Genomic DNA, 63,030 nt, shown 5'->3' with positions numbered 1-63,030 from the left:
AGTCAGATGTGAGTAGGAATGTAATCGTGGTTTTGGGTCTGATACCCTTGTGTTTTTAGACACTGTTTTGGCAAAATAAACCTCAGTATGAATTTTAGATGTAATGTTAATTTCTGAAGCCTATCAGTTAGTGGTGATATACCTAAGAGCTTATCATCTTATTCCTAATATGTGGTTAGTGTAAAGTACGGATGCGTAAAAATGTCCAGTTTTTTTTCAATTTGAGAGCAGGGTTTACCAGTCTTTTGTTGTCCTGACCTTAAAATGGTGTACACCAGCTGTTTCAGCATGCTTACTTACCCTACAGACCAAGTTCCACCTCAGTCAATGAAATACAAATGGCCGTATCCATGGAGAACCTAACGTAAACAACCTATTTCTGTGCGTCGCGTCTTTATTCGCATGTCCTTCGTTTCAGATTTTGAGAATTCTGGCTGACGTGCCTTCCAAAAATTTGCAATATCTCATGAAATACTTAAGCTAACTCAAAATGCTTTAAATTCTCCGCAAAATTCCGCATCTGGCTGTGTTACTAACTCAAATCTGAAAATCCCTCATTTTGGTTGATTTTCACATGAGATACACACACACACACACACGCACGCACGCGCACACACACACACAAACGCACACACACACACACACACACAAACACACACACATATATATATAACATTTTCAATTCTAACTTTCAAACTACATATCATGAGAGAAGTGTGTCGTGTAGTTGAAATAAATTAAGAGAAAAATAAAAACAACTGTAAAGGTTTTAAAACTGTGTCAAACAACTGTACCTTTCAAGCTAGTAGCCTGGCATATTGCCAATAGAAAATTCCACTAAGCTAGTTAATAAGGTTAGGCTTCCAATGACGGTAAGCCATGACTTTGAGTCTGCATTGTTGTTCAGCTCAGCTGTTCTAATAATAGCTATAGCCGGAAAACCTACAAACCTACGACATACTTTGAGAAACATACATATAAATGTGTGTGCAATAGTATGAAGTGAGAAATGTAGACGTTTTATATATATATAAAATAATATACATTATATATATAATTATATATATGTATACATATCCGCATGGTAAATAATTATACATGATAAATATCCATGATAAATATACTTCAAATATATATATATAAATTATTAAATAAATTAAATGTATATATATGTAATATTATGAAGTGAGAAATGTAGACCATATTGATTTGCACAACATTTAGTAAGAAGCATACACTTTCATAAATAATGTATGTTCAATATTGAGTTAAGTAATGAGAAACATAGTATAATATAATTAATTAAGAAAAATAGACCTTCATAAGTATACGTATTTTACATAATCAAATGAATAATTTAATTACTCATGATTACATTGAGAAGTGTTGACTGAGGACCATGATTACATTGAGAAGTGTTGACTGAGGACCATGATTACATTGAGAAGTGTTGACTGAGGACCATGATTACATTGAGAAGTGTTGACTGAGGACCATGAGCTCTTGTGAGTTTATTTGTATAATGACAGTGTAGAATCTGGCACGTACACATACAAGTTTTTTTACTAATCACCTCTATAACCTCTAAATTATTGTATTAACACCTAAACAGGTGTCTGTGTGTAATCTGTGTGAACTACATGCAGGTAATTTGAACCTACAGATGGTTTTCCAATTAGCATTTATGTTAAAACTCCGTCAAATAGTTAAAATGCTTACAACTACTATTTGTGTTGAGCGTGACCTATTCCTTATAAAAAATACAATCAGTCTCTAAATGTAGAGCCTGATTGCATCTTGTATCTCTGAGATAGAGAGAGAGAGAGAGAGAGAGAGAGAGAGAGAGAGAGAGAGAGAGAAGAGAGGAGAAAAGAGAGAGAGAGAGAGAGAGAGAGAGAGAGAGAGAGAGAGAGAGAGAGAGAGAGAGAGGAGAAGAGAGAGGAGAAGAGAGAGAGAGAGAGAGGAGATAGAGAGAGGAGAAGAGAGAGAGAGAGAGAGAGAGAGAGAGAGAGGAGAGAAAGGAAAGAACAGGAGAGAAAGGAGAGGAGAAAAGAAGAAAGGAGTGAGAGGAGAGAGAGGAGAGAAGAGGAGAGAGAGAGAAGAGAGTGAGAGAAAAGAAAGTAAGAGAGAGAGGAGGGAAAAAGAAAGAGGAGAGAAAGAGGAGAGAAGAGAGAACTTCATTTTATTTTCATGCCCGAATGCAATCTCTGAACTCATTACAACATATCTTGTGCAGGTACTATTACAAGCAGCAGCAATATTAAAATTACATAGAAAATATAGTCAATGTTTTAAATTGCATCAGCTGACTAACAATGCACCGGTGCTGATCTCCATCTCTGACTGTGCATCAGTTTGCTTTTCAGCCCATTAGTATTTAGTGGTTTGCTCTGATAATCGATGGCTGCACCATCTCAAAGCATTTGGTGCCAGCATTCAGATTAACACCTTACGGTGGTTGCACCAGCAAAAGGTATCAGTTGCAACTTATTGCTACACTGATTACCAATGATTAGTTCTTCCTTTTATACATATACATGTACATACCTACTGTAAGATAAGTGACATAATGCACGTGTCTTCCATGGACCTAATAAACTTGGAGTTGTCCTGCTTCTTTTGTGAATTTTAATGAAAAGATAACTGCTAATTAAAAAAACAGATCTTTGGCCTTCGTAAATACATTTATAGTGGGAAACATGGTCCTATTTAAATAAAAGCTTGCACTGTTACATTTTTAATATCATTTAGTAAAACCATTAGCTTTGATGATTATATTTATACTGTAGTTGATTGAGAAGCACAACACCACGAGAACGTGTTAAGATGGGTTTGAGATGCGTATACGAGGAACGCCAGGAACAAGAGACTATGTGTTGAATTATGGCGAATCGTCTGTTGCTTTTACGTCCGCAATGAGCATATGAGAATGCTGTCAATGTGTTCGTGAAGTCGCTTTAATTTGCAGACTAATATTTTCTACCTAATAGGGCGTGCAGAACAAATGCATGCAAGCGATTCAACGACGAAAGTTTTTTTGCGTAATAAATAAACTATAGGCGTCAACTAATCAAAATGGCGGTTAAAAACGCATTGAGGATTTTTATCGACGTAATTATGCTCATACTAGGTAAGAACCTTGCTCTATGTACGCTGCTGGTATAGCATAGTTTGATTGCTTGTCTAATCAATTTGGATTGATTACCTGTCTGGGTATAATTTTGCGTTGCGACCCCTATGTTGGTAGCTGGAACTAGAAAACGGAAAACATGTTCACACCCAATGAAGACTTTGTTTATTGGGTGTGAACCCAATAAACAAAATTTGTGAACCCAATAAACAAAGTTTTTGCTGACTGAAAAAACCTACTGTAAGTAGGTTTTTTCCAGTCAGCGAAAGAACTTGTTTTTGTGGAAAAGTTTATGCATGCGTTTGGGGAAGGCATATTATGAAGCCACCTAAGCTTTTAGAATATAGGTACATGTATATGCCGCATATACATGTACCTATATTCTAAAAGGTTAGGTGGCTTCATTATCATGAAAACTAATGAATGCTAAAATATCTGCTCGTGCATTGACTTTAGCCTCTTGCGTATTTTAAATATTATTCTTCAGGTTGAATTCACTAACTCTATTAGTATTGCTGCGATTTGCTGTTCAATATTGTTCAACCCAGTTGAGTTTACTGACTCGGCATAAAAATAGAGCACTGTCTCCTTTTGGTTTCATGGTCTTCTTAAAACGGATATTTTATTTTCAACTAACTCATGCAGCAATACTGTTTGTTTTTTTGGATTGTGCCAAAGTTTTTGTGAATGGCTTGTGATAATTGGTACATGAACACTGATCATCTTAGGATGCCAGGCTTGTAAGTATAGTCCAAACTTAGACCTGGTCTTTTATATAAAAATCTTCTAGAACTAGCAGGTCGACTTTCCTATCATGTCCTCACTGCTTGTGTTGTATGATGAATCTAGACTGCATACCATCTATAATACAGAAAAAAGATAGTAGACCTTCTTTGCGTACCATTTCAGATTAATACTTTCTAAACAGCACAAGACCGTTTTAGGCATGATTGTGATGCGCGGGACATTTGAATGCTTCCTTACAAACTGTTAAGCACAGATGTGACAACATGGTGTCATATATACTTTTTTTGGAAATAGTTTGATACCAACTATCACTGAATAAAATTTCATCCTTGTCATACAATGAAAAATTATATATCTTTAAAGGTTGACTTGCAACAAAATTCACATTACAGTTATTTGGTATCAAAAGATTCACCATGTCTTACTCTGTTGTGTGGTAGGTGCCAAATATGTGGAAATGTGATTACAAGCTCTTTAAAGCTCAAAAACGAAAAGCCGCCGTAGATTGGAATCTCTTAATTTCTCTGATGTAGTCATGAAATTTATTTATTGTCTTGTCACGTGATGTTCTCACGTGAATTGAAAGGCCAATAAAAAGCTCAATATGAAACTTATCGTAGCAATAGTTTATAACAAACACTTTGGGTTTTACCGAAGACCCCGTATCAAATATAGATGCTCGCTACTTGACAGTTTTGTTTCGGTTTGGTCTAATCGGCAAGTCGTAATCTGATCATGTGGCCCAATACTTCGCAAATAATTTCTGCAGCACTTTTCCATTATCACAGTTGACCAACAGACCCATCATGATTATCAGACAATGATATATACTCCTTTGAGCTAAGGTTAAAAAATTGAACGGTAAAATTTAAATTTTTACGGTAAGTTATAAGATATCACTGCTAAAAGTGACAGCATTACAATGACGATAAAACAGACGCGTAAGAACAATAGACATAGTTTTATTGAATGCGTGAAGTATATTTGTGAAAATATTTCGACGAATAAGGTTGCATGAACGTGTAAACAGAAACCATCTACCACAGCTACGTCACATTCGAGCCGTTTTGAAAAAAGAATCCAAACTACGGTGGTCTCGTGTGGCTGCGATTAACTGTTCATTTTTGAGCTTTTAAGAGCTTGTTATCACATTTCCACATATTTTGCACCTACAACACAACAGAGTAAGACATGGGGAATCTTTTCATATCAAATAACTGTAATGTGAATTTTGTTGCAAGTCAAACTTTAAAGCTGGTGTGATGCTCGAGACCGCAATGTATTGGGAAAAACTTTTCTGTGATTAATTAGAAAAAAAGTGTTTTGAAGTTTTGGACTCATAACATCATTATTTGACAAGCTCAGAGCTCTACCGTCCTTCTACCATCCTTCCTACATACCATTTTGTTTTCATGCCCAAGTTTAATGATTGTGCAAAGTATGAAATGTAAGGCGTGAGACTGATACGTGAGATGAAAATAATTGTATGAGAAATCTAGCAGTCTTCTGTTTTTAGTTGTTGAACAAAAAAATTATCATGATTTGGAGTTACAACATTGAATATACATGTGCTCAACCAAGTAATAGTTCAAAATTAGTATGTATTAATGGCCTCCTGAACTTATTTTATTTAAACATGAAGCATAAAACACATATGAAACTCTCAACTGAATATCCGTGTATATTACACATTGTTTTTTAAACATGAAACAACAATACATACAACTCAAAGATTGTTAACCTTTTCCACTCCAATTATGAATGCATCAACTGTCCTGGTATGACTAATTCATATTTTATGCAATTCCGACATCAGGACAAGTGTGCATTAAATCTGTGATTGCTTGGTCCAGGATTGCCAGATTTTGTTTTAGTGATTGCATTAGAAAGCTGGCATACTTTCCTACCAGACTGTCGTGCATGCTTAGCTGTCACTTGTTCTGAACTCTGTACAGAATCACAGATATAGTTTGAGACTTCCTGCTGAGCTTCATGTATGTTAAGTTTGGCGAGAATGATATGACTAATAAAAATCTTACATCACAGTGAAATTTTGTCAGATACTGCTTGAATATGCTCTAAATAAGCTCACAAAAAATCACTGCAAAGTATTTATGATATCAAGATATACAGCAAAATTAGTACATAAACTTCAATCGGACAATTAGCAGAGTTGTCACACCTCACCAGCCATTATGTACAGTACAGTGTTAAAAGATTGAAATTAGTAATTTTTCTTATTGGCCTGTTCTCAGATTTACAATTATACGTGTAGGCAAAGACATTCATCGCAAATCATGCTCAGTATGCCTTGGTACTATGTCTGCGCTATGTCCACGCCCATGTCTTGATTGCTATCATGATCTTTTTGTTTTGTTGAGGCTCTTGGTCCATGGTCAGTTAGTTCTAAACTAGCTAAATCCTCTCCTAAATGCAATGATAGATATAAGAGATCATAATACAATATACTGTATATATACTGCTTCTCTCGTATTTAGTGTTTCCTCCATTCAACCGATTCTTGTAATACTACTACTACTCCTAGTTCCATGAGCAGGATTTTTATTCTTACCCCATAAAAATACTGGTGTAATTTGATGGCAGAATATTTATATACACAGAATAAATCATCAACCTAACTGTCACTGGCTATAAATCTTACCATCACTTTCACTCGATTGACAATTGTTGCATGCTAGGAAAATGACAACATAAAAATATTTTGGTCCGCTAAATTATTTTTATTTCTACTAGTTACTAGGACTTGTACTCACCTTGTTCTTCTAAATCAGAGGTGTCCAACTTTTTTAGAGTGTGGGCCATTATGTTAAGTCAAGCCCACGCTGAGGGCCAAGCATAGCTGCTATGTATATCGCAAATAATTGAATTACCATTATTTTATATGTTGCAAAACATGATCCCATCCATCACGTGTAATTCTCATTCTCCATAGTCAATATATTTATTTTAACTACATGTAATTACAAAAAAGCAAATACATCAATATATTGGCTTTAGCTAGATCTATGTAATTACAAAATCACAAATGCGTCAATATATTGGTTTTAAATACAGATACATGTAATTATAAAAAGCATCATATGAAATTTATGCGTAGTGTCCTTGTTGAAAAGATATTGCGGTGCTAAGTTTTCACTGGTAATGGTACTGAGCATAGTACTCTTAGTGAGTCGCTTGGTACTGCTTCTCTCGTAAAATCCTATCTAGGTCAGGTTTAATGTCTGCAAATGAAATCCTGAGCTGCTGAGCTAGATGCTCGTCGGTTAGTCCAGTGCAATATTTGCTTTTGGTATGCTTCATGCGACTGAAGAACTGCTCACACAAGTAGGTAGAGCTGAAGAGGCTGACCGTTCGAAGAGCGTGTTTATGTAGAGCTGGATATGTGCCAGCTGGAAAAAAATCATGATAAAACTCAATGAGTGCGTGGCTGAGATGTTGTTGCTTGAAATGTTTTTTAGCCTGCAAGTCAATGAGCTCCATTTGTAACTCGGCTGCTACACTGCTAGGGTTGACAGAAAATTGCTTGGCAAATATCTTTATTTTCTTTCCTGTTTCTGCAAACTGAAAAAATTTTGCAAATTCAGCTGATAAATCTGACACGATGTTGGCGTATTGCTCAGAGTTGACCACAACGCATTGGCCGTTCTGCTGACGCTCTGACAGAGTTTTGAAGTGAGCATAATTCTCCTCTCGGAGTTGCTGCTCCCACAGCTCAAGCTAAATATCCTGAATGCAGTGATGTATTTTCAGAGTTAAGATATGTCCTGTTTCTTTCCCTGTAGCTAAAGGTTCAGTACTGACATATGCTCTGTGATATCAGCTAGAAATACCAAATCAGTGATCCAGACTTGATCTTTGAACTCATCACACTTATGACCCTTGTTTCTCATGAATAAATCAATCTCTGGTAGCAGACTGTAAAACCTTTGCAGTGTTTTAGCGCTGCTGAGCCATCTGACTTTACAGTAATATGCTACATCTTTGTATTCACATTCTGTCTCCTCAAGGATATTTTTAAATTGTCCATGGTTCAATGCTCGTGATCGAATAAAGTTAACAGTGGATACAACTAGACCCATAACATGATCCATCCGCAGAGTTTGCGCTGCTAAGTTTTCATGATGTGTGGCACAATGATACACCACAAGGAGAACATCCCAGCAGTGAGAGCTGAGCAGATGACCTACTAGTCCAGTGTTTTTCTCTGCCATTGCCGGTGCTTCATCAACACAAATGCCAGACATCTTCTCCAATGGTAGGCTGTAATCAGCAAGTTTTTTTAATAGACTCTCATACACATGTTTTTTAGTTGTTGTGCCATGAAGACTACTCATTGTTAGGAAATCCTCAGTAATTTTGAGCTCATCATTAACGCCCGTATCATATTTGCAAGATGAGAAGTGTCAGATAGATCTGTGCTCTTATTTAATGCTGTGCTGAAATGAACAAACTTCTTAATCCGGGCTTTCACTGTACGCTCAATGTCCTTACTCAGATTTTCCACTCTTCTTGCAATGGTGTTTTTGACAGAGCAACATTTTCTATATTGCTTTTTTTATCAGGGCAGAATTCATCCACAAACACTGCCAGTGCCTAAAAATAATATAGCAAGGTTAAAATAGATGTAATTGATAGTTACTAAAATATAATAATAATGGCAAAGAATACAAACTTTTGATGAAATTTTTAATTTAGTTTTAGGTATATCAGGCTATGCAAGGAGTTATAACTTGCCTCTGTCTTTTAACGTCTACTACTCCACGCCTATAGTTGTTTTATGCAACTCTTATCTGACATAAATTTAAAAAAATGCTTACCTCCTTAGCAAATTCTCTATGTGGAAATGGTAGTTGTTGTTGACCAATTAGCTGAGCCATAGCGAGACTGCATTTTGTCGCTTTTTCACTAATCTCTGCATATCTTATAAAATGTTGCTGCTGTTGCTGCAGGTTGGAAGATAGCGAGTCATATTTCTCCTGTCTATCACGAGCTGAGTATTGCTCATATACGCTATGGCGAGTTGTATAATGCCGCCTTATGTTGTACTCTTTGAGTACAGCAATTACTTGATTGCAAATGACGCATATTGCTTGGCTCTCCCCATAGTATTTGATGAAGTATTGCGATTTCCAACTGCTATAAATACTTTTCCCTCGCAGTCAAGCTTCCTGCGTGTGGCCATAATTGTAACTGAGCAATAGGTATTGAGGTAGCATCCAGCAAGCTGCAGACCATTCCCCAACTCAGATTGGGGATTCCCGTTTGAGATGTTCAATCAGCTAATAGAAATAAAGGCGGTAAGGGAATTGCCAAAAAGCAGATAGGTAATTCGAAATTTTTAATAATATTAGTGGGTGCATTTTTATGCGCACTAGCCATAGCTGCGGTGTTCGCTAATAAAAACCTAAAAACAAAGATAAACTGGTAAACAAATGTTTAAATATACTCGCCTTCAGGGCCACAAAAAACCAAGCTGAGGGCCGGGTGTGGACCAGGGCCGCCAGTTGGACATGCCTGTTCTAAATGATCATCAAAAGTGTCTTGATCTTCTTATTTACCATCATCTGAATAAGCTTCATCACCAGAGTTAATAGCAATGTTAGAGGCATTTAAAAATCTACCTTTCCCTTATTACTGATAGCAAACAAAATGGCTAATAAAGCTCGAAGCGTAGTGCTTTGTGAAATGTGAATAAAAAATGTTGTAGTGCCCAACAGACACTCAGAACCTAAGGTAATATACTCCTAAGATGTCCAAACATCCAAAAACACACTTATTTTTCCTAAGTCGTTACAGGACAGTCAGTAGACCATGTCCAAACCGCACCCACTTGGAATCCCAGTTATTCCGGGATCAGGGTGAAAAGAGCATAACTGCATCCCGAAATATCCGGCATCAGATTTGAAAGGGTTAAACTTTTATGCAGTAAACCGCTGTCTTGTAATCATCATATTTTGTCATTATTATTTTGTCATTTTCTAGTACAAAGTATCTCAGTGATCTGGTAGTTGCTGCTGGTGTAAAAACTGGAGATGCTTTGAGAGAAAAATTCTTGAAGGTGGTTTTTATGTTGTCAGGGTTCGGTCACATGAACTGCTTGCGTGCCCGCTGTGTGTACTTTATAGTGTAGCTGCATTCTTTGGCATACGCTGTGAGAATTTCTCCAATGCTGACTTCAGAATCTACTGCCGCAAACATTTGTCATAAAAACTGAGTCTATCACTGGGAAATATTCCTTTTGGTTACCTCAGGGAACTGATCAGGTTTGCTACTCTGTGTCAGTGGAATTGGATGCCAACGGGAAGGACACCATTCCATCCGAACAATGTTACTATCTTCTTTAATTGCTGTGTAAGGCGCAGTGGACCAGCGTTCTTTGCAGATAATCGTGGTTTCAGTGACCAGATCTTCTGAGATGCAGAATATCTTCATTGATTTTGCTGATTTGGAAGTTAATTTTTTGGCGCTTTTGAAAACGACTTTACCAACTTTATGACATATATTCTCTGGTATGCTGCCATCAGAACCTGTTTGATTAATTTTGACAAGGTCCATATTCTTAGTTATAAAAATTTGGAAAATAATTTCAGTTTATCGTTTTTCTCAAAGAGACTGACTTTTTAGACTTGGAATGTCTAGCATTGCTTTCACATGCCAGGGTATTACAGTGAAAGTGCCAACAAAGGCAGACATTGCTGTATTATTAAAATGTCACAAATTCTTCCATGTGCTTTTATCATTCAGAATCTTGCAGTATTTTCAGCAAATTGGCGAGTTTGTCTAAGCAATGGCAGCCCATAATTGAGTTAATTATTTTGCTTCAGATAGCTTAGGAAAAACAGGCTGCAACTAAACGCGCTAAAATTTTGACCCACGTAACAAACAATTATTCGCTTCTCTAAATGGTAAGTGAAAAATTGCATTTGCTAGAAAAAAGCATTTTGGTTAAAAAATCTCGTATTAATTATAAGATGGAAGCAAAATTTCTTTCAGAATGAATAGCAATGTTTGAGAGGAGATGACCCATTGTCCCATGCGTCACACACCATATCAGAAAAATTTACTGGTGTGTCCCATATCTTCATGAGAAGATTTTATTATAGAAAACTTTGATGTTACTGTATGTCTGAATATGTTTACTCGCTAATTCACAAAAAATCATGATTTAAAAAGGTAGCCAAAAATTGCTTAGCTTACATGTGTTGACTTTGCTTGGCCTTACCCAACAATGCTGTGGAACATAGGCGATTCAAAACATGTCAAGTTTGGCATTATAGTGTGCTCATGCTAAATTTCGATGCGCACTTTGTTGAAGTAAACATGGGGCACTGTTAAAAATCATTGATGCTCTGATTTTGCAGGTTTGTAACAAGGCTATCTTTTTTGACTTCGGTTAAGTAAAGTGGCAATAGCATGGTTCCCACGTCGGCTGCTAGACTCCGGCTATAATCACGCGCAGCTAAACACTTGCAGCGTTAGGCTCGGTGACTTATGTTCACATAAAGCTGCGTTGCTGAGGATCACTTAAAAATCGCCACTCATCGTGTTTGTGCCGACCTTCACCGAAAGTGCTGACCTTCACCTGTACAGTGGATTTGGGAAGGTGTTGTCTGTGGCTCTTTGCAAAAGTTGACCAGCGCTGAACTCTTGCGTTGACTGCGGGCAACTACCAGTGGTACTCGGCGTGTAGGCTCCCATTTCACCACCGATAGTCCTGTGATCCTGCAACCATTGCTTGTGGCATATATGGGAACCAGGCTAAACAGACAAAACAGTAATCTTCATTGAGTTGCAAATAGTCATATGCTTTCGTGAAATCAACAAATAAAACATGCAGTGGCTAGTTGGTTCTATTCGCTTCTGCCTTACTTGTCTTAGGCAGAAAATCATGTTTATTGTAAACCTTTCACTCTAGACGATTCAGTAGTATCTGAGAAAAAGAAACTGCCGAGAGTAATTGAGAAAATATAACCAAGTAATTGCCACATTCTTTTTAAACACCCCTTTAAAACAATCGCAACGTTTGTGTCATTGCAGTTTTACCTATTGTCTGAAAATCGTGAACATTGTTTATCATTTCTCAAAAAAACGTATCATCTCCAAGCACTCATATTTCATATGACATACCACCGTCTCTGGTAGGGAACTTCTCATTTTGAATTGAACCAATAGCCAACTGGAGCTCATTAATATCGAGGGCATCATTTATGTATAGGTTTAGCTATTCTTTACACCATCAGATTTTGAGCCATTTTACCTATATTACATCTATTATATTTAGTAGTCGATTGAAGTGGTCAAAGAATCATTGCATGATTTTTTCATTTTCTCGTAGAACGGCAGTTCCATCATGGTCGTAAGGTTGTGCAAGTTACTTTGGTCTTGAGTCACAAGTCTCTTAGTCTTGTATAAAATATTTTTGCTGTTGCAATGTCTCCAACCATTGTGGCTGCACTTCTTTTATGTACCATTGAAGTTTCTTTCGGCATTTGAATACGGGTTCTTCTGAAAAATGTGGTTGCACATGAATGACATCAAGTGTTGCTTGACTCACTTTGTTACTTTCATAGTAAGTGCTACCAATTGATACTACTCATAGTGAAATCTGCTACATGGCCATTTTTGGCATGATTGTGGCGCGCCGGGCATTTAAATACTTCCTTGCATACTTTTTAGCCCACATGGGAAATTTTTCTGTCATTTATGCTGTTTTAAGCAGCACTTGACACAAACTATCACTCAATGACATTTCATCCTTGTCGTGCAATGTATTGAAGAATTACTAAATATTAAAGCTGGTGTGACGCGCGGGACCATAGTTTTACATGAAAAACTATTTTATGATCAATTGAAAAAAATCTTCTGAAGTTTTCGACTCATGACATTATTGTTCAACAATCTCATATCTCTGCTATCCTTCTACTAGAAATACATACTGCTTTGTTTTCAGGCCTGACTTTAATGATTCTGTGAGGTTTGAAAGAAGGCAACCATCTGTAATGCACGGGACTGTAACACGCGGGACTGTAACATGCGGGACAAAACTAACATTAAAAAAAATTCAGCACATATCTTTGTTTTGCAGTTGTTAAGCAACAAATTGTCACGATTTTGAGATGGAACATTGATATACATGTGGTAAACCAGCCAGTAATTTAAAATTAGCATGAATTATAGGCCTACTTATTTTATTTAACCATGAAACATAAGATGCATACGATTCAAAGATTGTTGAAAAAGGGTTTACTGCTAAATGCAGTAAATCATTTTTTCTTAAATCGTTATATTCTGCCATTAATATTTCCTCATTTTTTAGTAAAAAGTATCTCAGTTGCCTGATAGTTCTCGCTGGTGCAATAACTGGATATGCTTTAAAAAGACAGTTCCTGTTGGTAGTTCTTTTGTGTCATCGGGGTTTGGCCACACGAGCCTCTTCCGTGCGCGGTGCATGTACTTTATAGTGTAGATACTTTTATTGGCTTCCGTTGTGATAATTTCTCCAATGTTGACTTCATCGTCATAGCGACTAGCATGACTAACACAGCAACTATCATGACAGTTTTCGACAGAATGTTGGTCGCCAATGCAACCAACATTGTGGTGAAAACTGTGTCAGTGTTTGTGAAATATATCCTGTGGTTACCTTGATTAGATTAGTGCTCTGTGTGTGTGGAGCAGTTTCCTAAGAGACACAACACCATTCCATCAGCACAACATCACTATCTTTTTTAATAGCTATGTGTTGGCATGATCGAATGACACGAATTAGAGGCACGGTGAAGCAGCATTCTTCGCAGATCCGCGCTGTTTCAGTAATCATATCTTCTGAGATGTAGAGCATCTTTATTAGTTTTGCTGATTTGGAAGTTATTGTTTTTGCAGCTTCCGCAAATGACTTTGCCGAGTTTACAACTTTTTTGGTACGCTACCATTAGAACCTGTTGTTTGATGCTTTCCCACGATACCCTCTATTGCACCTTTGCCATGCGATGTAATTTCTGTAACCATACTTTAAAAACACACATTTGGTTCAAAGATTATGTCATGATTTGACAGCATCACGCCAGATGCGTGTATCAGTAGGTAATCTTGACAAACTTCATGTTCTGAGTTACAAAAAATTACAAATTAATTCCAATTTTCAATTTCTTTCAAAGAAACTGGCTTTTTTGACTTAGAATATTCAGCATTGTTTTCATATGCCAGAGTATCAAAGTGAAATCCCAAACAAAGGCAGACATCGTCATATTATTAAAAATGTCCCGCACATCACAAATACTTCCACTTGCCTATAAAACAGAAACATGCTGTATTTTTAGCAACTTGACGATTTTGGCTAAGGCATAGCAGCTCAAAATCGAATTATATATAACAATTTGTTACCTCAGATGGCTTAGGAAGAACAGGCTGCAATTAAATTCACTAAAATTGTGACATGCATGACAAACTATTATTTGGTCGGCTGAATGGTAAGGAAAAATTGTATTTGCTAGGAAAAAACGCCGGGGCTAAAAAATCTACTTTTGTATTGATTATAAAACAAAAGAAAAATTTATTTTTGAATGAATAGCCAAGTTTGAGAGAATATGATCGATTGTCCTGCGCGTCACATACCATACCAGAAAATTCTACTTGCATGCTCCATATTTTCATAAGAGACGATTTTATAAATTATAATAAATTATAAAAATTTTCATGTTTCTGTGTGCCTGAACATGTTTACTCGCTAATTGAAAGCAAATTATGATCGTGAAAAGTAGAAAAAAATTGCATATGTATGTAACACTATGGTTGCCCTTGCCCTACAATGTACCATTTAACATTTGGTTACATAATACTCTATTCGGATGTGGATGCAAAATGTCTGTACGTCTTTCTATTGTTTTTATAGGTCGACAATCTTCGGTGTGATCTTTAACGATTTATAATTGCGATTTTTTTGCGTATTGCGACAGGAGTTGGTTACTTCTAAATAGTTCAAGAGCTTTTAGGAATATATAATTAAGACATTTTGGTGTTACAACTATTTTAACAGGATGGAATTAATGTTCGGTCAAATCAAATGGCTACTTGTATTTTAATTTTGACCTTCAGTTAAGTTTCTTTTATATTTTTCAGTTGCTGTTCCATCAGTGGTATTTAAGTTTGCCAACATTCAGCCGACACAGAGAGGTTTCTATTGTGACGATGAGAGCATCAGATACCCTTATCACAGTTCTACTATCTCTACCACTGCACTCATTCTTGTCTCAGGGTTTATGAATATTGTCATCGTGAGTTCTTTTTTATAGATAAAACACAATTTAGCTACATGTTTGTTTATTTTAATAATGATCCATGTATAGTCTGCTTGTTTAAGTTTTGGTTACAATGCTGCTAATGATGTGCACTCCGTATGTACATCTTAACATCTTTTGAGCTTAGTTTATTCCAGGTCCAATGTCATATAAAAAACACTGAAGGCGTGCTCAAGTATTCCTCTAAAATTTAAAATGACCGTGCGCATTTCACTCTCCATCCAGAAATGCTACAAATATTTATTTATTACTATTATTTATCCATAATATTTATTTATTGGGACAGAAAGTAAACATGAAGGAGAGGCGCAAAGTGAAACTTGAGAAACAATTTAGGCTCGGCACCCCAGATATAGAAGTGTTAATGGAGAAGCGCTGGTGTAGCGTATTGTAAATTTCTTTAGATGAAGCTCATACTAATTTAGTTTATAAATACAATGTAGATGTCGCCTAAGTATGGTGAACCCATACAATAAAAAGTTTAATTTTATTATTGTAAAACTGAGGTTTATGCTTTAAAGATTGCTTCTAATAGTGCTATTTAAATATTTTAGCTCATGGACCTAGTGTACAGCCAGTGTGATTAATTTTATCCATAAATCTGAGCTCATGGACCTAGTGTACAGGAAGTGTGGTTAATTCTATCCATGAATCTGAGCTCATGGACCTAGTGTACAGCAAGTGTGGTTAGTGGTATCCATAAATCTGAGTTCATGGACCTAGTGTACAGTGAGTGTGGTTAATATTATCTGTATACCCTAGGAAACTTTTATTTCGCTAGTATTTAGTTTCATGAGTAGCACACAGACTAAAATTTCGCTGCAACTTAATTTCGCGGCTCTGATGAGTGCAAAAATATAGTGCTGTGAAAATAAGTGCAGTGGAACAAACAGATTAGATTCCTCAGGTCCAGTTTGCTAGTAAGTAAAGATTTTCAATTTGGGACTAGTTTGTATTTGTAAACCGCAGGTAGAAATGTGTGGGTGAGATCGATAATTCAATTTGATCGCTTGCTGCCGTTTGTTTCTTGGGACTACCAATGACGTCTAGGTCCCTCTATATGACAATTTTATTGTGGATATTAATGAATAAAGCTAGGTATTAAATTTCGCATTTTCCCTCATTCGTTATGATACCGTAGTTTAGTTTCGCTCATGAAATTTTCGCGAGAGGATGACTCCGCGAAAACGTGAAAGTTAGATGACGCGAATACATAAGTGTCCTAGGTCCTAGAATACTTTAGTTCCTGGACATATTGCTTAGAAGCTGGTACCAGAGATGTTTGTAGATTCAGAGAGAAATAGTCATTAGTGTCTGTAAGCCTATATATGGTTGGTATCTTTCAGATATCAATTTGTGAGATTTTTCACTACCATGGAGTAAGAAGGAAGAAGGAGGCTACCACACCAGAGCCATTGATCTGGAAAATAAGGGTAAACCGATGTTTTTACTCCATATGTGGCTACATCTGGATACTGGGCTTTGGGCTAATGGCAAATCAAGGTGAGTTTGACTAACAGTAAACCACGATGATTTAGACTTCATGGTGACCTTGAGTAAGCTGTGCACACGGTTAACAAAGAAGTGTTTTCTTTTTTGTTACTTTCTCAATAACGTATTGATGTGAGTAGCAGTGGCTAGAGGTTCTTCGTCTGTGACACTTGACACTAAAGTTTCATTCATGTTGATTGTGATAAGATCTCGAGGGTGAATAGAAATAAACTGTATCCCATGCTCCGATTATTAAACTTGCAAGCGGCTGCTCATCGCGTCTGTTCGTTGAAATTACTTCTAGGCTGTTCAAAGTAGGACGCTTTCAAATTGTTTGAGGTTTGCAATTGTCTGCTCTCTGGGAGGTATGATTGGCTATGGGTATAGTTCGCTGATTTCAATCGAATATTTTTGACAATTGAAGAGAAATTTAGTAATATTTTGCCTGCAAGGAGTAGTTTGATTGTACGCGGTAATCAATTTGAGTACACTTCTTTAATATTGGTTAAGCGCTTGCATGGTCATACATAAGCTAAACTCATGGCCTGAGATCATTATGAATATTTTTTAAATTTTTTATTTTTGGTAATCGAGTGTTCACATCATAATAAATGAATTTGGTGTCTGCTAAAATGGTTTATGTGATTCGCTCGCCGGTTTTTCATAACGTAATTATCATATTGGTGATGTATTGTTTGGAGCAGCGGTAGGGGGTAACTCCAAGTTTATGGGTGCATGTATGGCTTAACGAATGCTTATTGTGCACCCCATTCCATGATGAATTGTTTGTGACATTTGCTCCCCTGAATCCTCTTGAGTACAAGTAGGAATTCCAAAATGGGTCTTACTATGCTAGCATGCACTCATCTAAGGAACTTTTGACTTGTCCGTGATTGTGTTCAAACATGAACTGCTGTCACTCCCCCATCTCATGTGATTCACATTCTTTCATTCACAGGCCTCACTGATATCGGCAAATGGACAGTCGGCCGGCTTAGGCCACATTTTATTCAAGCCTGTGATCCTGCTAACAAAACATGGATCAACAACTGTAACGTCGGACAATATATCGAAGAAGTCATCTGCACTCAACCTGACCAGAAGATTTTTAATGACCTGAGGTTGTCTTTCCCATCTGGTCACGCCTCATTATCCGCTTATGCCATGGTCTTTCTTGCTGTAAGTTTATTCTTCTATAGTTTGAGCCACTTCCTTATTTCCTACTAGTTTAGTGGGTGTTTGCTTTAAGTACAATCAAGACAGCTTTTGTTGTTTCATGTTATTATCTCCCCATACTATATATGACAGCGACCTTTTTCTTTACTGAGCAGTGAGCATCGGAGAGTGACACTCCACTCGCCTTGTCATTCACCATGTTTTCATTTCATGATGTCTCCAGCATACATTGGAAGCAAGAAGACGGTTGAAAAAAATTAATGTACTTCAAACTGGGTCAGTCATACGTATTCTAAAACAGACCCTCTTCATGAAGGCAGTAAATGCCCTCCAATGTAAACCTCCTTTTACTTAAACTCGTCTAAACGTAAAAAATTGATGCACAGTTTTTGCTTTGTAGGCCTATTATGTAAGAAATTCCATATAAAGTAAATTGTCAAGTTGATGCAAGTTTTGAAACTCTCGATTTGAATAACGAGAGTCCCATAGCTTTAAAATATGCGTAGTTTTCTCTTTTGCCACAGTTGGGAGAGAATACTATGTATAGTGGTATCTCTATTATATACACCAGTACCCTCGCAATCTAGTGGGCTGTCAGATATCGTCAAATGTGCAGATAAAGCATTGAGATGAAATAGCTGCCAATTATTCAGAAATACTTAGAGGTGGTGGGATCGATGCAGATGTTAGACTGTTGATCCACAAAGCAAATGTCACGAGTTGGAGTCTCGTTAAAGGAAATTTTTTATCTGAACCCTGGCTTCGGATAAATAAACAGACAGACAGTCACGCTTTCAGTCTAGCAAAAATATATTTCTGTTTTGCTTCATTGTAGACATACATAATCTTTCTTCTTAGCTGCGTAAATTTTGGTCCGGAAAAAATTGATTTAAATGGACATTGAAGATGTGCGCTCTCCTTAAAGCCTGGTTTCCATATGACAGCGCAATGATCGCGCGCGGCCCAGTGATCGTACGCAATGCATTTCTTGGACCGCGATGCAGTGTCTCCATATCGCGCCTAGGTGCCATGCTTTCATTGGACAGGGTGGATAATTTCCTTACTTTTTCGTAGGAGAGACATATTTCTTCGGAAAAAACAGCCCTCCGTTGCGAAATTGCGCTGTCATATGAAAACCAGACTTACTCTTTCGTACGGGAGACCAATTTCTTCGGAGCCACAGCCCTCCGTTTGAATTGTGGGATAGGTTGAAAAGGTCTAGCGATGTGTTGTAGGATACATCATTGCGCGCACCCATCGCAAGGATCCATTCTGTTGGATCCTTGCGATCAGCGTACGCACGTCGCGCGATCGTCGTGCGCTGACGTTTCCATATCACAGCTGGCCTACACACGACGCCGTGCGCCTTGTTGCGCGCCTTGCGCTGTCATATGGAAACCAGGCTTTACTTAATGTGAAATTACCGTAATCGCGGACCTTAAACCAAGTGAAATTGATAAGAAAATGAGGAAAAGCTGTCGATACCAACTAATAGTTTCATTGTTATTGTACTGTTGCTAATCTAAAAATGAAGAGCCCGGTGCTAAAGGTTTTTAAGTCACAAAATGGCTTACTACAGAAAAGCAAAGTTAGAAACTTGTCAAATTAAAGGCCTGCATAATAAAACATTTTTCTAGCCCATTCAGATGAGTTTCTAGCCCTTTTTCAGCACTTGAAGTTAGAAGTTCAGGAATAGCAGCTTCATCTACTTGCTCAGCCATTGTTAAATGCTCTGAACAGAGCCGTGTGATCACATGACCCAATAGCCTCAATCTGATTGGCTGCTTGTGGACTTAAGTACTTTTAGTGCATCAGTATAGAAAATCTTGGTTTACCTAGACGTAATTTATACAAGACTTAATTATTTTTTCATGTTTATTTTTGGTGCTGCTGGACTCGGTGTGTATTCTTTAACATTCTACAGTGAAAACTTCAGTTGCCCAAAATTGTGATTTATGTACTTTTAGCACTAGGCTCTTCAAATACAAGTTTTTTTCCTATTTACACTGTCAAAACTGTGAGTTTGGGAAAATCCTGGAACGAATTAGGCAGCTTAAATGTGTTTCATGGTTGGTCTAACATAAAATCCCTATAACGTCAATGTTCTCAGAATGCGATGGGTATGTTGTAGGTGCGGCCATTGTAACTATGTTAATTAGGAGTTGATGATTTGCATCTTTACATAAAGGCTATTTTGCTGTAAGCATTCATTATAAATAAACATTTTTTTAAATTTGCAGGTAAAGTACCCGGCATGCTGAACGCAGATTTGTTCGATTATTCACTATTTTTATGAGTGTGGGTTTTAGCTCTAGCTAACAGCATTGTTGAACAAACGCTTGAGTACTATGGCCACTATATCTCAAACATCTATGTACAAGCGTAACATTCTGTATTTATGCAACTATCTAACTGATGCTCTGCAGTGTTTCTGAGATGTTGAAGTTGCAGTGCAAACAGTATCACTGAGCAATTTTAGCTGCATCAGCTTTTATTAGCATTTGAGCTTTTAATCAGCAGTGAACTTTCAGTCATCTTCGTGATCAACATAAGAAGTTTGATATATCAAACTTCAAACTATATGTTTTATTGATTGGGTGTAAACCATAGGTCGGCAACCTTTTTCAATCATAGAGCCATTTGGACCCGTTTTCCACAGGACAGAACGCAGCGGTAGCCACAAACTCTCTTTGATATTTTAAATTTTAAAAAATTGCTACATGTAACGTTTTTGTCTAGCTGTTAATGTTTTCATAATATGTTTACACCATAAAACGAAAAGGTGTGGCGTGTATAATGGTTTAACTGCTGAGAAAACAAAATTACACTATTAACAATAAAATAGCTAATAATAACTTGAACGTAACGTGAAAATATTACGTTGTTTAAAAGGTTACTTTGAAGAAAAATTGCAACTTCATGTTTACTTCAGTCCTTTTAACAAAACGCTGAACGTAAATTCTAACTGCAGCAAATGTGGTATGTTTCTTCTGTGCGCTGTCATTTGGCGTGTACGATGAGAGAGTACATTTCTCATTACATATTAAACAAACTGGTGAACCGGTCTCATCAGTGGTGGAAGCAAACGAATCAGCCAACGTAAGATTAAATGTTCTATTTTCATCTGTCACTTTTATTTTTCTATTTTTCGCCATAGTTTGTCTACCCGAGGTAAAAAAATCAAAAAGCCTCGTGCCTGCTAGTATAATTTTTATCGGTGCATAAATAATGAAGCATAACAAGGGACAATGTTTGATTTATTACCATAATTAAATTTTTTATATGTATCACAAAATCTAATAATAAAACTTTATATTTTTTATGAATCACTCGACATATATAGGGCCTATAATAAAAAAAGAAAAAAAATCCAAAGCCCGAGGGAGCTAGGATTCTAGATAATCAACAATGCCCGGAGATCGTGCTAACGCCTGACCAATACAAACACATGTTCGGGTTAATTAATTATGCTTCAATAAATATACTGTCGTTGATATAGGTAATGAAATCTCACCGATTAAATTGTGACCTGCAGTTGCATGGCCCTAGGACTATATGTCAATCACACTTTCGCTAGGTCAGCGGCGCAATGCTTGAAATTAATTAGTATCAGTTGTGGCCCTCAACATCACAATAAAATGAGAGAACTAGTGCATAATATCATCGGGAAAACATAGTATGGTGCTTGGAATCTGAGTTACTTATCATAGAAATAATATGGACATGAAGAACTAATGATACTGATTTCTTTGTCATCTTCATTTCTTCTCTGGAGTTGTCCTACCTTCGCCTGACATTAGCGTCATTATCGTAGCTGATAAATATAAGCTGTAAGCAATAAAATGAGCGGTAAGAGCACACAACACCGCATATGAAAAAAGTGACGCCACAGTTTTCGAGTCTATACCATTGAACATTTCTGCGGTAGAGCTCTCGGGAAATGCTATAAACACCAACCAATGTCTGTCTCACCATGTCAAACAATGGCTCATTCGAAAGCCAAGACTCTGATGTATTGAAATATATGATAAAAAAATTATGTAATTGATGTGCTTTAATTATAGAAAGTATACTATTACTATAACTAAGTATAGTTAATAGGTCTATGGTTACATACTAATTTTTAATGATCTTAAAAATTCTTCATTCAAGTTTCTGTTATTCATGTCGTGTGTAATAGATAATTAAAATCAATATGTACATGCTCTAAAACTACCCAATTTGAAAAGAGTATAAGTCGTGTGAACTGATTTTACTGAAGTTGCTAGCGATGCATTACAAATGTCCGATGTGGCCCAACCTTTATTAGTTTAAACAGACAATGGTTGACTGTACTGTGGACTGTGCCATGAAATATCTTGGAAAAAATGTGGAGCATCAATAATTAGTTGCTTATATAAGTACTGTTATGCTTGTCTATATGTTTAAGATATGTTGCCTAAACATTTGCTCCACGATGAGGCCAGCTCAACAGGCTGCAATTATACGCTCAACATGAGATACTGCTTCCTTTCATTCATTTCTATACCAAGGCTGCCACCTAATGCACACTCACATTCACACTCACCTAATGCACCTACACAGAGAGTGATACTGTTTAACCCTTTCACTGCCAACCATGTACAAAGTCGGCTATCGGCCTAGTGCCAGCCATTTTACCGAAAGTTGCCGATATTTCTTCATGATATGTATACAATATTTTTTAATTTCAAACTATTTAAAATATTTGTTTACATATATTTTATTTTGCAAACACTTTAACCAACATTGCTATGCAAAAAATTTAATGTGTCCATACTTTGGGCGATGCCTAAGCTATGTGAAGCTACGATCGCTGCGAAGCTAAAACGATCCTCCACAATGCTCCTTACCCTTACAAAACTATCACTTTCACCACTATCAGAGAGAGTGCTGCTACTTTAATTATCTGTATAATCGCGAATATCTGAATCTAAATTGGCTATATTGTCATCAACATAACTAATTACCTGTTTTCTGACTCGCGCGGTACTTTACAAAACTTACACAAAAATGTTTGTTTTTAGTTATAAAATTCTTGAACGGAAATTTAAAATTGCTTCGTTGTTTTAGGCTAATTTTATAGAGAAATCTTCGGACAACACTGTCAATTTTATAAAAGTCCTAAAGACCATGGGTTATGTTGTCAACGAATAATAAAATTAAGTTACAACGCAATTGCTAGGAAAGTCGCAAAAATGGGTTTGCGGCACTCGACCCTAAAAAACTCATAAATGCATCTTTGGCACCGAAAGGGTTAAAATGATGACTTATGACAGTTGCCGCACCAAAACTTTGGCTTTTCAAATTTTCACAAGTCCATACGATAGCGTGAACGCACATCTACTTCTGTTAAAGAATAGAGAAAGTGTGAATATTATGATGCTTTATCATGTATTTTGAGGTGTCGACTGATGTTCTAAAAAAATAATCAAGGATATTGACCCACCAGAAGCTGAGATATAGCCAGCCAAACACAGGTCTACCTAATAACGAATCAGAGGAAAAACCCTTCGAAAATCCTGAAAATTGTGACGTATCAAATCGACTTATTGAACATGTGCCGGAGTTGCGCACCCTTACCTCCATTGCGTATACTGATTATTTTAGGTTACGAGATGTGAAACACTCCTTGTGATAGTAAATAATTTACAGAGTAGCTCTGGTTTCTCAGGAAAACCAAGCAAACATTGTGTGGTAAAGGCAGTTACCCACAACCCCTTGCCATGATTTTTCAAAACAGAAGAGCAGATTTTGACTATTGTGCCTCAAATTTTAACTCTATCTCCACAGATATGCTCCGAAAATCTTCTGTTCAACGAACGGCACATGTAAAGTCTATATTATACGATATCCGTCATTTGCAGTTTGTTTAGAATAGGAAATGGGAATGTGAATTTTGTTCCTTCAGTGTCTTTCTACTTTGTACCTACTGCGGCATTCAGTTGATTTTCATGATTATCGTCACTATTAACCGACTGTAAGTTCACTACAGCCATAATTTTGAAAAGAATAACTTGTCTGTGCTGCTCTTGCTGTAAGAAAAGAAAATGATAACTTTTGATTTGATTCTTGTATTTATCTATTATCTTATCTATGATTATTTTTTACGATTAATATAATAATCATAGTGCATATTATACAAACTAATAATATAACTGTGTATAGAATAAATGATGTAAATAATATAATTTGTAGACAATTGCAAATGATAACCGAGATCCATGATTGATTTAATTGATTCCATTTAATAGCTATAGCTAAGAAAATCTGAACAGCGCTAAAGATAAGTCTGAATAGGGAAGCCAAGTGGGAGAACAACAAAACTGAGCTGAACTAGCAAGATAGCGAAATATTGCGAAATAATATATGCGTGTAATTATTTCACGCTAAAACTAATCTACACGTCAGAGGGACTGGTTCGGAATTCTCAGAGCAATGATTGTTAGGCCCGATTTGGTTGTTCTATACTTCCAGGATTAAACCAATTAAAACGCCGTGATTTTTATCGGATTATCGGATTATCGGAGCGGCGCATTACTTGGCTTAATTGATCAATGGCACACAAGTCGATTTCATACATCATATAGTGATGCTAATATGAGGATCACCAAAACCCTTATCTCTTTTGGTTGACCTGTGTTTGGCTGGCTATATCTCAGCCTCTGGTGGGTCAATCTCCTTGATTCTTTTTTTAGAACATCAGTCAACACCTCAAGATACATAATAAAGCATCATAATATCATACTTTCACTATTCTTTAAGTACCATAGACCAACATTTTGGCTGTTAGCGTTATCTCTTGGCCACTAATGTTCCTAAGTTGTAGGATGATGAGCTAACTATTGAAGTAAAATACAAAAAAGAGGTGTGAATATTTTGCCAATCAAAGCATGGTATCTTGTAAGAATACAAATGTCACCATGACACCGGTTTACTTATAGATGTTAGCTTTATTTAGCAAACTAACCACTATTACAGCCTATAAGCAGCTATAATCTTTTCATGGGTTTCTAGTTATCTTTCACATTTGTATCACTCAAAGTTTTACACCCTATATGAAGTTTTATAGTCATAGCCTCTCTGCCATCCTATCGTATTTGTTAATTTTTGCCTACTACATGGACTATTCAGAGTTGTGTTCTCAGACTACTGTGTGTATTCATACAGTACTACATTCAGAATTGTATTCTCAGACTACAGTGCGTATTCCTACAATACTGCATACATATTTCTGTTCTCAGACTGCAGTGTGTATTCCTACAGTACTACATACAGAGTTGTGTTCTCAGACCAAAATGTGTATTTCTACAGTACTACTTTCAGAGTTGTGTTCTCAGATTAAAGGGTATTCCTACAGTACTGCATACATAGTTCTGTTCTCAGACTATGTTGTGTATTCCTACCGTACTACATACAATGTTGTGTTCTCAGACTAGAGCGTGTATTCCTACAGTAATACATACGGAGTTGTGTTCTCAGACTAGAGTGTGTATTCCTACAGTACTACATACAGAGTTGTGTTCTCAGACTAGAGTGTGTATTCCTACAGTACTACATACAGAAGAGAATACCGCGGTTTGCCTACACCTACCTGTTGAAGAACGTCCTGCAATTTGTATGCATAGCCATGGCGTGGTTTTGCGCTCTCTCAAGAGTTATGGATTACAAACACCATCCTACAGATGTCCTCGGAGGTTTCATTCTTGGCACCATTGTGGCCTTGTTCACTGTAAGTCTAGCCTTGATTCTTTGGCTTCAATAACCATAAATACACACAATAGGATGTCTTTTTGAGATAAGAGCAAGAGGCTATTTATTAACCGACATACTTAACCTGCGTATATATAATGCTTGTCACAAACCTAAACAAGTTGGACAAACAATCAGCTTCGATCCCTGTTTTTCGTCACATTTTGAAACCTCTTCGACAGCTATATCAACCAAATTAAGCACAACAAATTAGAAAACATGACATTAATTCTCGTGATAATTTCATCATACACACCGTCAAAATATACTAATTTTTTGTTAAATTTTAGCTGAATGACAGCGCTATAGCAGCCGAGCATTTAATTGAGTCTAGCTTGAGATACATTACTCCAGGGTCAGGAACTAGTTCAGATGGCTCTGTCATAGCCTGAGGCCACATTTCATGTCGTCGATAGAGTTGGAGGGTTATCGTAGACATGTTACTGTCTACAGGGTTATCGTAACATGGTTGTAGCGGCTATTCAGCTGATAAACAGATGGCCACATGTCTTTTCTGCATCCTGGTACAAAGGAATGTTTTTGGCATCATTTTTTCCTCGTTTTCAAATGCTTTTTTGTATTTAAAGCAAACTTTTGAAGATTGCGCATGAGCATACTTTGTCACACATGACTGTATGTCATTAATATGGAATACAGAGACAATACTCGGTGGATGTCAATCTGTCATTTCCTAATTTTAGGCGAGATTTCTAGCTGAAGGTTTCAGAAACCCGTACACTCACGGATCGTACAAACGGTCTGGCGACATCGATCGCCGGCGAAATGTTGAGGCCGAGCCTTCCCATGTCGATACAAACAGTCTCTGACAGCAGGAGAGTCAGTGTTTGCTTCACATAAGTTGGCCAATGTATAGTGGTTAAACTACTATTCCCTTTGATAATTTCCAAACAGATAAATGTATATGGTTAACATTTTGGTTTATTTTCTTTCAGTAGGGTTAGACATTAACTTTTGTATACTAACCTTCATAGCAAGGACTATGACTATCGTTATTAGTTCTCCAGGTTTGCTCTCTTGTTGCCTTCCTACTTATTTGTACATATACTTTTATGACCTATATCAACTGCTCAATCTACTCTGTGTTTGCATTCAGTTTTATTTATATCAAAGATTCAAATGTTTTGTCATGTTGTATTTGTCATGCATTAGGCTATAGTAACTACACAAAATTCAACTCTTTTCAAGTCGATATAAACTACACAAAATTCATTCTTTTTAATTTGATATAAATAATGTATTCTCTCCAATCAAGCTTTGTGTTATAATAACTAGATTGCGTAATGCTGCTATCTCATTCTCTGTTATCTTTAGCGGTTTGTGTTCAGCGAAGCTTCAAGTTGTTGCAATAAAATGCCATAATTTTTGAATAACAATGACAACTGAGTGTTCTAAGAAATTGGAGGATGCATCACTGCTGCTGACTACAGAGTGGCTGAGACCTCCATTTCTGAGTGAATCTTTGTTCATGGTCAGAGGTTAGAGTCTGGAGCTACTCAAAATAGTGTGATAGCTTCATCTCAGCAAGCGATTCATTGCTAACCAAGAAGTTCCCAAACTATTCACTTTAAATGAACAAGACAAGCGCTTAGCTAAACATTGGCATCTCTTCTGCTCACACGTCCTGCTGTTCTGTAAGGGTCTCTGAATGACTTTGCCACATACTTGACCTGAAATCAAATGGTAAAAATGTGTCAAACATACACGTTTTGCAAAATTTCAGTTTTGTACCCAAAACCGCTGTCAGTCTGATCTCTACAAATTATGTTTGTATATATGACCCAAATCGTCAGTAAATACATCAGTATGGTGTCTAAGATCAATGGATTGAAATATATTGCAGAACTTTGGTTGTAATCGATCTTTTTAGGGCTATCTAAGCACATCTATCTTGTTCGTTTCAACCTCGGTGACAGAAGTTTCGTGTGACCTGCACACGTAACTGTTTTTGTATGTCACAATTACATGTAGCTCCCCTACCAAAACCTCACGCTCAGATTTGTCCTCTCACGCGAACATTGCTCAGCTTCTTACAGGGTAAATATGCAGTGGGCCAACAATTAGTCAGTACTATTGATATTTTCTCTAGCACACCGTCAATTGATGTATCAATCTCTATGCGACTGAGACCTCTCTGAGATCTCTCTGGATAAGCTTATTACCTAGTAATGTGTAAATGTTACAACTACTAGTAATCAATGAATAACAGTGAAGGAAACCCACAGAGACCTAGCTTATTTAATGTTTGATTATTCTTGAGGTTTCAATGCAAAAGTTTAGACCTGATTATGTAATGATACCCTGGATGAGTCTTTCAGCATTCAGTTTGTATTATTTATAATGGTTGGTATCTTTTCCAATACCGAGTGCGTACGTAAAAGTGAGAGGTTACCAGTTGAAATATCACAGATAACCCGCTTTATAACTGTCAACTTGTTCCTTATCTATGAGTTTACAACTAAGTATATATACAGTAATGGTTAATTGTTTAAAGTATAATGCACTAAAGATATATATAATAGGTATTGTCTTGCACACAAAGAAAATAGAAAAAGCGGAAACATAGGATTGCTAGAGCTGTATAAAAATTGGAGCATAGTTGAAAATATTAAATGCACTGGATTGAATTATAAATGGGAGTGAACCACCACAACATTTTGTTTTTATACATCCAACTACCCATTGAAAAGTCGTGTCAGCTATTCCTGAAGCCTTGCGTGAATCCAGCAAAGGTAAGTGAATCCAGCAAAGGTAAGTATAAAATAGATGATGAAATGATTTTAAGTCATAACTTACGGTTAACAAAGCCACGGTGGCCCCTAAAAGAAAGCCTGCAAGGACGTCACTCATGTGATGCTTGTAGTCGAGAATTCTAGACAACCCAGTAAAGTAGGCAGCCGTCATGAGCAGGAACTGGAGGAAGTGTTTATACAGATAAGACAAGTCAAACCTTGGGATCCTTGTTTGTATGTAGTACTGCAAACCAAAGAACTAGAATTATGAACATTTTTCAAACTTATATTACAGTGGGTAGAAATTAAAGCTAGGTGTGGTTAATAACACAGTTTTTTTACAAATATAAATTGCTGGGCTCTCAATTCGCAAAAAAGTTTAAAGAAAATATATTTAAATTCGTATTACATAATTTCTATGAAGTAGAACATTTGCTCATTCAGTTGACAAAACAGCAGTGAAAATTTATCCAAAATTCTTTTTTAATTGGTCACACGTAGCTTCAGTCCAAAAAAAGGATATAGTTTGTATGCCAATGTGCGCTACGGTCACAGCTGACGCAAGTGGTAGCCACAAGACTGAACTCAAACAAAACGTAAGTAGAAGGGTGAATCGAAATAAAAAATCTGTAGCATCCCATCTGTGAACTGCAAAAAAACACACATATTACTTCATCTTGTTAATTCATGAATGCTTGAGAGTTCATTATTTCACTGGCTACTATCTACTAGCCAGTACTACTTGAGAGTATATCATCTCACTGGCTACTATCTACTAGCCAGTACTACTTGAGAATATATCATCTCACTGGCTACTATCTGCTGTTTGCTCACAGAAACATATTTGAACATTTTCAAGTAACACTTAGAGAATATTTAATCCGAAAGACAACCGGCTGTCCATCTAAAAAAGGCACATCTCATTACATGTGATATTGAATACAAGCAACATCAGCGACAAAATGGCTATCCACGGCTTTTGAATTGGTTTCAAAATATCAAATTCATGATTTGCTCATTCTTGCAACTATTGCAGGTTTCAAAAATCTGCGTAAACTATGCCTAGAATATTTGTGTTCATCTTTCAAGCACAAGGCAAAAATCATTTTCTACAAGTATTATGTGACACTAACATAATACATCCAAAATTGTTTTTTTTCTTTATAATTTTTCTATTACTATCACTTTCAATTCACTCTCTCAACTCCACTGGCTAATAAGTTATCAACTTTTATAACACTTCTGTTCAACTCACTCAATAATTTCAGATGTAATGTATGTCTTCTCATTTTTGTTTTGACACTTAATAAAAAAGTCATTTTTTTGAGGATTTACGAATGCCAATAAAAAATTATACATATTTCATTATAAGTTTATCAGCAGTGAGCTGGTTTGAATTCACCCAATCTTGCTCTAAAATGGCTTGGACATCGTTTATTTTATGTTTTGATAAGATAATTAAGAAGAGTCCTTTGCAAAACAAGACAGAAATGCATATAGAACATTGAAGCTCGTGTCAGCTTATCATTTGGATACTAGTAGTTAAAACCTACATATATTTATTCAAAAAATCGATTTGGAGAATTTATATTTTTGATAGTCACTAGCTAGTTTGTCAATTCATCCCTACTCAAAAAAGGTTAAAGGTCATAGCAATTTCTTGACACCATAGGTTTGGGACTGCTTTCAATACATTACTCACATTACTCCATGTTGCTCATGTTAGGTTGGCTTGCTAGAACCATTATAGCATATTCATACAATGCTATGCTTGGAATATTCTTGTCAATGTTTTTGAGACATTTGACCTTATGACCTTTTATTTTTGCTGTCAACAGACCACAAGTTGTTATGTCAGTCTGTTGCTGCTCAGGCTTCAAGGAATACGAACGTTATATGCTTGCGTTGCATCTACTCTTCCTTTACTTCAACTAAACTCACAAACACAACAATCCATAGATATAGTAAACCCTAGATTGGCGAATAGCTATCAATACAATGGAGCAAAAGTGAGGCCTATAATTGGCTGTTGTTTTCACGACGTTACGTCGTAGTGATGTGCATCACAGCATCAAAGCCTTCATTTGAGCAATAAGTTTAGTAGTGGAAGCACGCTTGGCATGCTAGTTTTTAAGTCATAAACATAACAATAAGACCAAATTCTTAGTGAAATGTCATCAGAAGAGACCACAACACCCCAGGTATATCCTGAATTGCCCATAACATAACAGAACTTAAACTCAAAACAAGAAGTTCTCAACAATATCATAAGCTATCTATGCCGATTAAGGACACCAAGCTGAAAGCTGCTAGTGGAAAATAATAGGAAAATCATCATCATTTCGTCATTGGTTTTGAGTCAGCAGCCAAATCTGTACATGACATTACTCAATATCTTTTCAGCAACTACCCTTACATCAACTACTTCCTAACCTTTAAGATCAACCAGGATCACATTGAGATTCTGTTTCCACAATACGATCTAAGGGCGGCTATAACTATAACCCGGATGTGCAGTGCTTTAGATCTGCACTTCGAGCACTGTTCATAAAAGCAGATATCACACCAAGTCCCAATGTTAACTGTATTGATCTGGATGTGAGCAGGGCTGAAAAAACTGGCCAACTCCTGCTACATTCTCTGGCTAGAAAGAAAAAGAAAGAAGAGACAAAAGCTGAGGAAGGTGAAGATGACGAGTTCGGTGATGAGGATTTTTTTCTAACTCAAATGTGACGAGCGTATCAAGTTCTTGACCGATGTCGAAGTAGTGGGAAGTAGAAATAGTGATGACATAACCCTAATCTCAGTTAACAACAGAGGAGGATTGGTGACCAAATTGATAGGCCGAATATGAATTGCTGCAGAAAAGTGCCTACGTTCACACATGGAGAGCTGTGGTATCACACAGAGCTTTTAAACAAGTAACATCACAGACAGTAACATATATGTCTTATTACATAACCTCCATCAAGGTTTTACATGTACAGTGCATGCCAACAGTCTACTCAAAACTATAGTAAATCGCTATACTAAAATCAGAAAACACTATGCCGCTTCAAAGAAGGAATCTAGTTCAACCAACCTTAGACAAAAACTATCTCGTCTAGTCATTTTCAGTCATGTCTAATGGGTGTTTAATACAGTGGTCCAGCGTAACTGCTTCTAAACCTCATTTGATTCATTAGTTTGATATTAGTTTAATTTCTATTTGGTCACTCTTTGTATTATCAATAATATAGAAGCTTCTAAATCATTGGTATTATTCATTACCATGTGTGTAAGATTCTTGCCTTTCTCATCCAAAGTCATTACAGTCATACTTCAACTTACGAGCTTAATGCGTTCAGAGACTGAGCTCATATGTCAATTGACTCGCATGTTGGTGCAATTTATTTATATATAGAACAATTAAATATATATTGATAGGTTTTCATACTCTGAAAATGCAAATAAAACACTCAAAACAATATATTGTAACAGAAAGAACATGTTGGTTATTGTCCTAACTTACCACATGCTTTCAAAAAGCAACAAATAAAATAATGCAAGAAAATGTGATTAATTAAAATGTAAAATTAAATACATACAATATAGCAGCTAACGCTAGCATTTGCCAGAGAGGGAGAGATAAGTTATCCTTCATTACAACAGTTGACTTTGATAAATTTAGATTTTATCCAAGTCTTAAAAGATAAAATTAAAAGCAAACATAAAAGCAAACTTTAATCTTTAACTTAACGTAATTAAAGTTTTTTTGGCATTCATAGTTTTAAGTTTCTCGCTGGTTAGCTAATTTTTTTTTGTTTCGCTCTCACGACTAGCCGGCCGTTTTAAGACAAACCTATCTAAGGACGTTTGCCTTTGTCGCCCTTTCAACGTGTTGCGATCAGGACGAACACAGGTGTTGTCACCAAGGGTTAATGCACGACCGCTAGCCAACTTGTCCGAATGTCTATTTTTTATAATCTTGATAGATAGCACCGGCCATTTTACGTAGCATCGTTTCAGTTACGCAGTCACCGGCCAATTGTTTGTCTTTTATCCAAAACCTGAGCAGTCTCTCCATCAGTGGTCGTGAAGATCGCTGCAGCGTTTAGAAACTATGGTTAGTCCTTTTGCAGACTGAATGCCTTGAATATAATCCTTGTGTTTGATAATTGTGGATGTATTTCTGTCATATTGTTGAGCAAGCTCAATCACGCATACATCTTTTGCATATTTTTCAATAATTTTCCGTTTAATATCAATTGTTATCATTCGATTTTTCTTTGCATTATCTATCCTTTTACTGGCAAACTTTCGGTCTACGCACGGTACTTTTAATTCCCATAATTCTGCACTGAAAATCGCGCACAAAAACATGGTACAAAAGTATAATCTGAGCAGTTGAAAATTACAGAGTGATGCTGTTCTCATAAAACACCTCAGAAATACTTGGTAACTGACTCATGTGCTCGTATCTCAAACATATGTTAGTGCTAAAACTTGCTTAAAAGCTGGCTCATACCTCAAGTTTCTCGTACGTTAGGGCACTCGTAAGTTGAAATATTACTGTATATAAGTTTTACATATTTTCAATAAAATATGCAGTCTCAGATGCACAAACTATGGAAAAATTGAGCAGTTTTTAGTGCTAAGTCAATAGGAGTTAATAGATCAGCTGATTCGCTTTGCACATCACCATGACGTTGCGTCATGCTAATTATAGGCCTCACTTGTTTTGATTATTCGCATATCTAGGGTTTACTATATCTATGCAACAATCAGTTTAAAGCGGTTGAAATCTGACACCCGCTTTCATTAGACAATTACAAGGATACATGTGCAGAGATCATATCAGACTGCGCATCAGTGGAAGGCTTTTGAAGTAGGCTGTAGGTTTTTTGGGAATACAATAGCATGTGTTTGTGTCATAGCTATATTAAAAAGAGTTTCCCATAAAATAGTTGCCCTTTTATTTGTTTATGGAATTATACAATATATCAATGACTCGACAAGAAATAAGTACTATTATGCTGCCGGAAATAGTAAGCTGAGGGACATAATTCATCAAATAGGTCATCGGTAAGGTGATAAGTAACAAAAACAGTTAATAAGAAGCCACTTACACAGAGAAATGTGGCAACGTACGCTGACTGGGAAGCGTGGCCTGACGGAAAAGAAGTTCTTATAAAGTGTAGGATGTCAGCATGTGGCTGCAAGCAATTATAGTCAGTTATGTACTCCATAGTACAGTCTGTTAGGTTTATGTCCGGACGGCATCCTGCGAAGAAGTTAGGCCTCAGTCTACCCACGCTGTACTTGCCAATATCTGTCAGGGCTAGAAATGTTTGCCGATGGATAGGCTTGTACATGGCAAAAACAAAACTTCATGGTTGACTGCAAGACCGCGCTACGCTAAACACAAACATATTCAGTAATTATAGTTAGATAAGTAAAGAGTGTATTAAACCACAAAATCAAAAAGCGAATTACAGTTAAAAGCATATTAAAAGTTATGTTGTTATATATCTGGTTTCTTTCTAGCATTCTGTTACTTTTTTATAACTTCAACACTTTTTCTTACATATTTTAAAAATTTTAGTTGTAATTATTTTGAATATCAATATTAATAATTAATGCGGGAGACTGGAAAAGATTTGCAAAGAGATTTTAAACTGATCACGACTTGATTTGATATAATAGCGAACATACCTGGGAATGAATTTTTTGTAAGACAATTCTCAGATAAATGGAGACAAGAAAGCATAGTTTTCATATACAAAAGACAATTTTGGTATTTATAGGATAGAATGCAAAAATCATTAAAAACATGGAGGCTAATTCTCAAAGGTTATTGCTTCCTCCTTCCCACCCATCACAACCAATCATAACTTTTATATTCATTTTATACAGTGGAAACAATAACATTGCATCAAGTTGTGGTAAATCGCTTGAAAGAAATCAGTACCTTGTGTAGCCATTGCACCGAACTGCATCAGCCAGAAGTAGGAGCATATCGTGTAAATACAAGGGTTAAACTGCGTGCAGCAGCATATTGCTTTACCACCCATAGCTCTACCATCTTTCATAGCTGACCTATACTGCACAATTTCTGTAGGCAGCAGCTGAAAATAAAAAATTTAACTATTGTAAGTTTTCATGAGTTACTGTGTAAATGACATGATGAATGGGAGCTTTTCTTCAATTTACCACAAAACGCACATTCCTGTTGATTTGGTAGTAGTTTTCGAAGACTGGCTTGATCCATTTTCCTTGAAATTTCCAAACTTAGTCATTCTCAATGCATGCCGTTTTGCAATTTGCTGTTTGAATTTGACTGTCTAAATTCCTAGCTGTTAACCACCTCCTTAAGGAATTTTTTCTAATTACAGCTTAACTGTGAAATATGACCACAATCTTACAAAAGTTAAATACACACATACGTCTGGTGATAAACTAGACAAGGTCTTACACTTACCATGTCATACATGTAGTAACTAAAGAAACCGCACGCTATAATCACTGTGTTTCTGTGCTTCAAATAAGTTTGAAGTTGCCTGCTGCCGGCGAATTCACACCCTACCGTTTCAATGAATCAGATTTGTGCTATAGATCTTTCCAAGATTTTCAGTGTATCCTCCAAAACAAAACTTATTGAAGTAGAATCACTTTTGGGTCACGGTTACTTTGAATTCATGTGTAGTCAACTAGTTGCACTGAAAATAATAATTTTCCATCCTTGTATGAGCAAAATATTCTTGGCCTGCAGATGTTAATGTGAAAGCAATAAGTAAAGCAGAAGCAGTAGTGAATAGCAGAAGAATGTTTTCATTGAAGATACTCGCGTGGTTGTGTGCTGAATTTTTTTACCTCCGCAGAGGAGAGCTTCGTCTAGTATTATTGATCCCAATCCATCAGCAGTCAGGGTTTTTATGATGTCAACATACGATGTCTATGTACCCGCGCAAAGAATGCTTTCACACAAATTTAGCGAAGTGACAGTGTCAAATGTATTTGGATTTTACTTTTTCAATGAATTGGTGTGGAGGCAACTCCAAAGCCATTCAAAGCATGGAAACGCAGGGACTGTGCAAAACTTTGCCAGCGAAGCTTGCTAAAGTATAAATCTATTTTTTAACAAAATCATGCACATATGTGCAAATTTTTTTTTTGGTATTTGATTTAAATATATGCATTACATAAAGCCGCAAACACAGAGTTTAATGAAAACATCCTGTAACATTTTGAATTGAGCTTCGATAAGCATTTTCAGGTGGTGGAGTGTCTAAATAATTTTTCAAGGACTAGCATTTTGTTGCATGCATCCGTCATCTCTTAGACCTGTTTTTAGCTCAGTTGAAAAGTGGACACTGTATTTTGCCACAATAAGTGTAATCTTACCAGAAGCAGTGTAGAACCAAAACAGATTCCAGCAACCATAGCTATACCAACAGTATCCTTTTCTTTGTAAGGATACATGATATTTTCATCATTGCAGAAGAATCCTCTACGCACAGGAGCCACATTACCGATATAGAGGGCTATTGTAGGAGTCGCGACTACAACAGCCAATGTTGAAGCGTTATACCAAACTAACAAAACAATTTCTAAAAAATTTGCGCAGAGGCCAAAAAATTTAGGCAAAACTCATTGTATGCATTGTTTTGAGTACGTGCATCCTTCCACCGACATGTGCATGCAACCCTATTAACTATTTCAAATGATTACTTCAAAAACTGCAGCGTTCACTCAAAACCAAACAACAAAAGCCCTTCTAATGTGTTGTTATATTAGTACACAACACTATAAGCTCTGACAGACTGCACAGTCTAAAATGACAAGATTCAGAAATACTTTTCATCGCCATGAACATAAATGGTAAACGATTCATACAGTACTTGGATCAACATACATGTACATTCAATTCAACCTGAAAATAAAACACAATTAGATAGGGGTAACCGGGGCACCGTTGGCCAAAATTCACTTATTTCACCATAACTTGTGTGATAGTAATTACAACTTTCTGAAATTTGGACAGGCAATTCACATATATTTGATGTATTAAAACATATATTTTCAAAAATCTAATACTGCTTTTGTTACCGGAAAAACAGATTACAAAAGTACCTGGCTAATGGCCAAAGCTGCCCCGCATCCGGGGCAGCTTTGGCCACCACTGGGGCACAAATGGCCACTCCCTGAACTGTTCAGAATTTCTAACTACTGTTGCATATGTTTTGATTATTCAAACATATCAAGGTAACTAATTATTGTATTTAAAACATAGTATAATATTTTTTGAACTAAAATATGACATTTTTCATAAAAAATTTTGTCCATTTGTCAAGGACTTGCCTTGACAAATGGATGTATTTCTCTGGGACCACTATGGTGTCACTTGTAATAACTGTACTCCACTGTATGAGCAACTAGGTTGATCTGATGGTACAGGCTGTTCCAGAGATGGGATCTCACACGATGCTGCATCTGAGTTTGGATGATCAGTTACAAAGGTGCCTAGAAACTCATCGTCAGCAAAAGCATGTCTGTCAAGTGGTGAAATTCCTGGACGTCTGAACCCTCATGGGATATTTGAGATAGTCATTGCTAGTGGGAATGATTTTCCTAATAGGCTGGCAACATCATATATGTAGACAGTCTGTCCTCTGCGATTCAAGTGCTATGGGTTTACAGCATCATTTAAATAGCGTTTTAGAAGGCCATAAACCGTTATATCAAGTGATTGGAGTTTGTTTTACAATGGGGAAGGAAGGTTAACATTACCACACCATTCTGCTTAGCAAATCCAATTGCTGCGAGGTTTAGGTGGCTGTCCTGGTTGTCAAGTAATGACAGGGCAGGTGGTTCTCTTGAGCGTCGACTATGCTTGATGAAGTGCTGAGGCCACTGTTTGAAGATCTCGGCATTAATCCACCCTGAAGGGTTCGCCGCACCAATAGTTTCATTTGGTGCTCTTGAAAGCATGGGGAAAAATAGAAATGGTGAAATAGATCTTCCAGAAGCATTTACTGCTCCGATCATAGTCACCAGAATTCTACGCTCAGCAGATATTACTTGGACAACTTGGCGAGCTTTTTGGTCTGCTAAATTCTTGTTCCACGGCATAAACTAGTAGCCTCTGGCTTGTGACATGAAATATTTGAATGTCTCTTCAAGAAATCACTCATCCGGTAATCACCAGCACATTTGTTAGTGTCCCACTGCGGTGGGTGGGCCCTGTCATTTATTTTAGCATATTCATATGCTAGCTCACGTGCATGTCACTTTGTTAGCCCATGATGGTGCGTTGACGACAGAAGCAGGTGATCCTGTAACTTTTCTTCTTGGTCTGCAGAGAAGACCTGTCTAGTGACATTTGATTTCACAAATTTTGTGTTGTCAAGCTCATTTAGTTTAGCTTCATTAACATAGTTGTGCAGTGAAGACTTTGGTATGCCAAGATCTTTTGACACCTGCCTTACAAAAAGTCCACCTTCCAACACATTATTGACTGCAGTAAGCATTACATCCTCATATGTCCATGTTGGTCTTTTGCTGGTATAAGTTCGAACCAAAGTGTTACACTCCAAAAATAACAGTAAACCCTATCCTTTAAAAACAATTGTAATGTAAAGATCTAAGCAATAAAATGCATTGTTATATCAGTTAAAGCATAAAATTCTCAGAGTTAAATAATATCAGACAAGTAACTTTGTATCGGGGCACATTTGGCCATGGCCAAATGTGCCCGAACTCTGTGGCCAAAGCTGCCCCATCAGCTCATAATTGACAAAATACTCACAAATTACTAAGTGATTGGATATTGGCTTTGACTACTTCATTAAATTAGCAACTAATGCCTACATTTTACCTAGTTAGCAAGCTGGTCTACTATTTGTACTTCTTCAGAAAAAAAAACTTCCAACTAATGTCTTTCAAATGTACTTTAGCTCACTAAAACAATAATTTACTTACCACTTCCACAATACTTCACATGTAGGTCCAAGATTACAATGGGTGGTTTATTAGATCATTTCGTTTGTATTATGACAGAGAGAACAATTTCAATAATGTTTTTCTTAGTAAAACTGGGGTGGCCAAAGCTGCCCCATGGCCAAAGGTGCCCCAGTTACCCCTACTGTTCTCAAACAAATTAGTAGTGCCAAAGTCGAGATGAATAATCTCAAGTGTACATAACTAGCTGTAATTGATTTTTTCAATGCAAGGCACCCGGCTTGGCATGACTGCAAAACCAATACACTTGGCCGACAGCTTTTTAACTACTGCAATAACCAAAACTTTGAAGTGATAGACAAACACAAAGGCTCCACTTTCTTCTGTAATAATGGTGGAAGTGTTATAGACTTTATCATAACAACCCAGAATACAGCTGCCATAATAAGCAACCAGTACACAAATGACTTCACAGAACTTTTCTCAGGAGTACCAACAAGAGGCCACCTTCCGGTGTGGACATCGTTTACAATACAAAAGATAAAAAAAGACCTGAAAATTTCATACTTTTGGAACAGATGTGAGGGGATTAAGTATACTACACAATTAAAGATACTTTCAGCAGAAACAATCCCAGAGATTTTTGCAGAAACCGATCTTACAATTACATGTATATGGAACAAAATCTTTGCCAATCTTACTCGTCGCAAAGAATCAAACGTCCTAAAAACTAAGCTATCAGGACACTGCAAACCTTGCTGGACTGAAGAACTATCAACCTTGTGAGAAGAACCAAGACAAGCAAAGGAAAAATTCAAATACAGAAGTTCCTTTAAGAATGGGGATACAGTTGAATTGTCAAAAAAAAGATTCAGAAAAGCACTAGAAGATGCAAAAAACAAAATTTCTGGACACAAAAATTTGCTAGAATTTATACATGAAAGCGGCGATTCAATTGAAAACATAATTAACCCACTGCAGATAGACCATAGAAGTAAACATCAATGATACTCACACAGACAGATGATACAGACCATATTATAGCCATCCAATTATTAATTAACTATCGATTCTGCCACAATCAGTCCTCATAAATAATCTAGACTTCAGACATGAACACTTGTATATAGTATCACCCATTTTATTTTTGAATAAGTTAGCCTACATAACTTATTTGAAGTCATCATCTCAGGTAAACTTTGGTTAATTTTTTTACACAAATAATTTCAAACTAAGCATGAATTGTTCACTAATATCTTGTATTCAAGATACCTTTACAGTTTTCATTTTATTTGATAATATGCCTGCAAATAGAGACTTTTTGTTACCCTACAGGATGAAATTAATCCATGGCTTTAATAATTCAGGAGTTCACATATAGTCAACTCTGTGAATTTTTAAAATTAATAAATATTTGATTTTTGATAGCAATAAAGTTCCTCACTTTGAAAACTACAATTTTCATATTTGTTAAAGAAACTTACCTAAAATCGTTACGCATACATCCACCACTATACGTACTGTCCTTGCGGTTCTCCTCTCCATCAGCCCACTCACATTTAGTAAGATCAGCGACTCTCTCTTTCTCTCTCTCTCTCTCTCTCTCTCTCTCTCGCACTGACATTGCTTGTAGCTACTACGGCTTTATCTAAAATCGATAGAGCGTATAAAATCAATTCAGAGTCGGATAAAGTACACTTTAGTAAAGCCATTCAAAACTTATAAGTTATGAGACTTTTCAATGTGGAATAATCTACTTAATCTTGAGGGACTGCAAAATTTTCCACTGGTTTAAAAATCAAAATAAGACTAAATTGCAAAGCATGACTTAGTGAGTTTTAACACACTAACAAGTATTTGTTCAGCAAGTTATATGTTACATGTATATTGATTGTTACTGTTATGTTCATGTTTATGTTTTTGCTATTGCTATATGTTAAACGCAAATCCACTTTCTTTGCAAAGACCTATTTATTACTAGTACCGTCATATTCAAAGTGTTTATGGATAGCTTTTGGTGGAACAATACCCTTTTTTATACACACGCACGCACACACGCACACCACACAGAAACACACACTTCTATGCAAGAATTGGTATTCTTAATTCAACATATTCAGGGTAATGGTAGCAAAACAGAATTAATCTAGCTATTACTTGCTAATTATTTCACATTCACCTCTAAATCCTTTCATTATTGTTTTATTTTTTTTAGTCTTTTAATCTACACACAAACCGCACACCACACCACACTCCACACACCACACACCACACCACACGCCACACGTCACACACCACACACACCACGCAGCACGCAGCACACAGCACGCAGCACGCAGCACACAGCACACAAAACACACACACACACACACACACACATATATATATATATATATATATATATATATATACATATATATATATATATATATATATATAAATATACTCATGCTACAGACAGTACTGTTTCGGCTATTGAAGCCTCATCAGTGCAGCTCAGAGCTCAGGCAAGGGACACAAATCCCATTACCAATGAGAGTTGACTTCCTGCCATGAAACAACTAAGTTGCCTCACAGACTTTAAGAAAGTCAATGTGCTGGCACCAGAGTGCTCAAATCACAAAAGTGATGAGCATTGCACAAAGGCTAATAGTGCCGCACCTCTCATAGAGTGCTCAACCAAACCGAAGTGAGGGAGCATATTATACTCATGCTACAGACAGTACTGTTTCGGCTATTGAAGCCTCATCAGTGCAGCTCAGAGCTCAGGCAAGGGACACAAATCCCATTACCAATGAGAGTTGACTTCCTGCCATGAAACAACTAAGTTGCCTCACAGACTTTAAGAAAGTCAATGTGCTGGCACCAGAGTGCTCAAATCACAAAAGTGATGAGCATTGCACAAAGGCTAATAGTGCCGCACCTCTCATAGAGTGCTCAACCAAACCGAAGTGAGGGAGCATATTATACTCATGCTACAGACAGTACTGTTTCGGCTATTGAAGCCTCATCAGTGCAGCTCAGAGCTCAGGCAAGGGACACAAATCCCATTACCAATGAGAGTTGACTTCCTGCCATGAAACAACTAAGTTGCCTCACAGACTTTAAGAAAGTCAATGTGCTGGCACCAGAGTGCTCAAATCACAAAAGTGATGAGCATTGCACAAAGGCTAATAGTGCCGCACCTCTCATAGAGTGCTCAACCAAACCGAAGTGAGGGAGCATATTATACTCATGCTACAGACAGTACTGTTTCGGCTATTGAAGCCTCATCAGTGCAGCTCAGAGCTCAGGCAAGGGACACAAATCCCATTACCAATGAGAGTTGACTTCCTGCCATGAAACAACTAAGTTGCCTCACAGACTTTAAGAAAGTCAATGTGCTGGCACCAGAGTGCTCAAATCACAAAAGTGATGAGCATTGCACAAAGGCTAATAGTGCCGCACCTCTCATAGAGTGCTCAACCAAACCGAAGTGAGGGAGCATATTATACTCATTAGGTAATTGGTATATATATAAATATATATATACCAATTACCTATATGATATATATACATGTAATACATCATATATATATATATTCATATATATATATATGAATATATATATATATGGTATATATATATATATATACCTACACTATATATATGGTATATATATAGTGCCGCACCTCTCATAGAGTGCTCAACCAAACCGAAGTGAGGGAGCATATTATACTCATGCTACAGACAGTACTGTTTCGGCTATTGAAGCCTCATCAGTGCAGCTCAGAGCTCAGGCAAGGGACACAAATCCCATTACCAATGAGAGTTGACTTCCTGCCATGAAACAACTAAGTTGCCTCACAGACTTTAAGAAAGTCAATGTGCTGGCACCAGAGTGCTCAAATCACAAAAGTGATGAGCATTGCACAAAGGCTAATAGTGCCGCACCTCTCATAGAGTGCTCAACCAAACCGAAGTGAGGGAGCATATTATACTCATGCTACAGACAGTACTGTTTCGGCTATTGAAGCCTCATCAGTGCAGCTCAGAGCTCAGGCAAGGGACACAAATCCCATTACCAATGAGAGTTGACTTCCTGCCATGAAACAACTAAGTTGCCTCACAGACTTTAAGAAAGTCAATGTGCTGGCACCAGAGTGCTCAAATCACAAAAGTGATGAGCATTGCACAAAGGCTAATAGTGCCGCACCTCTCATAGAGTGCTCAACCAAACCGAAGTGAGGGAGCATATTATACTCATTAGGTAATTGGTATATATATAAATATATATATACCAATTACCTATATGATATATATACATGTAATACATCATATATATATATATTCATATATATATATAGTTGCATAAAAAATAGCTGTATAGTATATATAATTACAGCAATTAACAGCTGTTTAACACAAAATAACTCAAGTACTGCTAGCAAAGAGTGTTCAGCATATAAATTATACAGAGAGCTGAATATCTGTAGAGCTGAATCAGGAAATGGTTTAAATAGCATGTTACCCTCATCTTTCATATGCTGTCAGTTTAAAGGATGTGGTCTCTCTTTTCATATATACTCAACCTTAAACAGCCTGCTGTTTTATGCTAATTTGAAATCCTCAGTGGAGGTCAGATTAATATTTTGGGATTAACCTTAGCCATGTCGTCAAAAACCTGCACCAATTAGGCACTTTATTTAGAGCTTTTCTAGATTGTGATATAGTGCGTCTATATGCTGCATGTTAAAATCTTTATCTATCTGTGTAATTGACTGGATGTATGCATTGAGCAAATGCTTATATCGACCCACCTGTGAAAAGGAAACCCACACAGACGTCAACTTTAAACAGCTTACTAGAGAAATGACTGTGCTTGTAGCTTACGCTGTATATGTTTGCTGAATGACTACCACTTGGTTATTAATGTCTGCAACATTAATTTTTACAAAACAACAGCATCACCGTGCTCGTGATAACGGAACTTAAGGCATTTTAGCACATTGGATTGAATCTAAGTTTTGTTGATTTTCATGCAGTTTGCTAAGAATGGAGGTTGGCTACAGTTGAATGGATGGTTGAAGTGGCGACTACGATGCTGAAAATGTTAAGATTGCTTCAAACTTTTCGCAAAAATAATATTAGTAAATATTAAATATTTACATAGATCTCAAGCTATAAACTATGTCTATAAACTATGTCTATAAACTCAAGCAATGTCTATAAACTATGTGCCCCACAAAGATGAACCCATATCAAGTATCAACAATGCCTCTTGTATCTCCCAATCACCTCCAACTACTATAATTATTTATGGCTGTGAATTATATGCCATTGAAATTTAGCTATCATACATTGTACACTTAATATGCGTGCATCATTTATACAATAACTTCAAAGGTACTATTTTTGTAAGCTTATTTTTTTGTAAAAAATTTCCTGAAAATAGATTGAACATTTGCATGCTAATTGCGTGCAGTTGTACATTTTGGGTAAACTTACCTCAACAACCATGAAAAAAACTTTTGATTCTACAATTTGATCTATGATTTGTTAAACCCTATGAAATACTATCATTTACAAACTAAATTGGTAATTGTGATTTAAATTTACAAATCTTAAAGAAGAATATTGAATGTTGGTCAGCAATCTTATAGGTATTTAAAAGTATATTTTGTAGGCATTGTATTTGAGCCAATAGACCATAGAATCCTTTGTGCAAACCAAACAATTTTTCAAACAGATCAGAGCTCATATGACACAACTCAAATCAAGTCTTACTTAGAAAAATGTGTTAAATTAATTAAATGAGTGACTTCTGACCTTGAAAACAGCTGTAAAATATTACTAAAGAGTGCCATCTGCTATTTCAGCATATTAGTTCTAGTAATATGTATAATTACATGAACATCCGATAGAATACTATAGCAAATAAACAAAATTCTTTAGTAATAATATCATTTTCTAGAGACTTTCCCATACAAGAATACAAGAATATAACATACTTTTGATTTTATACTTAAATGATTTCTGGACTTGTGTAAGGTTACAAAAACTGAAACATTTAATCACCAGCAAGTGAATGCAAAAATTTCTTCTAACACTTTAGCCACAGGCTTGTTGGCTAAGAAAGGTGGAACAAAGCCATGCTGGTGCAAAAACGCTTGTCTTCTATACTGATCTACAACAAAGCAAAAAACTAAATGTGCGTACAAACTGCATACAGTTTGCAATCAATTATTTTAATAACAAACTGTATGCTAATAAATTCTTTCATGAAAACCGGCACTTAACTTATAATCGGGTTAACACACAGGAAAATCTCCACATACTTGTGACAATGTGACAATCTTGTCTGTGCCTGCTATTCGGGCAACTACTTAGGAATGAGTATTTGTAATATGCGCCCTTATTTATTGTGTGAGCATTTTATAATTGTTCTACAATACATGTGCTTTCAATGCTATACAGCAAGTTCTCACAGTGTTATACTGCCAGCTCTCACACTACTATACAGCCAATATTTATAGTGTTTTACCGCCAGCTCCCATAATTTTTGACAGCCAGTACTTACAATTTTAGACAACCTGTACTAACACCGCTACACATTCACTATATACAATGCTATACAACCAGTGCTTGCAATGCTATACAGTCAGTACTTACAATGCTATACAACCAGTACTTGCAATGTTATACAATCAGTACTTACAATGTTATACAACCAGTACTTACAATGTTATACAACAAGTACTTACAATGCTATACAACCAGTACTTACAATGCTATACAGTCAGTACTTACAATGCTATACAGTCAGTACTTACAATGCTATACAACCAGTACTTACAATGTTATACAGTCAGTACTTGCAATGCTATACAACCAGTACTTAAAATGCTATACAGTCAGTACTTACAATGCTATACAACCAGTACGTACAATGCTATACAACCAGTACTTACAATATTATACAACCAGTATTTACAATGCTTACTTACATCCAGTACTTACAATGCTATAGAACCAGTACTTGCAATGTTGTACAACCAGTACTTACAATGTTATACAACCAGTACTTACAATGCTATACAACCAGTACTTACAATGTTATATAACCGGTACTTACAATGCTATACAACCAGTACTTACAATGTTATACAACCAGTACTTACAATGCTATACAGTCAGTAATTACAATGTTATACAACCAGTACTTGCAATGCTATACAACCAGTACTTACAATGCTACACAGTCAGTAGTTACAATGTTATACAACCAGTACTTACAATGCTATACAACCAGTACGTACAATGCTATTTAACCAGTACTTACAATATTATACAATCAGTATTTACAATGCTTACTTACATCCAGTACTTACAATGCTATACAACCAGTACTTGCAATGTTGTACAACCAGTACTTACAATGTTATACAACCAGTACTTACAATGCTATACAGTCAGTACTTACAATGCTATACAATCAGTAGTTACAATGCTATACAACCAGTACTTACAATGCTATACAACCAGTACTTACAATGTTATATAACCGGTACTTACAATGCTATACAACCAATACTTACAATGTTATACAACCAGTACTTACAATGCTATACAGTCAGTAATTACAATGTTATACAACCAGTACTTGCAATGCTATACAACCAGTACTTACAATGCTACACAGTCAGTACTTACAATGTTATACAACCAGTACTTACAATGCTATACAACCAGTACTTACAATTTTAGACCAGTACTTACAATGCTATATATAGCATTGTAAGTACTGGTCTAAAATTGTATTATACAACTAGTACTTACAATGCTATACAATGAGTACTTACAATGCTATACAGTGAGTACTTACAATGTTATACAACCAGTACTTACAATGCTATACAACCAGTACTTACATTGCTATACAACCAGTACTTATAATGCTATACAGCCAGTACTTACAATGCTATACAACCAGTACTTACAATTTTAGACCAGTACTTACAATGCTATATATAGCATTGTAAGTACTGGTCTAAAATTGTATTATACAACTAGTACTTACAATGCTATACAATGAGTACTTACAATGCTATACAGTGAGTACTTACAATGTTATACAACCAGTACTTACAATGTTAGACAACCAGTACTTACAATGCTATACAACCAGTACTTGCAATGTTATACAACCAGTACTTACAATGCTTTACAACCAGTACTTACAATGCTATACAGTCAGTACTTACAGTGCTATACAACCAGTACTTACAATGCTATACAACTAGTACTTACAATGTTATACAACTAGTACTTACAATGTTATACATCTAGTACTTACAATGCTATGCAACCAGTACTTACAATGTTATACAACCAGTACTTACAATGCTATACAACCAGTACTTACAATGCTACACAGTCAGTACTTACAATGTTATACAACCAGTACTTACAATGCTATATATAGCATTGTAAGTACTGGTCTAAAATTGTATTATACAACTAGTACTTACAATGCTATACAACGAGTACTTACAATGCTATACAGTGAGTACTTACAATGTTATACAACCAGTACTTACAATGTTATACAACCAGTACTTACAATGCTATACAACCAGTACTTGCAATGTTATACAACCAGTACTTACAATGCTTTACAACCAGTACTTACAATGCTATACAGTCAGTACTTACAGTGCTATACAACCAGTACTTACAATGCTATACAACTAGTACTTACAATGTTATACAACTAGTACTTACAATGTTATACATCCAGTACTTACAATGCTATACAACCAGTACTTACAATGTTATACAACCAGTACTTACAATGCTATACAACCAGTACTTACAATGCTATACAACCAGTACTTACAATGTTATACAGTCAGTACTTACATTGCTATACAACCAGTACTTGCAATGTTATATAACCGGTACTTACAATGTTATACAACCAGTACTTACAATGCTATATAACCAGTACTTACAATGCTTTACAACCAGTATTTACAATGCTATACAACCAGTACTTACAATGCTATACAACCAGTACTTACAATGCTATACAACTAGTACTTACAATTTTATACATCTGCTACTTACATTATTATATAGCAGTGTATATAATGCTATATAACAAGTTATTGCTACCCTAAATTGCTAGCAACTAAAATGCTATATAGTCAGCATATATAGCTACATATAGGCCTATTACCTCTTTACTTACAGGCATGCATGAGAGCATTGTACACATCAGTTATTGCAGCAGGTGTTAGTTTCCATTTTAGTCTCAATCTAATGGTGACTGGAAGGGCCACTCTAATAGACTGAGGTTCCAGTTTTAGCTGCGCTGAAAAGTTCAGATTTAACTAGATTTCCCAGATTTACCAAACTCTTCAGTATTTCATTTTTGTTCTTGAGTACTTTCATCGATTAATTTTGAAATTAGAAAAATGTTTTTAAATTTCCTATCTTTTATGTCTTTCTCAAGGTAAACTATTTCAAACATCTAAGGTACTGCAAATTTCAGCTGAAGCTGTGCAATAATGAGTGAACTTCTTTGTAATTTTTGTTACAAAGTCTCTGGTTGAATTGACACATATGTATGTGAAGCGCTGCGCTAAAACTCAGTTTTAAAACTCCCTAAAAAAATACATGAAGCCATCTAGATGTGTGACTAAGTATTACTTACATAGGTAGATCACTGTTTGCCAGGTTGGTTTACATTGGTGGTCTGTTCTGTCTTCAGATTGGTTTTCAAGTACAAACGAGAAAACGCAGACAACACTGATAATGGCTACCAAGATAAGAAACACTTTCAGAGGCAGAGATGTTCCCTTGCGCATCATCAAGTGACAAGGAGAGCATTGTTTGTTGTAAGCACAGTTTCTCTAAGCTCTATATCTATAACCAATAAATACTGCGCTTAGACTATATAAAGTTGATTCACAAAGGTTCAGTTAGTACTAGCTGGTTGGACTTGTCTAGTTAGCACCAGTGACTCACAACGGCTCAATTAGTACTTGCTGATTGGACTTGCTAGTTAGCACCAGTGACTCACAAAGTTTCAGTTAGTACTTGCTGATTGGACTTGTCTAGTTAGCACCAGTGAATCACAAAGGATCAGTTAGTACTTGCTGATTGGACTTGTCTAGTTAGTACCAGTGACTCTTAAAGGTTCAGTTAGTACTTGCTGATTGGACTTGTCTAGTTAAAACCAGTGACTCACAAAGGTTCAGTTAGTACTAGCTGATTGGACTTGTCTAGTTAGCACCAGTGACTCACAAAGTTTTAGTTAGTACTAGCTGATTGGACTTGTCTAGTTAGCATCAGTGACTCATAAAGACCTACAGAAGTTTGTTGAAATGCTTAGTAAAAGAGCTCGGTCTCAAATAGTTTTAGAGATACTATCGTTTATTGTTTGCAAGTTATGTAATTCTATTTTGCTGAATTTCAGATTGCTGATTTGATCATATACCAACACGTCACTCCTTAGCAAATTTGTAAGTTAATCTCAAAATATTCCGAATGTTTTCTTTATTTGAAAAGGCTTGTATGTTTGGAGAAGTGTTTAAAATAATTATAGTTGAATGCAAGAGATTATCTTTTTAATTGAGAGTGAAGTTCTTTTACGGTACTCAGCACTTAGTTAAGGTATGCATTAAACAAAAGGGTTAAGTAGGAAAAAATTGGTCCACTAAAGCCATCTAGAGAGCCACTACAGCTGCTTAGTTGTTTATGCTGTGACAAAGGCAAACCAATGTACTAATAAGTGCAATGCTGGTCTAAAACCTGGCAATCAAAGTAGACCTGGCATCAGTAGATAGCTTAGCAGTACAATCACCTGAGCTGAATACACCGTCTTGTAATGTTTACAAAAAGGTGCTCATTGTTATAAAATCATTTGACAAGCTTTGTTTGCATTGAGGTTTATTTGCTCTAAGTATTCGCGCTTTATCTACTTTGTAGGCTTGTAACAGCAAGATGGTGAAATGCACTATAAAATTTCCCTTGCCTTATTTGATCATTTTCAATTTTCAATTACTTCTCATATATTTAATTTTGTGTTCTTTTTACATTCGCTAAAAATATTAATCGATAAACATTTTGAGACCCATTTTAAGATTTGCGATTTTGTGGTAGGCTACTTCTTCACCCGATATCAATCTGTAAAATTATACTTGATCAACTCGAAAATGGTATATTACAGTGAGTGAGTATTAAGTTTATCATAAGCGATGCTGTGAGTAATTATTCACTCCATTTGCACAAAAAATATTTCTTAAATGTCAGAGCAAAGATAACTTTTCAAAAGATTTTCACAAATGGATACATGTTTTGTTTTTATTTTTATGCGTTTACATTCTTAATCTTTTTTAATATAGTTTTTGCCCTGTCTAATGATTTATGTGATGAATACCTAGCTTATTGAACGACATACTCATTTTATTTTCACTTAAAATTTTATTTTCTTTACAATTTCACAGACATTACGTTTTAAAAAATTTTTTACTTTTGATTTGATTACGATTTTTCAAATTTGCATAATTCATACAAAATTTTATTTGAGATTAGATAGAACCTCGAGCAGGCTAGCTAATCACTCCTATTGCATTCATGTTTTTATCCTTATGAGATGTGAGCACATAAGTTTGCTAGCAACACTTGTGTTACTGATAAACTATTAATGAAATCACAGACTACTGTCTATTACCATATTCTAGTTTGAACTTCAACCAGATAAAAGATAGGGCCAACCTCTGATCAGCTTTTACAGTGTGTTCACATGATAAATTACATGCAAAAATAATGATTCGAAATTTAGCAAGGCAGCGTACTACAACTAGTACAGTCTCTTAAGGAACTTTCATCACATCCAAACCTAACTTAAAATAATATTTTAAGTATACCAAAGTATAATATTTTAAGTAACAAAGGCATATTATGCCTTTGTTGCATATCTAAAGATACAAGTCATTTTGTAGTTACAGTTTGTCCTTTGCATAAGGTTGAGATTACTTTAGCAAAACTGTCTCATGATCTGATCCTTTCACTAAAAATGAATTTACACAAAATTTTAGTTGGTTTTATCTGAAAGCTTTATTTTTTGTTACCATTTGTGGTTGTTTATGATGTTTGAGGTGGTCAGGTGTTTTAAGATTAAAATCAACAAAACTGGACCGCGTTAAAAATGCTCAGATCAAGCAAAAGTGCAATTATGACGTCTATTGTTGCAAAGAGACTGACAGAATAGAGACTGTAACACTGCAACTTGAACACAATAACTGATACAAACTATTACAACGATCGCAACTAGTGAAGCCATTTTTAACCATGACAAAGTTTTGTCAAGGTCAATCTTAAAGCATACATGCAGTCAGACCACTTCAAACAGCAAATGTTATCGCAAATGATAGAAAAATACAAATACTTTTAACAAAATTTACAAAAAGTTGGTGCAAGTTCAGCGTTCATTAAGCGAACCCCTATGAGGCTCCATTAATAAACATTGTGCTTGGTGAAAGGCTGATGTGCTGTATACAGATAAGATTTTTACATTTTGCTACACTTTTTCACCGTTTTTCTTTCACTTCTTTCTATTGGTTTTAGCAATTATAAGTGCCTACTTTTCACAAGTACATCACGCTTTAACTTTTTTGCACGAGTATTTGAACAAATGTTAGGCTAATGTAGAATACATTCCATTAAATGCTAATTATTTTTACCTGTTCTTTATGTTTATTGTGCACCAGTTATAATGTTAAAAAAATAACAACATATTAACGCTGAAAATTGCAGTTTTGAAGTGGAATGCACATTCCCTGCTTAACATTCTAAAAATTCTGCCTGAACAACTGCCAGTAAAACTTGAGCTGCCTATTCTCAAATATAAGATTTCACAAAGATTGTGAGTGAAAAATGCACTTTAGAATTTACCTTTTGCAGCTTTAGGCAGAACAAACTTCTATGTATCCTTTATGCTGCAGCTAAAAGCAAATGATGCTGTTTTTAGCGGGCTTGCAACTAGTAAGAGAGACGACTACATGAGCGAGCGTCTATTATAGCAAGCTATATTTAGACAACATTACTGTATGCCCATCATCTCACTTATCAAGCACTCATGATGTGGTGCAGTGATAAGAGCGGATGTCTTTTGTTACATCGCGTTATCATTGACTCTACTAAAAACACTGATCCGATGACAACATGAAGCATTGTGCAGCTCACCTATGCCACACTTACTCGTTACGCTGTTATTTCGCCAATAGATTTTTGAATAAAATATTGCAGAGAAACAATAAATTGTAGAGAAGAAACCTGAAATAGTACTTATTAACTGTTCACACATTTTAGAATTTCCCATTTTCTATTTGCCGACTTGTGAACAATTATTAGAAGACAACTTTTTTTAGATACTTGATATTTGTGCTAGCTAACAGGAAGTCAATACCTTGATGCAGCGATGAAAGACGATAAATGTTTTGCCAATTTAAATAATGTGAGAACCAATACAAATTTGACATGGCCGATATAAAACACATGCTTTTAAGTAACATAAGGTGTATATCTAAACCTAATAGTTGTAAGGCTTCCTTAGAAATAATAGTTGTAAGTAGGTAGCTTAGGCTATGTAGCTGTATCAATTATTCTCCTTTTTATCTATCACTGACTACCCCTTTTCTTTCTAGTAATATTTACCACAAGCTAGTTACATCATAAACGAAGTATTAACATCGGAAGTTGTTTCTTTCATAGTTCTTTTGTTGTTAATATCAGCCCGTACTGTGCGTCAGTAGCCCAAAGCAAACTGTTAACATCTCGAGCTATCTGCTCTGTTTGCACTTTGCATTGATGTTATTGATTTCACAATTCATAAATTCAATTTATATTACACTAGATAGCCCTTTATATCCCTGCTGAGCTAACTAAAGCCTGGTTGAAACATAGTTAGCTCAGCGAAAATACAAAAATGCAGCCGTTTGACCTGATGTAAGAGAAGAGACTCCCTACTTGTGTTGGGTATATAAGAGCTAGCTATTATGGCTGATGGCGAGCCACAAACTTATTTCTGACATTGTACTCTATATATATGGATATAGTCACTCATATATTTTGCATTACTTTCTGGTATAATGTTTCTGTCTTGTTATACGTTCAAATCGCTAATACATTTAACGCTTATAGTTTGGCCGTAACTAAGCCAACATATTAGCGATCATATTAATTATTTTTCTTAGGCGTTTCCTACCCGGTCCCATTATACGGTATACGCATATACATATAGAGAGTGCTCTCGTTAGGAGAGCAGAGTAGTCGTAGCTGCGCTACTAATGGGAATTCCTTCAAACAAAATGAATGAAACCATCTTCACTTCTCTTGCATTTTATGCAGCAATTTTTGCACTACAGATCGTGCCAGGACAAAGACCAGCAAAATCCTTTACACTATTCTGCTGCTCAGTGCAAAAATCAGAACAAGGAGAATGAGATGATTGTTACAAAAATTGGTGTGTATAAACAAGAATGTGCAAAGAAAGGACGGTATAAAATATTTTGCTTTACTTAGTGTAAAGCAATGTCAAGCTTGGTGTAAAGCTCATGTATAATTTCTGATTAATACATCCATGTTTTCTGTAGGTGCAGAGATGAGGGCTAGAGCCTTCATAAAAAGACTCACTGTGTAAGTCAATCACATGAATTTAAGCATTAAGCTCAAATGTTCAACTCAAACTCAACTCAAGTGATCAACTCCAGTGTTCAACTCAAGCGTTCAACTTACGAGTTCAACTCAAGTGTTTAACTTAAAAATTTCACTCAACCATTAAACTCAAGCATTCTATTCAACCATTCAACTAAAGTGTTCAACTCCAGCATTCATCTCAAATGTGCAACTCCAGTGTTCAACTTAACACATAGGTGCTCATTCACAACAAGGATCTGCAACATAACTAAGATGCTTTCCTCCATTTTCCACCCTTTTTTTGATCAATGGAAGTTTTTTGTATTAGTTATCATAGTGAATAAGCTTCTTGTAGCCCTTAATCAGCCAGTCAGAATATAAGGCACTATATATCAGCACTATATAAGGCATACAATCATTTTTATATTATTCCAGCAAGTTTTATGATGTTACAATTTGTTCTGCTTAACATTTTTGACAGAATATGTTGCTAAAATTTCCATGCAAAATAGTAAGCTAGTAACTTCTTTTTTTAGCAAGGTAACGCCTTGTTTATCTTGGCTGTCAAAAAGTTTAATGTATTGGCGAAACAACAAACTAGTAGGGATGAAATGGAATTTTCTAACGTTTTTTCTTGTGGGCGGTGTTATTGGAAAAAATTGGTGAAGCATACAATAAATATAACCTACAAAACATGCATAAAAGTAACAACCATGCACACAAAAAAATACAAAACAACAATTTACTTACGATTAGTTAGATAAGCAGTTACTTCCATCCATCAATAGTTGATGGATGGAAGTAACTGCTTAAGATTTCTTTTTAGACACAGTAAAAGTTTTGCTTCTATAAATTATATTGATAAGTGTATATATATACATATACATACATGTATATATATATACATATATATATATATCTATTTATATGTATATATATATCATCATCGCAGGTTAATTACTAGCAATAGATATCAACTGGTTGAGATATCTCTTGGCTTCTCAATGTATATTCATTTGGAGATCTTTGACCAGCGAGATGTAAATTTGCAGATTTATTGCATCTAAAAAGAATAATGTCACTCCGCCTGAAGGAGAGTAAAAAATGTAGGTGACCCTTGCTTCGCCTGTAAATTAAAATTATCTTTCCAAAGTTTTGATGAGCTACAATTCATTTAAAAAAACAATGCCAGTCTCTTTTGATCGCCACCATAGGGCAAGGGTTGAAAAATGGAGCACCACGGCGTTCAAATAGAAGTTTTACGGTATATATACTCGTATCTACTATATAAATGGCAATCATTTATATAGCTGTAGATATAAGGAGTTTTGGTGTCCGTGAATTCAAATAATGTCATTAGCCTAACTGTTACTGGCTCAACAAGAAACAAGGTAAAGCTATCGTTACACGTTCATATTCAGCAGGACTCTGTTAATCGAGTGCTGATAGGTACTTTATATTCTCTAGCAAGGAATTTCAGTTCTTTTAGACATTTGTAGCCAACTAATAGAAAGTGCTTCAATGTGTTACAATTATATCATCATGTTATAATATCCTAATACATGTATATAATAACTAGCTGTGCTACCCGGTGTTGCCCGAGTAGTAAAAAAGTCTTTTAAAGAAAATTTATTTGTATTTAACATATAACAATATTTGCCATTTTAACTTTCAAACTACATATCATGAGAGAAGTGTTTTGTGTAGTTGAAATAAATTAAGAGAAAAAATAAAAACAACTGTAAAGGTTTTTAAACTTTTTCAAACAACTACAACTTTTAAACTTCATATCATGAGGAAAACGTTTTGTGCAGGACAACTGATTTCAAAATAAATAAACTAACTGTAAAGGTTTGCAAACCAATGTAAATTTAAAATTTCATAACTTTAAGCGACCTTTATTGTTTGATAACGTATAGTGGAACCTCGGTTCTTGAACATAATCAGTTCCAGTAAGTAGTTTGAAGACCGAGTGTTCAAGATCTAAAACAATCTTTCCCATTAAAATAAAATTATGTAAATTGTAATCCACTCCAAGGCCAGAAAACAACTTCGGTAAAGTATTTTTTCAACATTTTACACCATGAAATAATTGAAATTAAAAATAATTGAAATTTGAAATAATTTGAGAGAAAATAAAAACAACTGTAAAGTTTTTCAAACTTTGGCAAACAACTGTAACTTTCAAACTTGATATCATGAGGAAAATGTTTTCCGCCAGTCTAATAAACTAAAAAAATAAAGCAATTGTAAAAGGGATTAGATGTAAATGTAAGATATTTAGCAAGTAATAGCTAAATTAAGCCGGTTTTGCAACCATTGAAATAAAAGATGATACGTCAATGATACAATAAATACAATCTGAGAAAACGAAATAAAATTCGTGAATATGTCAAATTAATAATAGCAATTCTTGCATAAAAGTGTGAGGGTATAAAAAGGTTACTGTTCCACTAGCAGCTATTCATCAATTCTTTGAATATGACGATACTAAAAAAATATGACAACATATGGTAGTATTTTGTAGTTGAAATTTTATTAGAACAATGTCTGCCAAAAATGGTTGAATAAAAGAACAATATTAATAATGAAGATTGGAAACTAATCAAGTAATAATAACAGTGATAGGAAAATGACTAACGTTTAAACTTTAAATGCGATACTCAAATTATGTTTAAAAGATTGCAAGTTGAAATTACAATGGCGATGAAGCAAACTTCAAAAAACTTATATTATAAACTTCAAAAGTTATAAGAAGTTTATAAATGTAATAAGAGAATGTAAACTTATTAATCTATATTTCTCAAAGTATGTAAATATAAGAGAGTGAAGAGTAACTGATACTTGCAATCTTACAGTAATCTTACAAATGTTTGTTGTGAAATGTGAAATTAATTACAAAAAACTAATTGGTTAGGTCTAAAAGGAAAGATGTGTAAGCTAATACATCTAGCTGTACAACCCAGTGTTGCCCGGGTAATAAAAAAACTGAACAGAAAATTGATTTGTATTTAACATATAACAAGACTTGCCATTCTATCTAAAAACAACTGTAAAAATATTCAAACTTTGTCAAACAAGCTTTAAACTACCTATCATGAGAAAAATGTTTTTCGCAGGTCAAATAAATTAGAAAAATAAGACGACTATAAAAGGGTTTAGATGTAAAAGTAAAATAATTAGCAAGTAATAGCTAAATCGAGCCTATTTTGGTATGATTACAATATGAGATGATTCGGTAATGATACAATTAATACAAAGTGAGAAAACAAAATAAAATATCTGAATATGTTGAACTAATAATAACAATTCTTGCATAGAAGTGTGTGTGTAAAAAACTTACTTTTCCACCAACAGCTATCCATCAAAACTCTGAATACTACCCTACTGGTACGACGATATGTAATGTAAAATTAAAATATTGTAGTGTCTTGGTCTGATCGAAGGTGAGAGAATTTAGATTCTAGAAGCCATCCCTACTCGAGATAATACATTTGTCCGCGTGAAAGTTTCAAATAGAAGTTTTATGGTATATATATGTATATAAATATATATATATGTATATATATTTATATATATATATCTACTTGGCTCATCAGGTTGTTATAACTGCAGCCTGATGAGCGCCAAGCGTGAAACAATGTTGTAACTGCCACAAAAACTTTAGTCATAATTGTCTAGTTATATAAATACACTTCAATATAACCATCCACTAAACAATTAAAAGCAGTGTTTCTGATGTTAACCATAACTTCTTCGCTAACTTCATAAGTTGAAACTTTTTTTATAAAACGTCTGCAGCGATCTGCTTTTATCTATCCTAATGTAGATTAGCTTTAAGTTCATGCACTATCGTCAAAGCTCATCATCCCTTAGCTATTGGTGTAGTAGGCCTATGTGTGGGAATACTAGCCCATGAATATAATATATATTTAGAAATTAAAATCTATCTATATCAATGATAGACATTGCAAACAGCAGCAGAAAATAATTATACGTGTATATAATATACATCTTGAAACACTAAGCAACAAAAGAGATTAGATGTGGAATTAGAGAAGACAGAATGGTGTGACTTGATATTGACAAATTAAATGCAAACACATGCATGTTAGCACAGATAACTTGTTCATACATATATCATATATACATATATCACATACATAGTGCCTGGAATGAGAACTGTTGGTATTTGATCTACGCCACTTTTATGGGATTAAAAGAAATTTCTTCGGTTATCGGTGCGCAATAAAGCAGTTTGATATTACACAGACAAGCAACATTTGAGTTGCTCTGATGTTTCTGACTATGCCAACTCTTTGCTGATATTACTTCGAGTCTTCGGTCTAGTTGTCTCAAACAGTGCTAGGTTGGCCTCCGCCGGTCCTGAGTCAACCTTCAGGATACCACTTTAAAAGCAAAGGATTGGCATATGCATTCGGTCATCTTACAACCCCTGACACTGCTGTTGGCCTTCTCTCGAGTCTGCTTGACAAAGGCTCACTCTTCAAGGTGAGCTCCTTTTGCATGGGTCTGCTATTCTTCAGCTCAATGAGCTCACACTGTTGGCAGTCTTTACAGATCTGCTGGCTCAGCTCGTCAGCATTCCTGTGGCGCAATCTGGCCTGGTGTTCTAACATGTGTTGGAACTCTGTCAGAATTTCAAATTGTTTTTCTACCTGGTTGGAGGGCTCCTTTTTCTTGCACAGCCAGCGAAGTGAAGCATAGTCGGTTTAAAATAGAAACTCCCAACTAACACTTTTCATATTCCCAAAACATTCCAGGGATGTTCTGCAAACTCTCAGAAATGTTGCATTGCAACATCGGTACAAAATTACTTGTAGACGCCTTTTTAGTGTTCTAGCAACATTGTGGGAAATACAATGCTAGAACGTAGTTCCCCCAACGTTTCAGCAACATTGTGAGAAATACATTACTGGAATGTTTAGCAAATTATTTCGCACAACATTTTCACAATATTAGAAGAATGTTATGTAATATTCCACAAACATTCCTTCCACGATGTTTCTTCCAATATATTAGCTAGCATTTCAGGAGCGTTGCGTTGCGTGCAGAAATTGATGGGATGTAAATTTGTAGACACTTTCAATTACCCTACAGAATGAATTTATTCGCGGAGTTAAATTTCGCCAAAATTGCCATTTCATGAATATTTGCGGACTAATTTATTCGCGGCTGAAAACTGTCACTCTCTATGAAGAGTTAACTCTATTACGTCTAGCAATAAAGTTAACCCTACGCATGCGCACATTGCGTGTTTCGGTTTCTATTTTGCTTACAACTATGAGTCGATCGTGCTAAGCTATAAATTTTTTGCTGTGTTCAGAGGTTTTCACGAATATACATAGATTTGGAGGCCTTTGATGAACCAACAACTCGTGGTAAGTAATGAGGTTTTTTCAAAACCATTCATTAAATTAGTTGAATTTTACTTTAGTAGTTTGATAAAACGCAATATTTATTTTTTCCATCCCTACCACTTCGTTATTTGTTTTAGTGTGAGAGAGAGATTTTTCCTCATATACGGAAGCACAATGACTGCAAGGGTGGTAGATGTCATTCATAGAAGATCACCAATCATTCAGGGAGGTCTTGAAATTGAGGTAGAAGTGACCACAGCAGCTAACGAGAAGAATATATCTGTTTTAAAAAAGGAACATAAATGCCTTTACAAGCACAAATATTTGGCCAACCGGCAGAACTTTGCAATAGTAAGCCATGAGGAGAGTTCTGATGATAACTTCCTTACCAGCCATGTAGTAGCGAGAGAATTGCCTTTAACATCTACCCAAGACAGTGACAGCAATATAGAGCTGCTATTACCAAAATAATTAGTCAGAGAGCACCATTACACGCTAGTATTGACTTATCAAAAGTACCAGTTTAATTTTATTGCTAGACAACCACCATATTATATTTACTCCATTCATCGTTTGTAAAATATTATTTGTATTTCAAATATTTTATTTGTACACTCAAGTTTTTAACAAAATATAATATATCTATACATGAAATGAAAAATATAATATGATCATGTTTGCTGCAGCGATATCAAGGAGTTGTTGTTGATGAAGGGGTCTATAGGCTGACTGGTTGCTTCTCTGTCAATATTCCTGCCTTGATAAATATTACTAATTGTCTCTAGTTTTCGTAATTGGAATAGGTTATACATGCATTTCATTCTCAATCTGCAGTAAACACAAAAAAAGAAAAAAATATTAATAAGTGTTAAGGAAGTACAAAAACAATAGCTGAAGTATTTAATGAAAGCGATCAGTTTGAAAACAAAAGAATTAACTAATGCAGTTAATTATGGAAAAACGTATCTGCACTGCAAATCAAATACATACCATAATGTCCAGATCAGAATCATTATCGTCCTCAACTACAGTATTTGAGATTGATGGAGTTGATTTCAATGTCAAAAGAGTGTAGGAGAGAATTTTTGCGATGACGAAGCCATGCCAAATAACTTGTGAAAACCTTGAATAATTTTGTAAAGAAGTTCGATGCAATGGCAATAAAACTCGAAGCCCCGGCGATGGTTTTAAATAAGTTTTGGAACTCGGCTACGTTTAGTACTTCTGCCTAGCGGATATTTTTGCGATGACGCCATTCTGCATATCTTGTGACAACCTTGAATAATTTTGTAAAGAAATGTGATGCATTAGTAATGGGGTTAACTCAAAGCCCCAGCAAAGATATTAAAAAGGTTTTGAAACTCAACTACGTTTAGTGTTTATGCCTAGCGGCTAGTTTTTAACTTTGAGGCAGTACTTATTCTCCCTTGTGATTAAAAATAGAACTAATTTCTCGCGGAATTCAATAATTCGTGGAATTGACTGTTTGCGAAATCGCGAATTTTTATAATCATTGAATATTTTCATCCTGCATGTAGGGTATTCTGATCAGGCCCGTATTCCCTGGGGCGACTGGCTGGCTAAGCCGCCCCAATTTCTTAGGAACTTTCCGCGGCTAAGTACAGTCAAACTCGAATAACTCGCCCTCAGATAAAATGTAACATTTCATCTCAAATGCAAGGTTAACTTGAACGGATTTGTTTGGTCCATTTCCACGCAATGATAAATTGCTTCAGATAACTCAACCTCAACATCATTTATTCGAAAATTTATTTGCTTAACGGCTAACGGTAAAATATCACTTTATTTCAAGCCATAGTGACAAACATCAACTTTTAGTAGTTTTTAGGCGTCATTATTATCATCATCAATGGCAAAATATTCTTGTTAACAACTTTTATAAAGGTTTGCAAAATATCAAGTTTTACCAAACATCCGCTTGGCCATGTCCCATCGAAAGCGTGGAAACCTCCGTATGAACTTAAAATAAAATCGGCAAAATTGATCCTTGTTAAAACGCTCAAAAGAAAAAGATGTCTTTTTTCTGAGCGTTTTAACTGCCGTCAATTTTTGCTTATTTTAATTTAAAAACGTCTCGTCAGTCACATCACCTAAAACAAAACAAATCTCAAAAAATAGAAAATTGTTGATACTTTTCGATAAAATTTTTTTAAAACTTCACCTGAGAGGCCCGGCTGAGGCCCTACATAAGAGAAACCTGTTGGGGGCTTACACCACCCCCTAAACTCCCTCAGGTGTTTATAACTAATCGCCTAACATTAGCCGCCCCAACTTGCAACCAGTGAATACAGGCCTGATTCTGATGGTGTTTTACAGAATTTTTCTCAAATGTTGTTATAATGTACAAAGCATAACCTTTCCACAGTATTTATCCTCAAGCTAGATTGAATTGTAAAGGTATAAAGATAAATTCACAAATGGTAGTATATTCTACTGTTCGGTTTTTATAGCAATTTTTCATTTTATTGATGTAATCCTAGATACTTAGAATCACATTCTTGAAAATTTCTTGAAAATCTCTGAAAAAATAAGGTATGGAAACTGTAAATGTATCTTATTTCTGTCACTACTTATTCTGGTGATACATCACTGGTGAGTTGTGAAAATGCAAGACCTATCAAACTTATTCAGCTTTAGCATTGAGTGAGAGTAATCCTCTCCTGTTGTGTTGGCGTATAAACTGATCATTGAGTGTAGCAACTACAGTTTTAATAAAATGAAGATTGTATATATAGTACTTATACTCATATAAGTATGAACAGCCAGGCTAGTACATGCGACATTTCAACTCATTAATAACCACTGTATGAATATATATGAATTCACATTTATCGCTCATAGAGATGGTTAAAAACAATGATCTTGCTATTGCGTTAGAAAGGACATTCACGTAATTTGGTTTGTTGTATTCTATGCAACTTCATGAAGCGGCCAAGCCAAAATTCTGTTTTTAAAGATTAATGTTATGAAGTTAATTGCAAATTTTATGCTAGCTAAATTTCAATTTTAAAACCAAGTAGTTGTTATTATATTAATATTTTTATTTACCAGCAGAGGTATTGCAATTTAAAAATTGCTTGAACTATAAAAGTTATTTAAATACTAAAGCTAAAGTCACGCACTTTTAAGGTTGGAATAGACAGAAAAATGCATGCATGAAATATGTTTATTGCTAGTTTTGTCAAAAGATATCATTCAACTTTGTACAAACTCAACAGAAACATGACAATTATTCCAGAGTCTAAGTCCATTTCTGTGTCACTAGCATGTCTCAGCAGGTATATTTTTATAAAATGCTCCTTTGGTTTTTTTCACAGCTAAAATTGAATAGCTCACTCAAAATGGAAGCAACGGGCTTTCCTACATAAACTGGTGGAACTAAGTGATGCTGGTTGCTGCCATTTTTCTTCTGATGTTCGTCTACAAGAAATAAATCGGCATAACTTAGGATGAGCAAACAAAAACTAATTCTAAACACTTTATTGATTTTAAGACATACTCAACTCTTTTTTTAATTAAATGTATAGTGTTGAGTTATTTTACCACTAAAACAAATGATTGCCTTATTTTTTCTTATGAAAAACTCTTTTTTATTTTTAAAAAAATTGAAAAACTATTTAAACAGTTTGAAAGTTCATTTTTTTTAGCAGTCAAATTTTAAAGATAAAAATAAAATTGTTAAAAGTACAAATATAGGATTTTTAGGAATTTTTCCAATCTTTCCTTAAAATGAAAATTCCCTTATTTAGGGTATTTTTGAACAGAGGTGACTGGGTTACAAGCTTAAAGTTATTTTTTCAATGTTTTGTTCTATGCTGAGACATTGAATGATTTAGTAAAAACTCTCAAACAAGTCATGCCTGACAGCGCAAGCACAGCACACTAAATAATTAGCTTTTGTTTACACCAAGTTTGACATACTTTTTTATTAATGGATAAAAAATTGTATTCTTTGTCAAAAAAATCAGTAGGCAAAATAAGCACATCTGATTACCTGACAATAAGTTAGCTTATAATGAGACCTTGTTGCCTACACAAAAACTTATTGTTAACTAAAACTTGACTTAGTGAAATTGTTCTTTTACAATAACAAATCTCATGCTTTCACTAAAAGTGATAAATATAATTTGATTATCACTATTTATTTATAACAATTTGTTATATAAAAACATTTAGAACCAGTTAATACCTGTTATTTTTCAAGGCAATAACTAGTATGTGTATATTTAATTTATAAAAATCTGATTATTTAAAAGCCTACGAGTAGCTTAAGGTAAAATTTTGATAAGTTCCTCAAAAGTTTATTTCTGCCACTTCTTTGCGCTTCAAGTTGAACAGTTGTGTTTCAGACAGAATGATCGTATTGGTTTATAAAGACTCACGTGTGTGTCGCAAGGTCTGGTGCACCGTTGAAACTGCAGCTTTATCTAGCCTTGTCTCTAGCTGCTCTTGAATGAACCATTCTAAAGCATCTTCAACAGTAGAGACATCTAGCGCGAGTCCAGCTAAAACATGAACAAAACTTGGATAAACAGTTTTTATCTGTTTCAGGTTTCATCATGACTTATTGTTTTATTAACTTTACTACAAGACAGGTTACTTGCTCCTTAAACCATTTAAAT

General features: G+C 35.5%; 2 protein-coding genes and 1 long non-coding RNA gene across 3 annotated transcripts in view; 1 reads left to right on the top strand and 2 right to left on the bottom strand.

The window, feature by feature from the left end:
- Nucleotides 1-3,055: 3,055 nt before the first annotated feature.
- On the top strand, nt 3,056-26,633 carry LOC137405570 (putative phosphatidate phosphatase). Its single transcript, XM_068091865.1, has 6 exons — nt 3,056-3,130; nt 15,017-15,171; nt 16,542-16,698; nt 17,645-17,865; nt 25,433-25,612; nt 26,334-26,633. Exons 1-6 carry the CDS (start codon nt 3,076-3,078, stop codon nt 26,457-26,459), a joined length of 894 nt encoding a protein of 297 aa, XP_067947966.1. The 5' UTR covers nt 3,056-3,075; the 3' UTR covers nt 26,460-26,633.
- Nucleotides 26,634-26,770: 137 nt separating this feature from the next.
- LOC137405571 (phospholipid phosphatase 1-like) lies at nt 26,771-39,928 on the bottom strand. The gene is made up of 6 exons (XM_068091866.1): nt 39,806-39,928; nt 35,766-35,923; nt 34,333-34,489; nt 33,491-33,702; nt 28,447-28,626; nt 26,771-27,320 (listed from the first exon to the last, which is right to left on the bottom strand). The coding sequence occupies exons 1-6, from the start codon at nt 39,864-39,866 to the stop codon at nt 27,243-27,245; spliced, it is 846 nt and encodes a 281-aa protein (XP_067947967.1). The 5' UTR covers nt 39,867-39,928; the 3' UTR covers nt 26,771-27,242.
- Nucleotides 39,929-61,676: 21,748 nt separating this feature from the next.
- The window catches only part of LOC137405621 (uncharacterized), an 8,302-nt gene continuing 6,948 nt past the window's right edge, over nt 61,677-63,030 (bottom strand). Inside the window, exons 2-3 of the long non-coding RNA XR_010979789.1 lie at nt 62,791-62,913; nt 61,677-61,828 (exon numbers count right to left, since the gene is read on the bottom strand). This is a non-coding gene — a long non-coding RNA (uncharacterized lncRNA). The remainder of the gene's footprint in view (nt 61,829-62,790; nt 62,914-63,030) is intronic.

Source organism: Watersipora subatra, chromosome 10 (genome assembly GCF_963576615.1).
Source record: "Watersipora subatra chromosome 10, tzWatSuba1.1, whole genome shotgun sequence".
In the NCBI taxonomy this organism is placed as follows: Eukaryota; Metazoa; Bryozoa; class Gymnolaemata; order Cheilostomatida; family Watersiporidae; genus Watersipora; species Watersipora subatra.
This window is presented reverse-complemented; position numbering and strand designations above follow the sequence as displayed.

What these genes read in the sequence shown, in the direction of transcription:
- LOC137405570 (XM_068091865.1), top strand. Translation starts at nt 3,076, where the DNA reads ATGGCGGTTAAAAACGCATTGAGGATTTTTATCGACGTAATTATGCTC. An exon ending in TGGGCTAATGGCAAATCAAG is followed by an intron (nt 16,699 to 17,644) that starts GTGAGTTTGACT and finishes TTTCATTCACAG; the next exon opens with GCCTCACTGATATCGGCAAA. An exon ending in ATGCCATGGTCTTTCTTGCT is followed by an intron (nt 17,866 to 25,432) that starts GTAAGTTTATTC and finishes GTATTCCTACAG; the next exon opens with TACTACATACAGAAGAGAAT.
- LOC137405571 (XM_068091866.1), bottom strand. Translation starts at nt 39,866, where the DNA reads ATGGAGAGGAGAACCGCAAGGACAGTACGTATAGTGGTGGATGTATGC. An exon ending in CGGTGCAATGGCTACACAAG is followed by an intron (nt 33,703 to 34,332) that starts GTACTGATTTCT and finishes AAACATTTCTAG; the next exon opens with CCCTGACAGATATTGGCAAG. An exon ending in CCACCGTGGCTTTGTTAACC is followed by an intron (nt 27,321 to 28,446) that starts GTAAGTTATGAC and finishes ATTTGATTTCAG; the next exon opens with GTCAAGTATGTGGCAAAGTC.